This window comes from Saccopteryx bilineata, chromosome 2 (genome assembly GCF_036850765.1).
Source record: "Saccopteryx bilineata isolate mSacBil1 chromosome 2, mSacBil1_pri_phased_curated, whole genome shotgun sequence".
NCBI classification, from domain to species: Eukaryota; Metazoa; Chordata; class Mammalia; order Chiroptera; family Emballonuridae; genus Saccopteryx; species Saccopteryx bilineata.
Genome location: NC_089491.1, coordinates 369907895 through 369979298, shown reverse-complemented (window position 1 = coordinate 369979298; position 71404 = coordinate 369907895). Strand labels below are relative to the sequence as shown.

The window sequence follows — 71404 nt, the reverse complement described above, 5'->3', positions numbered from 1 at the left end:
GCAGAGCTTGGCTGACGGGCGGCGGAACCCAGTGCCCTGCTCTTGGGGTAGCTCCCGGGGGTTGCCTCTCGTAGTGGAACGCCCAGCGGGGATCTAGCGACTTGCACGGTCGCCATCTTTCTTATGTAGAAGAACCAGGGAAATACTTCCGGGGCATTCCTTACTCCGCGCTCCTGCTCCGGAAATACTATACGTACTTTCTTTGGCCCAGAAGCCGATCAGATACGGTTCCAAGATGTTGGGGAATAGTTCCTGAGACTAGTGCCCTGTAGATACCCTTCAGAAATTAGCTTGGAGACTCTTCCTCGCCCATCTCTCCCTGAGGGCTAACTGAGACTCTGACCTCCAAGAAAGTTTGTTCCTGAGCAGAGTGGACATTCCTGTTTAGTACCAGATTCGGGCTGGAATTGGGGAGGGACTGTTGTGGATGGCTGTGGCAGAAACTACTAGTTCTTCATTCCTCTGTACATCGTATTAAAGCCCCTGATTTTTTCCCCCAGGCACAAAAATACCCTGAATAAAAGTTACATTCCCCAGTATTCCTTGCAGCTGGCTATGAATTCTGGGGGTCTTGAGACACCTCACTAACAAGAAGTGTAATTTGGGAGTTCAAACAGGATTATGTAAAATACAACCTGCTTAAGGGTGGTGACCTGATTGAGATCGGAAACCCTGAAGATTTCCTGAAACCTTAAAAGCAAATACTTTGAAGAGAAAATTGCCATTTAAAAAACTGAACTGTTTTCAGTCACCCAAGAGGGGAAGCCTTGAAATTTACATCTGGGCAGCCTCAGAAAACCTTTGCGTTATGCAAATATAAAGCAAATTCTCACCCATGGCTCTGAAGGAAAACCTTGAAGTCACCTGATGTATACGTTTTATCCTAAGAAGAAAGCACTTCTGTTTAGCAATGAAAATTGGGCGTATGCTTTAGAAGAGTTAAATTTCTGAAGACTTTGGACTTCTTTGGGGAGAAATATTTATTTTTGTTTGTAGATATCATTATGCTTGTAGATGATTGTTTATTTGGGGGATATGTGCATGATTGTGTTACGTATGTGTATGTATTTGTGATATTTAAGCATTTGCCCAAAGAAAATCAGGAGCTGAAACCCAGTCACTGATTTTTTAGTCTGAAGTTCTCCTAAACCAGAGTCACGGATGAGGTCAGCATGTGAGTTTTTATTCAGGAATGAACAGGTAAGAGAGAAGAATCAATACAAATATATGCTATTGAGTTGGCTATTGCAAGGGGCGAGTGACTGCTCAATCCTTAGGACTTTCTGAGAAGCCTATTCGAATGCTCTCAGAATGCCCCTCTTGAGGAATGGAAGGGGTAACCACATATCTGTAAGCCTTTGACTTCTATTGTCAAGTGTTGCCCCATCAAGCATGAGTTCTCTAATGCTTCTGAGTTGAGCATGCATGAATATGTGATGGTTCCTGCAGGAGTCTCTTATTGTATAGTCAAGAAGCCCTGAGGCAAAAGTGAGAGGTGTGGAGTGGTAGGGTACAAGTTTATCCTGTGCTAAGCTGGTAGAAGCCTCAGATAAGCTGATTGTAGCAATACTTACAACAGGAGTGTGAGATGAAGAGTATTAGAAACAGTGCATAAGAGATTCCAACACACTGGGCTAGAAAATTGTGAGGCCTAATTGTCACCATAGTGGGGATGCATGAAAGACTATGGAAAGGATTTGAGTTTGGCATGGCTCATCTTAGTTTGCATGGGATTATAGTTAAGACCCTGCCACTTATCTGCTGTATGACTTTGAATAAATTACTTAATTTCTCTAAACCTCAGTGTCCTTATATGTAAAAAATGTAATGATAATAAGCATAGTGACAAAGTTGTTTTAAGTATAAATTAGATAATGCTTGAGGAAACTGTGAAAAGTCTTTGTTGTATAGCAAGTGCTCAACAAATGTCATCTATCCCCTGCCTTCTCCTTCTGCTCCTCCTCATTACCCCTGCCCAAATAACTCAAGTAGTGTGAGTACTTTTAACAATGCTGATTTATTTAAAGAAGCAGATATTTTGTCCCCACCATACCCTTTGTAATCTCCATTTACAGGCCCCCATTTTCATCTATCTTCCTGGGCAAGGAGATCCAAACGGCCATATCTTTGAAGACAGGAACTCCAGGAAATGGTGAGCAATTATGAGAAGGATGACCCTTAAAGTAAGTCTTCATCTGATAAATGGACAGAAAATTATGCATGAGACCTACTGTTTTGGGGATCTGAATGAACTTAATACAATTGAGAGGCAACAGTTTCTAATTCTGGGAATTATTAAGCACTTGCAAGGACTGGTAAGACCAAAAACATCCAAGGATTGTTGGGGGTTGGACAAATAGTACACTCTGAACACAAGTGGGTTATTTTCAAGTATATTTTCTGTTGTATTTAATACAACCTAATTTATAAAAAAAACTGAACCAGTAGCTTTTAATGATAAGTTAAAAAATTTAATGGCTCTTTTTTAAAAAATAAAGAAACTATCAACCATGCGAGGACCCTGAAATGTTTTTAGAGAAAAGGGTTATTCATAGGTCAATATAACAATGAGCATTAAAAGCTTAAAGTGTGCATATTCTTTGGTCATTAATTATACTTCTTAGAATTTATCACAAAAAGGTAATAAAAGCATGTACAATAATTTAATACTCATTTTAATCATTTTAATAAAATAAATAATAACTATATTAAATTTGTATGAATGGAGGTTGCTGGGTATATGAACATGTATGATGGATTTCTGTAAGGCTATTAAAGTTGATGGTATAGAAGCATCCATGTTGATACTAAAAGTTTACTAGCTATTGCAAAGTGAAATAATCAAGAAATCAAAAGATTATCTTATTTTTATATAAGTATCATATATATTTTTGTGTGTTTAAAGTATTCACCAAAGTATTAAGTAGACATCATTTTGGGATTGTGGGTGATATTTATCTTTTTTTTTGATCAAATAGTCTAATTTCTCTCCAGGATATGCTGAGTACTTAAATTATTTTAAAGATTTGGAAACCACTATCTTGTGCCTGACCTGTGGTGGTGCAGTAGATAATGTGTTGACCTAGAATGCTGAGGTCGCTGTTTTGAAACCACCGTATTGTGACAGATGCTTCTCCCCCCCCCCCCCGCCTTTTTGGAATGGTGGGTGAAGAGAGAGAGACCACAAAGAGACATTTGGTCCCATCCATTTCTTGAAAGTGCCTTTAAGACTAAGTGTCCAGCCTGACCAGGCGGTGGTGCAGTGGATAGAGCGTCGGACTGGGATGCAGAGGACCCAGGTTTGAGACCCCGAGGACGTCAGCTTGAGCGCGGGGTCATTCGGTTTGAGCAGGGCTCACCAGCTTGAGCCCAAGGTCGCTGGCTTGAGCAAGGGGTCACTTGGTCTGCTGTAGCCTCCGAGTCAAGGCACATGTGAGAAATCAATCAATGAACAAATAAGGAACCACAACGAAGAATTGGTGTTTCTTGTCTCTCTCCCTTCCTGTCTGTCCCTATCTCTAACTCTGTCTCTGCCACAAAAAAAAAAAAAAAAAAAAAAAAAGTGTCCAGCCTGCCTAGGTGGAGAAGTCTGAGGCAGCAAGAAAGTTCTTGATATTTTTACCTGTCCTTAGTATTTAACACAGACGTAGCCACACCCATTGCTGACGCAGCGCTCCTTTTCTTCACAGTCCCAGTTCCCACGGCAGTATTCAATGCAGGGGGCTAGATTTGAAGAGACAAGCTGAGTACCACTGTGCTTTAAGTATAGGTGCTAGCGAGGCCAGCCCTTGTTTAAGGAGCCAGTTCCACTTTTTCTTTTTTAGTTTAATACACAATATAATTTAAATGACTACTTGCAGAATAATATTAACTTCTTATATATTTCAGACAAAAACAATACATTCACATAATCCCAATAAAGCAAAGCCTACTTTAAAGCTGTGTAAGAAGCCCTGGCCAGTTGGCTCAGTGGTAGAGCGTCGGCCTAGCGTGCGGAGGACCCGGGTTCGATTCCCGGCCAGGGCACACAGTAGAAGCGCCCATTTGCTTCTCCACCCCTCCGCCGCGCTTTCCTCTCTGTCTCTCTCTTCCCCTCCCGCAGCTAAGGCTCCATTGGAGCAAAGATGGCCCGGGCGCTGGGGATGGCTCTGTGGCCTCTGCCTCAGGCGCTAGAGTGGGGCAGAGCATCGCCCCCTGGTGGGCAGAGCGTGGCCCCATGGTGGGCGTGCCGGGTGGATCCCGGTCGGGCTCATGCGGGAGTCTGTCTGACTGTCTCTCCCTGTTTCCAGCTTCAGAAAATAAAATAAAATATAATAAAGCTGTGTAAGAAGGGGGCCTGGTCGGATGTGTACAATGTACTTGCTGATCTCAGGGAAAATCAGTATTATCCCTCCGTGTTTCTATTAGCTGTCGTTGATTTATGGTGAGAGGGTTAAAGACTTCTTGTCCTGTTATGGCAATTTGGTCACTCATTGTATCTGTTGATATCTTACTCTATATCAGGAGTCCCCAAACTTTTTACATGGGGCCAGTTCATTGCTCCTCAGACTGTTGAAGGGCCACCATGTACAGTACTCTAGTACACTGACCACCAGTGAAAGAGGTGCCCTTTCCGGAAGGGCGGCGGGGCCGGATAAATGGCCTCAGGGGGCTGCATGTGGCCCTCAGGCCATAGTTTGGGGACGCCTGCTCTATATAAAGCATAGAGGAAAGCATATTCAGGAAATACAAAGATGTGAAATAAGATTCAGACCTTCAAGCAGCTTAGAGTCTAACAAAGGAGCTAAGACATGTTTAAAGTGCTAAGAAAAAAAAAAAAAAAAAAAAGCAGTGTGACAAGTGTCCTGAGAGAGGTGTATCCAAAGAACTAACAGGCCTCAGAAGAGAGAAGATATTACATCCAATTTGATTAATCAGAAAAGGTGAGTCTTGAAGTACAGGATTTTTTTTTAAGTACATGAATTTTAGGGGAGACATAGACAGAGTCAGAGAGAGGGACAGATAGAAAGGAAGAGAGATGAGAAACATCAATTCTTCATTGAGGCTCCTTAGTTGCTCATTGATTGATTTCTCATATGGGCCTTGACTGTGGGACTACAGCAGACCGAGTGACCCCTTGCTCGAGCCAGCGACCTTGGGCTCAAGCTGGTGAGCTTTGCTCAAAGCAGATGAACCCGTGCTCAAGCTGGCGACCTTGGGGTCTCGAACCTGGGTCCTCCATATCCCAGTTCGATGCTGTATCCACTGCACCACCGCCTGGTCAGGCTAAGTACAGGAATTTTTTTAAGGCAGAATTGATGGGGACAGCAGAGTGTGGTGAGAAGAGAAAAAGATTTACTAGCAGAAATTCACAAATGGAAAATGTAACACCATTTGGACTAGGGAGGAGTGCATAAGGTGCCTTGCGCACAAAATTTAAGGAGGCACTTGCACAATCCTGATAATGAGTACTTCCTTAAATTTTGTGCCTTAGGCGCCTCATCTCTCACTCTCCACCCTGAAATACAAGGAATATGAGAGGAGTGGCAAATGGGAGGCTGGATAAGTAAGTACTAGGAAACAGGTCAAATTTAAGCAGGAAAAGTAGGTAGGGGACAAAGTTACAGAGAACAGATCTTACAGTTACAGTGGGAAGGAAGGAACACATCAAGAGACAATTTCAAAGAATGGGTGGTATTTGGCAACCAGTTGAATGTAGGGGGAGGAGAGCAAAGAAGAGAGAAGGGTAAGCATTGAATCCAACCGTCTTTAGGGGAAGAAAGATAGAGTGAAGGTAATCCAGGAAAGAAGAAAGTTTGGGATTGCTGGAGTGGCAAAAAATATCAGATGCTGCAGAGGCTGAAGACTTTGGCTATTGAGGAAAGTCAATAGATTTGTCAACAGGACCCAGGAGAGACGTTACAGCAGAGGGATGGGGGCAGCAATGGAGATGATAGTCAGTTTTCAAGGGGTTAAGGGATAAAGTATGGAGAATTTAGGGCACAGAATTAAGATTACTTCTTTGAGAGTGTTGATGGTGAAAGGAAAGAAGAGATTGGGGTGATTAATGTTTAACATAATTAAGAAAATATTTTTTCTAGACAATCCAATTTATTTGTAGAAAGAAACAAAAAAACTAGTAGTAGAGATGCTGGGAAGATGGGAGATGGCTGATGAGGGGAAGAAGGGGAGGAGTGGAGGAGCTGATAGAGAGTGACCCAGGGAAAGGAAGAGGAGGCTGAAGAAGAGAGATTCTAGGTGGTTCTCTGCAATGACTCTTTGACTAGAATACTTCTCCTCCTCTTCTTTCTCACCCTCCTCCTGCACACACTGGGCCCTGATGTCCTATTTTCTGGCTTCCTTATTCAAGAAGGACAGGGCTGCCTTCAGTCTGGATTCATCTAACAGATTACCTGGTCTCACTGTAGCCTGATGCTCCTGTACCTCTAGGCTGAGGATGAGGAGAGTCACAAGGAGGAGGAAGCCCATCACCTTCATGGTGCTGTTGGAAGTCTTTGGTAAGAATGCAGCTGTGGGGCTGAGAACAGTTGAAATTTATGCTCATCCGCCCACTGGGCTGCAATGCAAGGCAAGGGGTGGGACTAGGAACTGTGGGAGCCAAACCCTGCCCAGAAACGGATATTCCTCCAGAACACACACCACATCTACCCTGGATTATGCCACGCTGTTCCCTAAACAAGTCTCAGAGCCAACAGGACACTCTCCTCTGATTGACAAATAAAATTTCTGAACCAGGAAAGACACGAGTGACTGAGAAAGCGGGTGGAGGGTGGGCACTGACTTTTATTACGTGCTTTCATTGACACATTCATCTTCAGCACAATTATTAAATGTCTTCTCTGGGCCAGACACAGGCTGGGCATGAGAAATATGTCCTTATAGAAATCACAGCCTAGGAAGTGGATGCGAGGTAGTGAGGGTGCAGCCTGTTTTTGCATCCCCCCCCTGTTCTTTTTTATTTTATTTTTTACAAGTGTAAACTTTCTTTTTTTTCTTTCTGTCTTTTCTCTCTTTTTTTTTTTTTTTTTAGTATTTGTCATCTTCTGGTATATATATTTATTTGTATATTGCCTGTCTACCTTTATCTTTATATTTAACAGAATTTATTGGTGGTGACATTCGTTAAGATTATGCAGGTTTCAAGTACACGATTCTACAACACACCTTCTGTACACAATACTGTGTGTTCACCACCCCAAGTGAAGTCTCTGCCCATCACCATTTATTCCCCTTATTCCTTCCTCCACCTCCCCCAACCAGTCACCACATCGTTGCCCATGACCATGAGTTTTTCTCTCTTTTTTTGTCCTATTTTTCTCAATCCTTGAACCCCCCTCACCCAGCCACCCCCCAACAGCTGTCAGCCTGCTCTCTAGCTATGATTCTGTCTCTATTTTGCTTGTCAGTTCATTAGATTTCACTTATGACTAAAGTCACATGCTACTTGTCTCTCTCACTGGCTTATCTCACCTAGCACAATGCCCTCCAGGTCCAGCCATGCTGCCACAAAATACCACTGGGCCAGAAAAGAGGTGGAGTACCCACTGCCCAGGTACTCTGAGCTGCTCTGGTTGCTGCCTCCTGCCAAGTACTCCATGCTTTTATGACCCAGTGCAGGCTGTTCCTTGAACTTGGAATTTGCTTTCCCTTTCTTTCTCTGCCATGTCTAACAAGGCTTAGCACAAAGGTTACCTCCAAAACCTTCCTTAACTCCCACCCTGGGAGAGGTCATTGTCTTTCTGTACTTGTCTGGTCACGGGACTTAACACACTATTTAACTTAACTACCTTTTCCCTCCCTGCTGGGAGTCTAGCACCTCTCCTGCTGATGTCAGGGAGAGGCAGTAGGAGAGCCAGCAGGGGTGCCGCTGAGTCACTTGCAGGTGGTAAGGAGGTGACCTTAGTCTCTTTCTGGCTTGGCCTGATTCTCTCCACTGCTGGCTACCTGGGCTGGTGTGATATCTTTGCCTAGATGAGATGTAATTTTCTTAGCGTAGCCTTGTACTTCATCCTGTCTACCTTCATTTCTGAGAACCCAAACTCCCGATGTGAAACTCTTCCAGGATGTCTGCTCACAGGCAGCACTGGGGTGGGAGTGGGCTGGGGCCGCCGTAACCGGCCAGCAGGGGACTGAGGTTTCATTTTCCCCTTCTTATAGGCACTCCAAATCTAAATGAGTGTTTTCTGAAACACGATGAATTTTTTGAAAAAAAAAATATGCCTTTTCCCTCCCCAGCGGCAGCACGGATGGGTGAAAGGCGTGTATAACTTTGGACCATGAACACTGTGTCCCTTAAAATACCTGACTTAATGGGAGATAAGGATGATGGGACTGATTGGGAATAGCATTACCAGTTGCAGCTTTGTGGGTTTTTTTTGTTTTGGTTTTTAAATTTTTAAGATTTTATTAATTTTAGAGAGAGGAGAGAGAGAGAGAGAGAGAGAGAGAGAGAAAGCAGGAGGAGCAGGAAGCATCAACTCATAGTAGTTGCTTCTTGTTAATTGCAGCTTCTTAATAAGGCCCTGGGGGAGACGGTAGACTTCTCTTTAAAACGTGGAGTGCTTGATGTTTCACCAGGAGCCCTGGTTCCTAATTCTGGGGCCACAGGAAGAAACACTCCCTATTTTGCTTCATTTGTCAGTTTCTGAAATGCCACCAGTTGGAGATCCTTCGGGCAAACAATTGACCTCATGAACTGATAGTACCCTCAGGTGGGTTAAGGGGTATATTCAGAAAGGAATTTTGTAAACTGCCTTAACTCTTCCCTGCCTATCCTAAAACTGAAATCAGTGGGTGTCTAATTTCTGTAACAAAAAGAAATCTTTAGAGACCTTAAACACGGAAAGATTATAGTGATAGTCTACATATGTAATTCCAAATTTTAAAAAATGCTAACACTTGGAATAAAAGTATTTTTTGGAACTGCACCAAATTCCAAGGCATGTTGAAATCAAACTTGTTCCTTTTTAGATGCCCTCTTTTCAAATTTTCTTTTGGGTGCCCTGTTGTGCTGATGCCCTCAGCACATGCTTCCTTTGGCCTTTGGGTTACTCAGGCCAGCTGGGGCCTTCAGGCCCCCTGCTCCTCAACCCCAGGCCCCCACTGCCCAGGTACTCTGAGCTGCTCTGGTTGCTGCCTCCTGCCAAGTACTCCATGCTTTTATGACCCAGTGCAGGCTGTTCCTTGAACTTGGAATTTGCTTTCCCTTTCTTTCTCTGCCATGTCTAACAAGGCTTAGCACAAAGGTTACCTCCAAAACCTTCCTTAACTCCCACCCTGGGAGAGGTCATTGTCTTTCTGTACTTGTCTGGTCACGGGACTTAACACACTATATTGTAATTAATGATTCAGTATTTTACATTCTCTCCTGTGAATATCTTGATGGCTAAGGTGAGAGAGGAGTCTTATGTATCTTTCGTCTTCTGTGCTCAATCATGGGCATTTTTTCCATAATTATTAAGGAGAGAGTGATAAATGAATGGAAATTTTAACTAAGGGGTGGGGGTTGAGAGAAGATGGCGTGAAGTGGGAGACTGGGAGGAATTTTGAAGCACAGAGTTGAGAACACTAAATAGGACCCATAGTGGGGTCTTTTAGTTGTCAGAATGGAAGCTCATTAAAGATATGGCTTTGGAGCTGGATAAACCTCATCTGAATCCCTTCATGTGGCCACTTCCTGGATGTGTGATGGTGGGCAATTATTAATATTAGTGCATTAAAAATTGCATTTGGTTTTGGAAAAACACTAATTGATCTGCTGCCCTGTGCTAATCATGCCCTGTGCTAAATGTTGGGGATGTGAACATGGCAGGCTTGCTCTTCTGGAGGAAGAGGTAAACCAATAAACATTTATAGCACCCATGTTGGTATATGACAAAGGCAATGTTCTATTTGTATAAACAAACTTTTTTAGAACCAAATGTCATCTGGCTCCCCCTGGCCCTACCAAGGGGAATCCTATTTACATATAAACTTGATTGGGGTCTCAGTGTGCCCAAGAAAGAATCAATGACCTTCCAAGGGTTCCCAGTTGCTGGTACATACTGTTTTCCTGGACTCAAGCCTTATTGGTCTTCAAAGTGTAAAGAAAATTAATTTTGTCTTGTGACAAAAAAGCCCAACACGACTTGTGTCTGAATAGAAGCCCATCCCAGAGGTGAGCCGAGCGTGTAACAATTCACAAATGCTGTTTTTTGAGCACTTGCTTTATTCCGGGCTAAGCTCTTCACAGTCATCCTTGCATTTTATCTAGCAAGGCTGTGAGGTGGTTAGTCAGTTAGGACTGACTGCTAATGGAGGGGATCAGTTTAAAATGGCACTGATAGGAGAGTTCTTCCTTTACATGGGCACAAGAGGAAGCTTCTCTTTTAAATAAAGTGGGTTCTGTGTTGTTGATATTATTAAGCACTTAGCATGTGCCCAGCAAGGCACTATGGTGAATACCAGTGAGTGGAGGAGAAGAGACCAGTGGGAAGGGTGGGGAGTATGGTTAGAGGAATGAGCTTAGGAAGAGAAGAGAGCATGGGAGCAGAAGCAGAGGTGGCACTTGAGATGTCCCGCTGCACTTCCCGTTCTTATAGGTCTTGTGCCCCTGCCTTTCCCACTCCCTTCCCCTTCTTTCCATCTTTGTACATACTTTGTATACATTTCCTTCTATCCAGTTTCTCCTTCTGATACTAACAGGGACTTGCTGGCTGGACTCACCAAGGACCCTGTGAGTTCTGAGGACAGCTCCTGCAGCTCTGTACTGCGAGTGGGGATGGCTACAGGGAGGACAATGCCCCCCACGTCATGTTGCTGAGTGGAGTCTCCTTTGGTGACAGCACAGATGGGCAGAGATGTGCTGAGGTTTTTCCTCTTCTTCCTTCTGATCTGGGCAGCACGTGGAACCCGGGGCAGGTCCCAGGTGTTGAGAAGCTTAAGCCCTGACAGGCAGCTGACCTTTCTGACTGACATAGATTAAAGTGACCAACTTTTTTACAATGAAAAGGAAGACAAAAATAAATTGAAGAAAACAATATTGTAAATAAAGGAAACATTTTATTCATTGCAACAATAATACACTATAATATGATAAATGCATAATAAAAACATTTGTAATATTTTATATTGTAATTATGCTTACATGCCTATTAATTTTTAATAATAATTGTAAGAAAAGTACTCATTTAGTAAAACTAAATATCAAACAAAACCACTAATTTGGAGTGATATTTGGGTGTATTTATCATTTTTTAATTAAAAATGTCTGTTTTATGCAACAATTTAATCAAAATGCATTATTAATAAATATGGTTTGAGGTTAGATTTCCACTTTAAAACTTGAATTTTGGGAAAATACTTGTAAATAAAATTATACATATTTGGAAATTATTAAATAAATAATGAATTAATAAAACGTGAATTGTGCTTACCTGTCTATGATTGAATAGTCACTGAGAAAGAAATAATCGTGAGTCTAAAATGTCATGTTTCAGTAAGAACTACACGAAGCCATTTGCGCATTTGGTATATTACGCACTCTCTCAAGGTCTCCCGTGTGGAGCACATGCATCTCAGAATTGCGTCTTGCTGCACTGTACTGATCCCTGACAAATCGTCATGTCAAATACAAATATGGCACATCACATGCAATGGATTGACTCTGCATCAATCGAATACGGACATTTACAGATTAGTCTTCCAATATCAAAAAGGAGGACATCTAGGAGGACACTTTTTGAAGAAGGATAAAACTTACAAAAGAAGGACTGTTGCCTGACCTGTGGTGGCGCAGTGGATAAAGCATCGACCTGGAAATGCTGAGGTCGCCGGTTCGAAACCCTGGGCTTGCCTGGTCAAGGCACATATGGGAGTTGATGCTTCCAGCTCCTCCCCCCTTCTCTCTCTCTCTCTTTCTCTCTCTCTCCCTCTCTCTCTCCTCTCTAAAATGAATAAATAAATAAAAATTTAAAAAAAAAAAAAAAAGAAGGACTGTCCTCCCTAAAGGAGGATAAGTCACCTTACATAGATCCGTGTTTAGTATTAAGTAATGATGAATTTTCAATCAAGTTCTCTAAGCCAAGCTTTTTCTACCTAATAATAAAGACTACCAAAGAGTGAAGAACACTGTGAGTGATGGAGGGAAACGGGGTGGGAAAAAGGAACTGGTATTTACTGGGCACCATTATGTGCCAGATTTTATAAACACAAATACAGATAAATATTATAAATGCAGTCATCCCTTGCCATATTGTGGTTCACTTTTCGCAGTCTCACTGTATCACAGATTTTTAAATTGTATATATCTAATTTTGTATTGTGGATTTTTTGCTATTTCATGGGATTTTGCAGTATATAGATATTTTATATATTTAGTATTGTAATTATTTTTGCAGTAAAACAAGCATTTTCTAGCCTAAAAATTTGAAAACAATATAAAAATTTAGAACACATATTCCAAAAATTTTTATGGAACCAGAAGAGAACACGAATAGCCTCAGCAATCTTGAAAAAGAAGAATAAAGCGGGAGGTATCACACTTCCGGATATCAAGTTATACTATAAGGCCATTGTACTCAAAACAGCCTGGTGCTGGCATAAGAACAGGCATATAGATCAATGGAACAGAACAGAGAACCCAGAAATAAACCCACACCTTTATGGACAACTGATATTTGACAAAGGAGGTAAGAGCATACATTGGGATAAAGACAGCCTCTTCAACAAATGGTGCTGGGAAAATTGGACAGCTACCTGCAAAAAAATGAAACTAGACCACCAACTTAAACCATTCACAAAAATAAACTCAAAATGGATAAAAGACTTAAATGTAAGCCATGAAACCATAAGCATCTTAGAAGAAAACATAGGCAGTAAGCTCTCTGAGATTTCTCGCAGCAATTTATTTGCCGATTTGTCGCCACACAAGTGAAATAAAAGACAGGATAAACAAATGGGACTATATCAAACTAAAAAGCTTCTGCACAGCTAAAGAGAATAAGAACAGAATAAAAAGACAAACTACACAATGGGAGAATATATTTGACAATGTGTCTGATAAGGGGTTAATAACCAAAATTTATAAAGAACTTGTAAAACTTAACACCTGGAAGACAAATAATCCAATCAAAAAATGGGCAAAAGAAATGAATAGACACTTCTCCAAAGAGGATATACAGATGGCCAATAGGCATATGAAAAAATGCTCAACATCACTAATCATTAGAGAAATGAGAATTAAAACCACAATAAGATATCATCTCACACCAGTAGAATGGCGCTCATCAACAAAACAACACAGAATAAGTGCTGGCGAGGATGTGGAGAAAAGGAAACCTTCCTGCACTGCTGGTGGGAATGCAGACTGGTGCAGCCACTGTGAAAACAGTATGGAGATTCCTCAAAAAATTGAAAATTGAACTGCCTTTTGACCCAGCTATCCCACTGTAAGGAATATACCCCAAGAACACCATAGCACTGTATGAAAGGAAGAAATGCACCCCCATGTTTATGGCAGCATTGTTCACAATAGCGAAGATCTGGAAATAGCCCAAGTGTCCGTCAGAGGACGAGTGGATTAAAAGCTTTGGTACATATATACTATGGAATACTACTCGGCCATAAGAAATGATGACATTGGATCATTTACAACAACATGGATGAACCTTGATAACATTATACTGAGTGAAATAAGTAAATCAGAAAAAACTAAGAACTATATGATTCCATACATAGGTGGGACATAAAAATGAGACTCAGAGACATGGACAAGAGTGTGGGAGTTACGGGGTGGGGGGGAGGAGAGGAAGGGGGTTGGGGGAGGGGAGGGGCACAAAGAAAACCAGTTAGAAGGTGATGAAAGACAATTGGACTTTGGGTGATGGGAATGCAGCATAAGCAAATGTCAAAATAACCTAGAGCTGTTTTCTCTGAACATATGTACCCTGGTTTATCAATGTCACCCCATTAAAATTAATAAAAAAAAAGAATTTGTCTCAGGGCTAATCCAGGCAGTTAGAATAGTATAAGGATGCTAATTCTGCTTCTCAGGCCACATCCTGCAAAAGGGGTCCCAAGAAAATTGGTGATTTGGCTCCTCTGATTTTGCCAATTGGATTTAAAAAAATAGGTCAGGAATACCTTGAAATGGAACTAACAATATAAAGGCATAAATTTAAAGGACTTTTAGATACTGGAGCTGATGTATTTGTTATTGCTAAGCTACATTGACCTCCTTCCTGGCCCACTCATGCAGCAGCCACAGAATTACAAGGTATAGGGCAGAGTAAATCCCCTCAACAAAGTTCTAGTTTTTTACATTGGGAAGATTAAGAAGGTCATTCTGGATTTTTTTAAGCCTTATGTGCTCCCTGGATGGCCAGTTAATTTGTGGGGTAGAGATGTTTTGAAAAATATGGGAGCGTTGCTTGTCAGTTCTAAGGGTTTAGTCAGTATTTAGATGCTTGATTGGGGATTTTTGCCCACTAAGGGACTAGGGAAAGAACAGCGAGGAATTCTCACCCCCATAGAAATGGCACCCAATACCAGAAGGTGTGGATTAGGATATCAAAATTTAGCATAGGGGCCTTGGTAGCTCCTGCTATCCCAATAATGCATTGTGCAGACCCAATTACTTGGAAATCAGATAATCCTGTATGGGTAGATCAATGGCCCCTTTCTCAGGAGAAACTTAGGGCAGCTGCTCGATTAGTGCAAGAGCAGCTACAGCTTGGGCACATTGAACCATCTAATAGCCCATGGAATACACTTCCATATTTTGCTCTTGTCGCTTCCTTGATTATCAAGGGGCATAGGCGACCCTTACAGCTTATAGGTTTTGAGCCTCAAAATTATTATTGTTCCTTTTTTCAAAGGATCAACAACAATGGCTCTGGGAAACTTCCACTAAATGGCAAATTGCTTTTTCAAATCAATGGACAGCTTTATACTGAAACAACTTAAAATCAGCTCAAAGACTAGAATTATATGCCATTATTATGGCTTTTCAGCATTTGCCATATTCCTCCTTTAATCTATATACAGACAGCAAATATTTACTTATGGTTGTTTCCACTATAAAGACTGCTGTCTTAGGGACAACTGCGGATGAACTATTTCAGCAGTTCTTCTTTCAAAGACTTGTATGTCAACATAGAGTTCCATGTTTTATAGGACATACTCGAGCATTCCAACATAGGCTGTTCCCACATAAATTTCTCACCATCTGTAGATCTGAGGTTATGGTTTGCCTGTCTGGAATCAACTTACTCCCGACTACAAACTGGGGACCAATTATAGGCATGAAAATCTAATGGGACTATTTACTCCGAGAATAGGGTGGAGATAAACCCTGGCAGGAATGAGGGAAAGCGGAAAAGCCTTTGGTTCATCCATTTAAGAGAAGGGGACTTCAGGAACCTGAGGTCTTGATCTTTTCTGAGTTCTGGGTGAAGTTGAAAAATTAAAGGATGACACAGACTTTAGAAGGTCCACTCCCAGGATGACCCTCAAACTGCAGACCATGTCACAAACATCCAGGGAAGCTGGAGTTGAGACCCAGAGCTAGACGTATGGCAGCCCAAGCTCTTGGGAGCCAGTTTCCAAAGACTTGTATATGTCAGGCAGCATCAGACAACAGGGTTAATGCATGGGGTTAGCAAGTCCATATGCAGCCCATATATTGTCAAGTGAATAAATAATGTAATACTCTTTTCAAATATAAGTAAAGACTGCTGTAAATAATAACATGAACTTCCATTCAGTGGCATTACTGAATTTACCGTGCATGTTGGCATTAAACCCGTTGGATACTAAAAGTTCGGCTATCTTATGAGTGTCTCAATGTTTATGGCATTTAAAAAGAATCCTCATGAGCCAATAGAAAATATGAATCTAAAGCTTTAAAAGTAGGCAGGACCCTAGACTATGGGCCTTACAGAGAGAATACACAAGGTCACCAAATGGTCCCAAAGCCAAGAAGTGGCAAAGTCTAAAGCCAGAAGGATGTCTGCCTATCCCCAGGCCTCAGGATCTTCACCTCCACATGATGCTAATGCTCCCTACTGACCAACAGAGCCTCAGGGAAGGCGCCTACCTAGCATCAACCCTCCCCTGTTTCCGGGCCACCATTTATTGAGCACTTGCTATGTGCCAGGCACCAAGCTAAGTGTTTAACATGTCTCATATACTTCTTAGAAAGCTCTGTGAGTCAGCAACTATTATTCCCATTTTAGAATGAGCCTGAGTCTGTGGGAGTTTGAGTAACCTGTACTAAACCACAGAGCTAGGAAAAGGAGGGCACAGGGTATGAATCAGGTCTGTGTGACTTCAAACCTCATCCTGCTGCCAACTCTCTGTGGAGGAAAGGACCTAGGAATAGCTGTCCCCAGTCCGAAGCCTCCATGGCCCTCTGTTTCAGTTCCTCAGGGTGGGGCTCTGTGAGTCCTGACTAGGGGACAGGAGGGGAGTTTCAGAGGAAGCCCAGTGAGCCCACCAGAGGTGGGGAAACCCCATCAGCACAGAGCTTACTTGCTCCCATTGGGCTTCGTAGAGAATGGGAAGAGATGGGTCTGAGCAGGAAGAAGTGGTCCCAAGTGGGGAGACCCGCCATGAGAGAGAGTCAGAGTATGGTCAGCAGCTACCACACCAGAACACATACTTGTGGCCACTCTATGCAAAGATGCTGGGTGGTTTTCGCCTTATAGTTTTAATAGTTTGAAGGAAACTACAGAATGATGTGGCTAGTGTTTCTTCATAATTACTTCATTGAGGGAGGCAGCATGGTGTGTTAGAAAGCTACCTGATGTGGGTTTAGTACATAATCTCCTTGAGACCGTTTTCAAGCACTTGCAGTAACAATAATGATGTTTACAATAAGGTGGTTTTTTTTTTTTTTTTTTTGTATTTTTCTGAAGCTGGAAACGGGGAAGCAGTCAGACAGACTCCCACATGCGCCCGACCGAGATCCACCTGGCACGCCCACCAGGGGGTGATGCTTTGCCCATCCGGGGCGTCGCTTTGTGGCGACCAGAGCCACTCTAGCGCCTGGGGCAGAGGCCAAGGAGCCATCCCCAGCGCGGGGCCATCTTTTGTTCCAATGGAGCCTCGGCTGCAGGAGGGGAAGAGAGAGACAGAGAGGAAGGACAGGGGGAGGAGTGGAGGGCGCCTCTCCTGTGTGCCCTGGTCGGGAATCGAACCCGGGACTTGCGCACGCCAGGCTGACGCTCTACCACTGAGCCAACAGGCCAGGGCACAATAAGGTGTTTTGAGGATTAAAAATGCAAAAGTGGCCTGGCCTGTGGTGGCACAGAGGATAGAGTATTGACCTGGAACACTGAGGTTGCGGGTTTGAAACTCTGTGCTTGCCTGGTCAAGGCACATACAACCAGCAAGCAATGAACAACTAAAGTGAAGCAACTATGAGTTGATACTTCCTGTTTCCCTATCCATGTAAAGTCAATAAATAAAATCTTTTAAAAAATGCAAAAGTGTAAGGTTTACAGATATTTCCACCTCACCTCTAGCTAGTTCTGCCATGTAGGTCATGCACCGGGTGGTGACAGCCAGCAGATGGCGCAGTGGGGCTGGCTAATTCTAGTCTAGGCTTTGCCCCTGAGCAAGGTGATCAGGCTTTGCTTTCCAGGAGGGAGAGGACACCAATCTTTAATGCAAATTGGGGACGCCGGTAGGTATGACAGCTTCCTGGTGTCATTATTTTACAGTGTGATCCAAGTGCTTAAGAAAGAGGATAGAGAGGAATCAGAGCAAGGTGAACAAATGAAAAAAAGCATTTATTTCATTCCTCAGTTTCCTCATCTGTAAAATAGAAGTCTCATAATTAAAGCTCTCAAAATTAAATAAGATAATGTATTCGGAAAGACCTGGCACAGAGAGGTGGCCAAATATGTGTTTTTCACTCTCTTCCCTGCCTTGAGGATTCCAACTCATTGCAAGAGATTACTGAGACATTCCTTAAACACAAGTAAATATTTCACAAACTCAGCTGTTTTTAAAATGTATGAGCTTTAAAAGTGAAAACTCATATTAAATTATTATTGTCAAATAGTGAAAAAAATTTTTTTAATATTTTATTTTTATTGATTTTTTTTTTTTTTAGAGAGAGAGGAGTGAGAGAGAGAGACAGAGAGAGAGAGAAGGGGGAGGAGCAGGAAGCATCAACTCCCATATGTGCCTTGACCAGGCAAGCCCAAGGTTTCGAACTGGTGACCTCAGTGTTCCAGGTCGACGCTTTATCCCACTGCGCCACCACAGGTCAGGCCAAATAGTGAAGAATTAAAATGCATTTTGCATTTCAAAATTTATCAAACTTTTTCTGTAAGAAATACATCTTCACAAAAAAATATGGCAATGTATCTTTGGATTAAAAAAACAACACACCCTTTGAGCCAGCAGTAACATTTCTAGGAACATTTCCCAAGAAAATAATCAAGGGTTCCTGGAAGGATTAACTCCCAAGGGAATCCTTTGATAGCAAACTATTAGAGATGCCTAAATGTCCACCGGTCAAAAATTAGTAAGCAAAATATGGTAAATACACAATATGCTTTAAAGCCTTTGGGGGGAAAAGAGTTGTGGCAATACATCCACTGCATTGGAAAGCTGTTCACTACTTAGTAGTGAGTGAAAAAAGGGGGGCAGGAAGTTTTAAAATGTTTATGGAGTGTGATCCAATGACTATTTTATACTATGCCCCCTGAAAAAAATATATAAGGGTGTGAACAAACAGGCAATTATGTTTATCTCCTGGTGATGAGATTATGGGCACATTTTGTCATTGATTTGTTTTGTAGTTTCTGACTTTTCTATAATGAGTATGTATTCCTTCAAAATGTTGAAAATTTTTTCAGGATTCTCGTACGTGAAAGTGTTGAGATAAAGGGTCCTCACGACCCACCTTTCCCTCAGGAAGGGTGGGAGCAGAGGGAAACCTCAGGTGTTCATGTGTATTTCTGACACAATTCTGGATGAGCACACAATTCTGACAGTTCAGATAGAGCCAGACTCCGAATTCTTCCTGAACAGGTCAGGATGGAAGGAAGTCAAGACTTCCCTATTTGGCTGTGGTGGGGTAGGCAGGATAGAGGGCTGGGTGAAAGGGGTGAAAGGATTAGGAAGTACAAATTGGTAGCTTCAGAATAGTCATGGGAATGTAAAGTACAGCACAGGGGAAATAGCCAATAATATTGTAATAATTATGGATGGTGCCAAATGGGTGCTGGAAATATCGGGGGGACACTTGGTGAAGAATATGATTGTCTAACTGCTATGCTGTATACTTGAAACCAATACAAAATAATACTGAAAGCAAACTGTAATTTTATTTTTTTATTTTTATTTTTTGTTACATTTTTTGTTAATTTTTTATTTATTCATTTTAGAGAGGAGAGGGAGAGACAGAGAGAGACGAGGGGAGGAGCTGGAAGCATCAACTCCCATATGTGCCTTGACCAGGCAAGCCCAGGGTTTCGAACCGGCAACCTCAGCATTTCCAGGTGGACGCTTTATCCACTGCGCCACCACAGGTCAGGCACAAACTGTAATTTTAAAATAAAAAAGTAAATTAAAAAATTTTTAAATAAAAAAGACAACCTATTTGAAAAACGGAGCAGACATGAGCACAGCCCTTCCTGACGCACGTTTCCCCTGCCCACAGTCCCTGCCCGCCCCGCATCGTGCTCACAGCTGTCTGATGGGAGGAGAGACTGGTTAAAAGCTTTTCAAATCTTACAATTAAACAATGACATTTTTAAATGCCTTTACAATATCTTCCAAAAAGCATCAATTACCTGAGTATAAATTTAACAAACTATGCTCAGAAAACTACATGAGATTACTAAGAAAAATTCTGGAAATAGTAGTTTAATAAACAGTGATATGCCCTGTTCATGGATTAGAAGACTCATGACCATAAAGATGCCAGTTTTCCCCAAATTGAAATTTAATATAATTCTAATCAAACTCTTAGGATTTTTCATGAAAATTTATAAACTGATTCTGAAGTTTATATGAAACTTCCAAAAACCAAGAATAAGCAAGACAATCTTTTTTTTCCCCTGTTTTTACAATTAGTTGATATACAGTGTTATAGTAGTTTCAGATGTGCAACATGGTGATTAGACATTTATATAACTTATAAAGTGTTCACCCCGAGGCCCTGGCCGGTTGGCTCAGCGGCAGAGCGTCGGCCTAGCGTGCGGAGGACCCGGGTTCGATTCCCGGCCAGGGCACATAGGAGAAGCGCCCATTTGCTTCTCCACCCCTCTGCCGCGCTTTCCTCTCTGTCTCTCTCTTCCCCGCCCGCAGCCAAGGCTCCATTGGAGCAAAGATGGCCCGGGCGCTGGGGATGGCTCTGTGGCCTCTGCCTCAGGCGCTAGAGTAGCTCTGGTCGCAACATGGCGACGCCCAGGATGGGCAGAGTATCGCCCCCTGGTGGGCAGAGCGTTGCCCCTGGTGGGCGAGCCGGGTGGATCCCGGTCGGGCGCATGCGGGAGTCTGTCTGACTGTCTCTCCCTGTTTCCAGCTTCAGAAAAAAAAAAAAAAAAAAAAAAAAAAAATTAAGTGTTCACCCCGAATCAAGACAATCTAAAACAAAGTTGTTGAGGGTTCAGGGTAAGAAGGGGAGAGAAAGAAAAACAGGAAATTGGTTAATTTTATTATGACTATTACTCACAGTAGGATGCTTAGAGGTAATACTCCAAAAATAGAGGAGGGCAAGGGTAGTACTTAAAGGTCTTAGTATAAGATAACTATTAGATCAAATGAATAAAACTTTCTAAATACAAGACATGTAGCAAGAAAGAGTGAAAGGGAGATATTACACAAATACAGTAGGTTACATAGTGAAAGATCATATATCTAATAAAAGGGAAATGAAACCATAACAGTAAATAAAATAACCAAAAGGTAAGATAAATCACAATTAAAAGGAGTTCTTATCATTTAGAGATACAGACAGAGATAATATGTAATAAAATAATGTCTGGAATTTGCTTCAGAATAGCATAAGATGAGGGGAAGTGAATGGCGTTGTGGTAGAAGAATTACATACTGACAGTGATTAAGTCTGGGGATGGGTACATGGCCTATCTTTATGCTATTCTGTCTGCTTTGTGTGTGTTTAAAATTTCCCATAATAAAGAGTTAAAAAATAAACTGTTGATCAAAATATTTTGATAAGTAAAAACTGTGACATTACTAACAGTTTGTACATACAGACACAGACTTGTGGAAAATATACACTGAATGATTAGCAGGAATGTTTGGGTGATGAGATTGTGGTTGCCATTTATTTATTTGTTTATATTGTTTTGACTGTAGTCTTTTTTTCAACCATAAATATGTATTTGGGGGAGGATAAAGACATTAAAAGTTATAATTTAAAAATTTTTTTGCATTGACTTCAGAGAGAGAAGAAGGGAGGAAGGAAGAGAGGGGGAGAGAGAGAGAAACATCCATTTCCTAGGTTCCGTTCAGCTGTTCCATTTAGTTGTGCACACATTGTTTGCTTCTCATATGGGCTCTGACTGGGGTTCGAACCCGCAACTTCAACACACCAGGACAACGCTCTACTCACTGAGCAACTCAGCCAGGGCCTAAAGTTATTCTTAAAAAGAAGTTTCCATATTGAAAAATGTTGAAAATGACTGAACGCAAGGGAAATAGGGATGGAGAATTCCAAAGAATCCCATTTTGTTTACATTTTACGATGAAGACTTTCAAAACCACACTCAAGAGTTCATTATTTAACACACTTTGGAAAGGTTGGGCAGGACAAGCACATATTCCCGCTGGGCTGAGGAAGTCCTACCTCTTGCTGCTGGTGAGCAGCCCTGGCCACACCCACTGCTGCTGTCGGGTCCTCCTGCTCCGCAGTCCTGGTCTCCCTGGCACCGCCCCACACACATACCTTCCCCGGAACGTATGCAGACTTCTGTGTACGGAGGGCAGGTGGGTGCTCCTTTTGCCCTGAGAAGATGACAGGAGGCCACAAGAAGGTCCTTGTTTCCTTTCACTGACTCCTTGGACAGTGTCCCTGCACAATGGTCCACACCATTGCCACAGCATTTCGGACCTGTGGGACACTTAGTGCATTGATGAAGCAGGCATCACGGGTTCTGTCTGGCTCTTCTGGGCAGGTGTTGATCTTGGCATCCCTAAAATACACAACGATTGTTGTAGAGTCCAGGTTCAGAAGAAACCCATACTCCCTTACATGAGGAGATTCCATATGCTCCCAACTACTCAACCTACGCAGTGACTTAGAAAGCAATGTTCACATGAATCTAACAAACTGAAACTCATAATCGAAACCTTTCATTCTTTGTTGTAGAAATACTGCCTAATCATGCAGGATTCCCACAGACAAACCAGCCCAAGATCAAAGGCTGGGTTCCCTTTTTTCATTTCCCCAGAGGCTGGAGACCGGGAAACCCTCAGCACACTGACCTATCTATCGTACCAAGTCTGAAAGCCCAGGCACCTCCATCCCAAAGCCAGAAAAGCTGCCCGGATGAGGGTGGCGCCTAGCCCCCGGCCAGTGGGCAGTGTGCTGCCCGCACATAGGAACCGGCCAGTTTATAAACTCAATGCCGTGGGCGGGGCTGGGGATAGGAATGATTTTGAATAACTTCTGATACCCATATGGAAATCTGGCTCTTTTGCTCCATATCACTATGGAGGGAGAATTCTCTGACTGGTTCAGGTGCCCTTTTGGAGAGATAACAATGCAAATTGACTTATAGTTTGAAAAAGTTTATTCAGCTCATTTCCTCATCAGTTTACTGTCTGGTACCTTTGAGAATAATGCTCAAGGAATTTTTCACGAGTGTCAAATGTGAAGGTCTTAAGTTATATAGGATCATGACCCCCAAAGAGCTATGTCAGTATTGTATCAGTAATGCACTCACACACTTGGCTTTTTATTTCAAGTTCCTAGGGTGACTTATCCACCATTTCCTTTGCCATAATTAATGTACTTACATAATTAGGGATATAGCCTTGGTTCTTTTTGAAGGGTACTTTTTCAGTAGGAGATAATCAAACTTAAGAGCCAATGAATTAGAAATGCTGATTTGTCCTTGCAAACGGAGCTCTATTAATTAATCTTGGATTAAGATAGAAAGTGTCAACTTCCTGCAGGTCCTGTAGGGGCTGTGACCCAGAGTGTGTATCACAGTTAGAAAGTCTTCCTGAAATGAAATAATATGTTTCCCAGCTCCATATCCAATGTTTCTATTTTGACCTACTTACTATTTCCACATGCCTGTCCAAACAGCTTGCGCTGCACACACACCTCTCCCACGCTGCAGTGTATGTAGCCTCTCACACGCTGAGGTTTGGTTAAATGATTTGGAGAAACAAGCTGGAAATAAACGAGCAGGTTGTGTAAACTGGGGGTGGGGGATCTATTAAGTACAACAGTGGACTGGTGTTTATCGGTTTATTGGCTCTACAGGTGTCATTTTTTGTTCTCTCAATCACTTTGCAAGGAGTAGGCATGACTTCCAAGAGAATGAAGCTTTTGGTTCATTCCACCAAAAGGCCCTTTTGGGATCTGTGATTTTTTTTCTCTAAGTCAAGTTTCATTTGGGATTAAGAAATAACTTTGAAAGGCACTGTTTCCCAGGGATATCTTTTTATGACAACCTGTTCGCAGACTTCCAGAAGAGCCAAAATCAGAGCAAGGGCAAGCACACCTTATGTATGTGATATGCCTCGAGCGTGCTCAGGAACTAGGCATTTCGAGAAGGCAAATCAAATGTTCACATAATAAGAGCATTTGAAAAAATCTTTCCTACTGTGTGTGTGTGTGTGTGTGTGTTTAAATAGGATTTCCCGTTAGCAATAATCACACCTCAGATAAACCTCATTGGCTACGATACTGCCACTGTGCAAAACTTACATGACTTTCTTATCTAAAGAGGGTATGCATGGGCAGGTAGCGAGGGAGGAGACTCACGCTACCTGGCCTAGCTGGAGGAAGCCTCAGAATTCTGTGAACCTGTTCACACACGGACCCATTTCTGCTCTGTTAGGAAGGTGGTGCCAACCCCACTTCTTATCACAGAAGTGAGGAACGATGGGTGGTCAGGAGGCTATACATATAGGCTGTATATGAGAGAGCCAGCCAGCCACCACCAGAGGTGGTGAAGCGCTTTGGCTGACTGAAAACTGCCTACCAAAAATAGATGTAATTCTTTGTTTTAAAAAATACAAATATGGTGAGCAGGTGGGTATCCCAATGGGCTCTGAGCAAATTTTCCTTTAAAGCTTATAAAGCCCGTTGCAAATGACAAGGTGGGAAGAGCAAAGATCCAGGAGATGCTCTTCTGCTCCACCTTCCCTGTGTCCTCGCGTTAAATGTGGAACGTAGATAAACCGTACATGCCTTCCTATCGAAACTTTAACATGTGGCCAGGAGAACCCCGCCAGGGAACATCTTCCCTCTCTGGGAGAGACAGCCAGCATGGAACAGGGCATGGAGCATTTACCTAAAAGCCAGACAGACCTGGAGGAGAAGACTGGCCCTTCTACTCGTTAAGAGTGTGACGCTGGGCAAGTCATCTAGCTTCTTGGACACTTAGTCTGTTCACCTGTACAATCTAAAATTCTGCTACTACGACGATATCAGAAAGTTGTAGTGAGTATAAAGTGAGACGACACATGTGTAAGGGCCTGTGCGTGGTGAGTGTAATCACCTTCCCCTGACATATGGCCCCCAAATCTGGGTGAGCACAGAGTCTGATCCCTCTGTATGCCTACAGTGTCTGTAGAGTGAGCTGTTTATAGAATGAATAAGTAACAGGTATTTTAACTTTATGAAGTTCCTCTTGAGGGTGCTGCCACTAACGTGACTCAGCTTTAATAATTCTAGTTCCTGTGTTTCTCTATTCTGTACTACAAATTCCCAGGAGGAGAAAAAGATTGACTCAAACGTCTGTCTGGATAGTTCAGCTAATGCCAAGGAGGCAGGGTCACTTTATGAAAATATGGCCACTAAGGTTTTGGTGTTTTTTCAAAATAGAGAGCATTGTTGGAGTCCCATAACTAATTCAAGAGGGCTCTCCTACCTGCCACCCTTGTGCCACGGGCACATTCACATTCATACCCCAAGGCGCTTTCCTAATTCAATTCACTTTCGGGGTGCAACCACCAACACACTCAGCCTTCCCCAGTAGAAAAATCCTAAGACACATCCAGCTGCTGTCTGTAGTGGCGGGTCCTATGGCCACTTTCCTGAAAAACTTCCATCACTTTTCTGTTTCTATCCTAATCCCATCTTAATATTCCTTCTACAACCTTAGAATAAATGGTAAAAAATTTCCATGATCCACAGTCCTATACCAACGAAGCTCTATTAAATAACCTTGGATTAAAATAGAAAGCATTGACCTTCTATGTTAGAGGGTAAAGAAAAGAGAAAATAAATATTATTGAAAACAAAGATTCTATTTCAACATTTAGAACATGACATACATTATAGGTTAGTACTACGAAGAAAAACAGAGGAGGAAGATGCCTTATTGATTTTGCAAATAGTTCTGAGGCTTCCTCCGACACCCAGTCCAGGTTCTCCTGGCCTTGAGCAAGCATCTCAACAGCGCAGAGTGAGATGAGCCATAGCTTCCCTGGGAGAAGCCAGGGCAGGAAGGCCCACCTGCGGCGAGCTGCACTGGACTTTCCTTAACCGCTTCCTCCCCTCGTGCTGATCGCAGGAAGGATTCCAGGCACCATCTGGGTTCCTACCATACTGCCTCCAGTCTCTATAGTGACCAGGAGCACTTCTTCCAAAAAGGTCTTTCCTTACCTTTCCTGTACCTAATGTATCATGTAACTTTAAGCCCAAGGTTCCAAGACTTAACAGTCTTTCCTAGAGAGAGGAAAGAGGTCATAGTCTTTTTTTTTGAGAGAGAGAGGAGACAGAGAGAGAAGCATCAACATACTGTTCCACTTAGTTTTGCCATTGATTGCTTCTCATATGTGCTTTGACTGGGATTCGAACCAGCAATCTTGAAGGTCAAGCCAGAACTCTTGGGATTTAGTTGGCACCCTCGGGGTCAAGCCCTGTCTGGGGCTCAAACTGGTGATCTCAGATCAAATTGGTGCCCTCAGGATCAAGCCGGTGACCTCGGTGCTCCAGGCTGGCACTTTCTCCACTGTGCCACTAGCCAGCGCACATATTCTATTTTTACCCACACCTGGTTGCCTTGCTGCTCCTATCTCATAGCCTTATCCTCCCAACCCATCTCCCTAATCTTGCTCACGAATTTCCGTAGTTCCTGAGGTGTCAACATGTGCTCACAGACAACCCACCCAGAGCCTTCTCATGGAGCCTCGTGGTGTGGTCTGCTCTCTGCAAAGTCTCTTGCACCTGGAGGCCCATCGCCACTCCTGTTGTCAGTGTCCTTGTGGCCATGCTGTGCTGTGCAGCAGGGCAATTTCTCCAAGTGATCCCAAGATGAGAGTCCGTCCACGTGCCAAGATGGCGCCATGTTTCCATTAGTCCTCACCTGCTCACATGGTCACATGCTCTGGACAGCAATGGGAGACTGCCTCTCATTCACAGGGCTCAGAATACTGTGAGACACTGGCTGAGGACAGGTGGAAAGCCAGTTTCTCCACCCCTGTCTCTGACATAGCACCGTAGACTTCCTGTCAAGTTCCCCCACCCCCACCATGCACATAAACTAACTCACAGGGAGCACCGGCTAGGCCTGTCAGACCAGGCAGCCAGCTGACTCTACCAGGTGTCCTTGGGTCTGAAGAGAGTGGGGAGTAGGGCAGACTCACCCTCTGGGAAAGACGAGGCTGACGTAGAAGAATTCAGCTCAATAACAAGGTTGTAGTTGCCAGAGGACATGGGGATCCGCTTGACCAGGGGACTATAACCTGGATTTACCTCCAGTCCCTACAATCTGTGCTTAAGCCGGGGGGGGGGGGCATGGAGCTGCAATGAAAACAAACAAAAACAACAACAGCAACACAAACATGAAACACCGAGCCTCTGGATTTCTCTTTGCTCACTTGCATCCCCCTGAGATTCATGGGCAGCTATTACTGTGATGTCTTGGGCCTTAGGGAGTCTCTAGTTCCACACTCAGAGAAGGGAGCCAGTAAGAGAGATCCAATCTACATTGTTGTTTGAAGCCTTGGCTCTGCGAAGGGCAAGCAGGGCAGAGGGAGGCTGATCGGCCTCATGCCCAATGAGCTGGGCCACATTGTGATCTGGAGCTCAAGCCCCGCAGGCAGCTGGCCAAGGACAACACACACCCGTGCGCTGCTTTCCCCACGGGCTCCGTGCACCAATGGTAACAGCCTTCCCCACTCGGCAAACAAGAGCACTAATGATTAAAAGCTGCCACATGAGCAAATGAAAGTAGGGTGGCGAAAGCGCCTCATCCATGCCCAGAATTTCACGGGTATCACGTCCATGTCAACCCAACAATGTCATATTTTTGAGCATTTCCAAGTCACAGATGAGAAATCGGACACAGCTCAACGGGTTCATACTTCCTGAGGAACTTGATTGTAGGGGTGTAGGGAATAAACCCATCCGGACTCCTCACTCCTGCTCTTTCCTCACCACCCGCCCTTTTCCGCCCCAGCCATTCACCACCAGGGTTTGGTGTGCCTGCCAGATTGCAGGGGCCAGGGGAAGGAGGAGCTGGATTGTTTGAAAGGGATGATGGCCAGGAGTTTCCTGGCATAAAAAAAAAAAAAATCCTAGGCCTGACCAGGCAGTGGCGCAGTGAATGGAGCATCGGACTGGGATGCGGAGGACCCAGGTTCAAGACCCCAAGGTCGCCAGCTTGAGTGTGGGCTTATCTAGTTTGAGCAAAGCTCACCAGCTTGGACCCAAGGTCGCTGGCTCGAGCAAGGGATTACTCGGTCTGCTGAAGGCCCGCGGTCAAGGCACATATGAGAAAGCAATCAATGAACAATTAAGGCAGTGGTTCTCAACCTGTGGGTCGTGACTCCGGTGGGGGTCGAACGACCAAAACACAGGGGTCACGACCCACAGCTTGAGAACCACTGAACTAAGGTGTCACAACACAAAACTAATGATTGATGCTTCTCATCTTTCTCTGTTCCTGTCTGTCTGTCCCTATCTATCCCTCTCTCTGACTCTCTCTCTGTCTCTGGAAAAAAATATCCTAGTAAAGTGTCTAGAATGAATGAATGAATGAATGAATTAATTAATTAATTAATTAATACCAAACCTGGACAAATACAGAGAAACATAAGTACAATTTTAAAATAGCAAATTATATAACTTTTTGGAGAGAAAAACAAGACTGCTACCTTAATAAGTGATTTCAGAATTCTCAGCAGCAATTCTTACCAGCAAGATAATAAAAAAATACCCTCAAAGTATTAAAATATTTAAATCTAGAATTCACTGACCATCTTGTAAAGACGCACACCAGGGTTTCTGTGTGGAGGACCCAGGCTCACGCTGTGACCACCACACAGTTTCATACAAGAAAAATAAAGTGAATTAAGCCTGTTAATTCACAAACTAAAAGAGTTGTAATTTCCTCTTTTCTTCTAAATGTATATATTTTACACAGTTATATATCTAAAAAGGAAGCTATTTGTTGATGTAAGAAACTCCTTAACCTGTAGAAAATTTTTATGAGTTTATTTGAGCCAAACTGATGATCATCGTTGGGAAGCAACAGACTGAGAAAATGCTCCAGAAAACGGCAGTTTTGCAGCTTAGTTTTATATACATTAGGATCAAAGGAAGAGCTGTAAGGAGGGTGACATGAAATGTGTTGGTGGTAGATGAAGGGGGTGGGAGGAAGCGAAATGGGGGGAAATCTCTGGGATGAGATAAAAAGCAAAACGGAGACACACCTTCCTTTTACACTGGTGGGCACAGGACAGCTGCCATTCACAGCACAGAGAGGGTATGAGGGCAGCAAGGTCACAGTGGAGTCTGTCTGTGCTCTGGCGCCGCTGCTGTCCCTTTGAGGAGTCTGGAAAAGAAAATCACTCTGACATTTCAAAGGTATGTTATCTTAGATGCACAAAGACAACAGACAGACTCACTTAAGGTCAAGATCAACCTTTGCCAAGGAAGCTACAGGCATAAGACCACCTCCATGACCCGCTTTTAGTTAGGAATTTTTTTGTTCAGACCATCGTATGTGGCTCCTATAGGTCTCTGAGTTTGTAAGCTGCACCATGTTGGCCTCCCCTGGGCTTGTCAGGTTTAGTATGTGGCCCCCTTTTTTTTGCTCACACTATTTAAAAGGTAGAAAAATACAGTCACAATTTTGTCTCAATTTCTACATCCTTTTCCATTTTCTGCCTGCTTTGACTCAGTGGAATTCAAGAGGAGAGGCGTGAAAAAGGGAGAACAGGTGGAGACAACAAGGAGAGAGAGAGAGAGAGAGAGAGAGAGAGAGAGAGAGAGGACAAATCCCCTGGGTCTGAGAAGGGTGAGTAGGAAAGCAGCTCAGGACAGCCCTGTGACCGCAGGGCTCAGTCATCAGGAAGAGCTGTGGTTTCTGTCACTATCCACAGCTCAATTTGCATCCTCAGTCCCTGCTTCTGCTTGCTCAGCTCCTAGCCTCCAAGGAGGAAAATGCTTATGTCATGGGAGCATTACAGAAGATTCTGGGTTGGGGTGAACTAGGAAGAGGACAGAAGATTTGCATAACTCTCAGGACACGAGGAAACAGACTCCCTCCTGTCTAGAAAGGGAAACGGGGTAGGCAGACACTACAGAGAGTAGAAAACCACAGGCTGGGCTCCTAGAGGCTGCTGCACACAGTAGCGTCTGTCCCCGGTCCTGTTCTCGCTCCGGCCCAATGCCTGAAACCCAGAGACACCTCAACTGAAAAGTCAAGTAAGGAGATACCAGCCCTGCGGCCCCATGGTAAGAAAAGGAAGTTTTATGAAGACAAGAAGGGAAAAAGCAAAGTCTCAGATTGTGCAACAGGTGAAGTTCCACATTGCCCCACCACGAGGATTCCAGGCTTTTGTCTCTCATTCCTGGGGGAAGCATTTCTTCATGAGGGAATTCAGGATCCCTACAGCCTTCCCTGGTAGCGCTGGCTCTGGGGAACTGGGTTTCTCTCTTCCGGTTTGCTTGGGGGCAGGGAGGTGTGGGGGGAAAGATTTCACTGTGAGGGAGGAGACCCAGATTCTGAACCTAACCCTGCCCCCCTCTAATAATACAGCCAGAGACAGGACGCAGCTCTGCTCTGGACTTGATTTGACAAATGAAAGGATAGAATCTTCCAGATAGGAATCTGTTACAGTAATATAAGGTTATAGTAATTAAATATATGGAAATATAGACAAATATGGAAGATATAAAAAATAATTAGGATATAATATTAAAAGCAGTTAAGAAAATTAAATAAAGTTATGCTGTCTGGATAGGAATTAATACAGAGTGTACAGATATGATAAACAAACTCTGCCTTTCACGCAGGGCTCAGTTAGTGTGTGTGTGAAGTTATATGTAGATAAGAAGTGGCTTAATGTCATGACTCTGTGGGTTGATGTAGACAAGAGGCTTCCCTAAGAACATCTTAAAAGTGGCTTGATGTAACATTTCAGTAGATTAACATAAAAGGGGCTCCCTGCGAGGAGCTCCCAAAAAGGTAGTTTGAGATGGTAATCTTGTAGATTGACACCTGTTATAAGGCGTTGGCCAGAAAAGGTACTAAATCTAAGGGCACCCTGCTGCAGTAGTCACCCAGACTCCAAGGTTGGCACGGACTGTCTCCACACGCTCTGACCAAGGACAACCAAGAGGAACACGCTGACGGGGCCCCCTTAAGCTGTACTCAGGCACGCCAAAAGGATTTGTGAGTAATAAACTGCCTGTGCGATTCTTGCAACTAACTTGTGTGTCAGTCGTGTCTTTCCTTCAGTGGCATTTGGTGTCGGCACTGATAAATAAAATCCTCATAGCCGCCTCAAGAGTAGTCTCAAAGAGGCTGCCAGCCCTGCTGATAAGCAGGAGTGTCCCACTGCATGGGGAAGTCAAATCAGGGACGCCTGATCGATGTAGAGCTCAGGTTCTACTGGGACAGGATCCAAGGTTTCTTCCACCTTCAGAGGGCTACAGGAGTCTCATGAAGAGGCAGGCTTCCTCTTAACCTGGCTGATGGGTTTTGTAGCCATGGTGAAGCCTCAGCCTTCATTTTCAGCTGCTGACTCAGACCCTCCTTTTGAGATGTCTCCCCTCATTATAGTTCATCACCTTGGAACATGTCCACTTCACCCTGGGTTTCTCTTTCAGGGAAGTTTGTCTCATCTTCTAGAATGTTTCATTACCTTCCACACTGAGCTAGAAGGAGCCAGTTTCAGTGACTCTTTAGTTGGTCATGTATTAACTTCTTATTGCTGCTGTAACAAATTACTGCAAACCTGATGTCCTAAAACAGCATACATTTTATTCTCTTAACGTTCTGGAGGTCAGAAGTCCAAACTCTGTTTCACTGAGCTGAAATCAAGGCGTCCATAGGACTGCTTTCCCTCTGGAGGCTGTAGGGGAGAGGCTTGACTTTTTCAGCTGTTTTCTTACATTCCTTGGCTCCTGGCCTCCTCCTCCATCTTCAAAGCCAGCAGCGTAGCATCTTCCTTCAGTTGCCACATTGACTTCTTGTCTTCTGTCATCAAATCTCCCCCTGCCTCCTCTTATAAGGACACTTTGGCTACATTTAGGGCCCAAATAGATAATCTAGGATAATCTCTTCCTCTCAAAATCTTTAACCCGATCACATCTGCAAAGTCCTTTTTGCCATATAGGGTAATATTCACAGGTTATAGAAATTAGGATGTGGACATTTGGGGTGCCTGCTATGGTGACCTATACCTTGTCTCAGGCTTAGGGACCATTCATCTCTCCCCCAACCATTTCTCTCAGAACGGAGTTGAGTATCTTTAGCCAAAGACCACACCCTACCCTTTTAGGTCACCCCAAGTCCCCTCCATTCATTCCCTTTGGGCCCTAGGACAGTGCCATCCGATGGGACTTTCTGCTATGATGGAAATGTTCTGTGTCTTTGCTGTCCAACATGGAGCCAGTCACTAGCTACATGTGACCAACAAGAACTTGAAATATAACTAGTGCAACTGAATAATTGGATTATAAATTTAATTTAATTTGAATTAAATTTAATTGAGGTTCTGGCTGGTTGGCTCATTGGATGCAGGTGTCCCCAAACTATGGCCTGCAGGTCGCATGCAGCCCCTTGAGGCCATTTATCCGGCCCCCCGCCGCACTTCTGGAAGGGGCACCTCTTTCATTGGTGGTCAATGAGAGGAGCACTGTATGTGGCGGCCCTCCAACGGCCTGAGGGACAGTGAACTGGCCCCTGTGTAAAAAGTTTGGGGACCCCTGGAGAGTGTAGGTCCAGCATGTGGACGTCTGGGGTTCGGTCCCTAGTCAGGGCACACATGAGAAGCAGTCATCTGCTTCTCTTCCCTTCCCTTTCCCCCTTCTCTCTCTTCTCCTCTGGCAGCTAGTGGCTTAATTGGGCTGAGCGGCGGCCCCAGGTGCTGAGGATAGCTCAGTTGATTTGAGCATTGGCCCCAGATGGGAGTTGCCGGGTGGATCCAGTCGGGGTATATGCGGGAGTCTGTCTCACTATCTTCCCTCTTCTCATTAAAAAAAATTTATTGAAATTTAAATAGCTACTTGTGGCTAGTGGCTCATGTATGGCACAGCTCAGATCTAGGCAGGTGGAGAGCAGAAGCTAAACCAGTCAGGCTCTTTGCTGCTAGCCCCTTTTCACACAAGTCTGTATTCTGTAGCTCAAGGCTGATTGTGAATGTAATTCTATCTCAGAGCCCTGTTCTCACTCATGTAACAGTTCTGACCGAAGGGTTATTAAGGAGACAGGGCTTTTAGGTCACTCCCCCAACCCTCCAGAACCAAATCTGACATTTGTTTTTCTGTGCTCAGGATAACACTCCACCTTTGCTTTGGGCTTTAGAGAGCTGACCCACTAACGAATCTAATCCACACGATGATGCTAGGAAGAGAGACACTATGCCCCTTATAAGTGAAAAGCTAAGGCTCAGAGAAGGGAAGAGAGAATCTTCCAGACGCCAGACCCTGTGATGGGTGCTTTACACATCGCCTCATAGCAGCCCTTCAAAGTGGATTATATGACCCCCACTTTCCAGGTGTGAAAACTGATGTCTTGTAAGGCAGGGTGACTTTCCTAGTAATCAGAGGCCCACTTTTCTGACTCTGCATGACCCTCTACGTTGTACTGCTGTTGCTGTTTACAACGCCTCCTCAGAGGTTGACGGGACGACCCTCAGCCTCACAGCTGTCCTTTGGGGTCGTCCTCTCACTGTGCGCCCCAAACAACCTACAAGCCTTTGCAAGTCACACCACCTCTGTGCCCGTCTCCTCATCTGTAAAACTGGAGGTAAGAGTCCCTACTTCATCAGGGCGTTAAAATCCTTGGTGAAGGTATTGGGATTGTGTCTTTAGAGCATTGAGCCCATATGAAGTCCTCTGTGATTGCTCATTCTTATTGTGTTTGGAAGTGGTAGTTTGTTCCATTTAATAATACCAGGCAATTCCCTTCACACCAAATCGAATGAAAACACAAAGAAACTGTCTGTATATATTTACATTTTTAGTTTTATTATGAAAACACCCAGAATGAACTGCACTACCCGTGTATCCGCAATAGCAGAGAAACAGTGACAGTGGACCATCCCCACAGGGGACATGTGTCCTTTGGCAAAACCAACATAAATTATGGAAATAACATCAAATACAATAACACAGCACATAGTAAGGATTAAATTAAGAGAAGGAACAGGGACTACTGAGAGGAGTCGTGAACGTGGAGCAGGTATATCTCACTCAGAAGCGACAGGCTCAGGCGAGCTCCCCCGGAGGCCTCCTGCCCCTGTGCCTGGGGCGGCTCAGTTCAGTTCCAGGTCATTTATGTACTCCTGGACCCAGGCCTCACTGGGGTTGGCGCACACCTGTCTGCCCCTTTTGGTTAGGAATCTGTAGAATGAAGAGCGAACAGGTTAGAATCACATGGGACCCTGTCTGTGGTAGACATCTCCCTCTGCTTGACCACACTTCATGTTGTACAGCTCTAGTGGGGGCAAGACCCTCCTGGGTGGTACTGGATATAGACTCCTTGTAACTTCCACCCTGGACTTAGCTGTGGCCTCAAGGTTGCCCAGATTGGGAACCAATGAGCTTTACAATCAATATGGCTATATCCCCTCATTCATTCCTGAGTGCGCCTAGCAATAACGTTTCCACACCTTTTTCTAGTCATGGTTTAAGAAATCAGCCAACATTTCCTGTGATCTGTTTTTACTTTCCCCGGTTTTCTAGCTTCTGGCTGATTTCCTCACCATAAACCCACCATCTTGTCCCTTGACTCCCAACCCCCCTCCAGGACTCAACAGGTGACCTCATGACCTTGTTTCTTACTGCTTTCTGGGACGGTTTCAGCTCTCAGACTCGATTCCCTACTGTTTGATCCTCTCCCTGCCCAAGTTAGGCCCCTTATCGAATCCTGCCCTTGTCCTTGCCTCCCAGGGCAGCCCAGAGGTTGATACTTACACCACAGCTGGCTGGGAGCAAAGGCTGCTGGTTTCGTAGTAATCCGTCACAAAGTTGCGAGAAATTTGCCGCAGGGTGTAAGAGAAGCAGCAGGCCGTGGGAGGGTCTGAGCCCACTGGAAAGAAAGGCCATGGTGAGATCGAAGCTCTCTATCAGGAGCTGCTCTTCAGGCTTTTCATTATGGATATTCAAGGGGCATCTCTGTGGAGCTACCAGAACCCCAAATATGGTCCCTTGTAACCCATCCCACCCACCTAGCGTAGGAGTCTTTTTCTGAATACAGGATCCTAAGGGAAGGTCAAGGAGCTGGAGTGGGTCTCAGAGCACACATCTAACTCCCTTCATTTAACAGATGGGGAAACCAAGACACACAGAGACAGGGACTTCCCTAAACAAGTCTACTAGTTACCATTTCTTAAGAAAACAGGAACTTGAATATTCTGAATGTCTAGGACAGTGTTTGGCAAACCGCGGCTCGTAAGCCACATGCTGCTCTTTGGCCCCTTGAGTGTGGCTCTTCCACAAAATACCACGTGCAGGCACAAAGGCCAGCTTAGGAGTATGCTAATTAAGTTAATAACAATGTACTTACCTATATAGTTTAAGTTTAAAAAATTTGGCTCTCAAAAGAAATTTCAATTGTTGTACTGTTGATATTTGGCTCTGTTGGCTAATGAGTTTGCCGACCACTGGTCTAGGAGATGCTACATTTAACGGCTCCCTTTTGTCCCTTCCCCAGATGCCACTGGGGGACCAGCCCCAACTAGGAAAGTGAGCTCTGCCTACACCCCGGCTCTAGAAGTAGGAGCTGAAACAACAAACTTACTTGGTGCCGAGAGCGCCGGGGAGCAGAGGGCAGCCACCAGCAGGAGGAGAGAGAGGACGGTCACACAGAGCTTCATGGTCTTGCAGAGAAGAGGCTTTCCCAGAGCTGAGGTGCAGAGCCTGGAAGCTTCAGAACCCGGCTGTGTTCTGTGCTGGTACTGAGTTGGGATCCCCTCTTTATAGGAACTCTGAAGGCTGGGACAGAGGTGGGAGCACAGGAGGGCAAGCGGAATTTCCAGGGTAGAGATGATGTCACGGTGCCAATACGGAAACTGAAGCTAGCTGAGAGTGAGGACTCTGCACGCTTCTCTTCCCCCAGGGTGGTGTCATCACAGTGGAAAGGAGGAAGAAGAGGAGGAGGGGACAAGTGGGCTGCACCCTAGAGGGAAGTGGTACACCGAAGGTAGCGACTGAGACAGAGGAGATAATTGCAAACCCGAGAGGAAAGATGAAACATTCACACCTGCTAGGAGGGGCTGTAGATGAGAATCATGCTGCTCGTGGTGGTTGGAACCTCCAGAAGCTGGAGGCTTCGTGTTGACAATCTTTCCAGGGTTGTCACAGCCTGGCCCCAAGAAGGACGGGGTGCTAGGACTCCATGTCACATTCCTGAGCCACATTCTACTGGGCTGAGTGAACTTAGTGCCCTATATGTTTCCTTGGGCATAAGAAATCCAGCATTGAATGTGCAGAATGACTTAGCAGGACAACAAACTACTTATTGAACATTTGCTATGTGCCAGGCAGTGGGCAAGCTGCCTTATACACCAAACATCAAGCCTTACCCTGCCCCTGAGCAGGAGCGTGATTATTCCGCCAAGAGGGAGGTGATAAAGGTCGCAGAACAGAGGAGAGTTCACTGGTAATCTCAAGACCACAATCTTAAGTGGCCATGCCAAGATTTGACATGAATTTCTTCTAACTCTAAAATCCATTTTCTTTCACCCTGTTGGCACAATGACCTCACCTCAGGTGCTAAAATAGCTCTGTTGCCAAGCAACAGAGCAGCAGCCCAGACAGGCAGAGCATCACTTGGTAGGGCACTCGCCAGGTGGATTCTGGTCCAGGGTGGGGGGCACATTGGGAGTTTGTCCTTGCCTCCCCGCCTCTCACTTAATAATAATAAAAAAGAGTAAAGAATGTAAATTTGTGATTTTCACATTGGGCAGCTACCCAGGCATCCACTTTAGAGAGAACCCTGATTACAAGTGCCATTTCAACAACTGGTTTGCCGAACTCAACAAAAAAGTAGGTATCAGTTCTGCTAAACTGGTGTGAACCGGTGCGAATGAGCGAAATCCCACCACTGCATGTCACCTGTAACATATCCATTACCTCCCCTACTAGAAAGTGACGTTCCTTGATACAGAAAATGTGTTATGCCTATCTCTGTGTATACAGTAGCTATTCAATAAATATGTGTTTAATAAGTGTCCAGGGGCAGCCCAGACTACCAGTTTTAGCAGGGGGTGGCGACGGCAGCGGGGGTACAGGTCACATGGACTCAGGATGTGAACTCTATTTAGCTCAGTGAACAAGGAATGAACTGAGCATCCTCCCACTTTATTGAAAATGTGAGGTGATAATTCCCCTCTGTCCCCTGCCCTCAACCCACAAACACAGTGGTTTTACTTTAAGGGATACTATTTTAGGACTCAATCTTTCCAGCTCAGTGGTGTGAGAAATGACAGCAGGAGTCAACCGTGGTTCCACGGAGCTCCAAGTGCATTCTGTGGGTCACCGCCACACACACTGCAGGGGAACCTTTCATTTCCCTGTTACTCGTGGTAATATAGAGGTTTCCCCTTCTACACCCTTTACCGATACTGTGCTCATAGCTCTATTCTGGGCACTTTCATATCTGTTTTGTCATTTTGTCTTCCCAGATGCAGGCAGGACTTGCAACCCTGGCAGAAATATGACCTTGCAAAGGCCCTGGTCCTTTGATTTCTCCCAGCATGTCTATGTCCATGGTTTTATATGATCCCAAATCTGTTTTTGCTATTATAGCAAAACCTAGAGAAGTTAAAAGACTTGATCAAGGTCACACAGGATGTGTGTTAAAACTCAAGGTCTTGTTCTGGTCGGTTGGCTCAGTGGTAGAGCATCAGTCCGGCGTGTAGATGTCCTGGGTTCGATCTGGTCAAAGCACACAGGAGAAGCGACCATCTGCTTTTCCATCCCTCCCACTTCCCCTTCCCTCTCTCTCTTCTTTTCCCATAGCCATAGCTTGATTGTTTCAAGCGTATTGATCCCAGGTGCTGAGGATGGCTCCGTGGAGTTTCTGCTTCAGATACTAAAAATAGCTTGGTTGCAAGCATGGCCCAAGATGGGGGTTGCTGGGTGCATCCTGGTCAGGGCGCATATGGGAGTCTGTCTCTCTATCTCCCCTTCTCTCACTTGGAAAAAGAAGAAGAAGAAGAAGAAGAAGAAGAAGAAGAAGAAGAAGAAGAAGAAGAAAATAAAAAGACCCATAGTCTTCCAACTCCTGGTCCAAAGATGACCAGACTTCCTTTACAGGTGCGACCCTCTGAGATGGCCCTTCAGGGAATCTCTGAAGGTACCAGCCTCTCAGGAGGGATGACAGAACTGCCGAGGAGCAGGAAACAGAGGTGGCCAATCTTGACACTAAAAATGGATGCCTAAAACCTCAGCTAGCACTACCCTACATAGACTGCATATGTTTTATCTTATACTACATGCATACCTTTTCATTTAAAGAAAGCACTTTCTGGCTTTTCTTTGGCATATCTCAATTGCCAGCATCACTAGTCTTGTACTTTGGAACCATAATCAAGTAAAATAAGTGTTACTTGAATACAATTGATTGTTAACCAACAATCAATCTGATAACTGAGACGGCTACTAAGTGACTCACTGGCAGGCAGTGTGTACAGCGTAGACACACTAAACCAAGACATGATTCACGTTCCCAGCGGGACGAAGCCGCACAGTGCGCAATTTCTTAAAACTTATGAATTGTTTCTGGTGGATACATGTCATCATACATTTGTCAAACCCACAGAATGCACAACACAAAGAATAAACCCTAATGTAAAGTATGGATTAATTAATAATAATGAATTAATATTGGCTCAGAAATTGTAACAAACCATCCAAGTTAACAAGATGTGAGTAATAGGAGAAAATTGCAGGGGAGAGGGAGCCAAAAGGATATATAGAAAGGCTCTGTACTTTCCGCTCACTCTTTCTGTAAACCTAAAACTCTCCCGAAAAATAATGTCTTTTAGTTAAAAAAAGAAAGAGCAGAACCTGACCAGGCGCAGTGGATGGAGAGTAGGACTGGGATGCAGAAGACCCAGGTTCGAGACCCCGAGGTCGCCAGCTTGAGTGCGGGCTCATCTGGTTTGAGCAGAGCTCACCAGCTTGGACCCAAGGTCGCTGGCTTGAGCAAGGAGTTACTCGATCTGCTGAAGGTCCGTGGTCAAGGCACATATGAGAAAGCAATCAATGAACAACTAAGTGTCACAACGAAAAACTAATAATTGATGCTTCTCATCTCTCTCCGTTCCTGTCAGTCTGTCCCTATCTATCCCTCTCTCTGACTCTATCTCATTCTGTCTATGTGTAAAAAAAAAAAAAAAAAAAAAAAAAAAAAAAAAAAGGCCCTAACCGGTTGGCTCAGTGGTAGAGCATCGGCCTGGCGTGCGGAAGTCCCGGGTTCGATTCCCAGCCAGGGCACACAGGAGAAGCGCCCATCTACTTCTCCACCCCTCCCCCTCTCCTTCCTCTCTGTCTCTCTCTTCCCCTCCCGCAGCCGAGGCTCCATTGGAGCAAAGATGGCCCTGGCGCTTGGGATGGCTCTGTGGCCTCTGCCTCAGGTGCTAGAATGGCTCTGGTCACAAAAGAGCGACGCCCCAGTGGGGCAGAGCATCGTCCCCTGGTGGGCATGCCGGGTGGATCCCGGTTGGGCTCATGCAGGAGTCTGTCTGACTGCCTCCCTGTTTCCAGCTTCGGAAAAATGAAAAAAAAAAAAAAAAAGAGCAGAGATATGAGGCAATATCTAGGGGAAAATTAAGAGTCATTGAAGTTCTGTTTAGCTTTGCTTTGTTTTTGGTTCATTTTTTATATTTATTTATTTATTTATTTATCTTGAGACACAGAGAGAGAGATGAACAGACAGGAAGGGGGAGAGATGAGAAGCATCAACTCGTAGTTGCAGCACTTTAGTTGTTCATTGATTGCTTTGTCTGATGTGCCTTGACCAAGGTGGGCTCCAGCTGAACCAGTGACCCTTTCCTCAAGCCAGTGAACTTGGGCTCAAGCCAGTGACCTTGAGCATCAAGCCAGTGAGTGACCTTTGGGCTCAAGTCAGTGACCATGGGGTCACTATGATCCCACACTCAAGCCAGCAACCTTGGAGTTTCAAACCTGGGTCCTCAGCATCCCAGGTCAATGCTCTATCCCACTGCGCCACTGCCTGGTCAGGTCGGTTTTCTTTTTAGGTAAGCGTGTGAGAGCATGTGTTTATGCAGGGAAACATTGATAAAGTAGGAAAGAAAATAAATAATTACAGGAGGATCTTTTTAGAACTAAAGAGAGAGGAGGATAAGGAACATAAGCAGAACTTTCCAAAAAAGATAATATATTTTTAAAAAGGGGAAAAAAAGCTTTTGAATTGTTTATATCTGAATTTTCCATTTAATATTGTGAACTACGATTGACCACGGGTAACTGAAACTGAGGAAAGTGAAACCATGGATAATGGGAACTGCTGTAGATGAAGGAGGTGCCGGGGAGGGATGAGCCAAGGCTGATGCCCTGGTCTGTGGCTTGGGAGCTGGGTAGGAGGGGTGACTTTTACTGAGTGGAGAAAGCAGAAGGAGGAGCAGAGGGACAGGGGGAAGGATCTATTCTGATGCCGGGATGTATGCCTTGATCTACTATAGACACACACACACACACACACACACACACACACACACACACACGACCAGAGGAGAATGATAAGAACTCAAGATATAAAAGCAGAGAGAAGGGGCTGCATGGAATTGTCACTCTGGGATTCTGAAAAGGAGCCCCTGGGACATTGTTTCTACATAAAAGGCGGAGCCAAGCCTGCTGCAACCTGACTCTGGGCAGACCTGGAAAAAAGCAGGCCGAGGCTAGACCAAACAAGGGTACCACCATCAATGGACTACTCCATGGAGCCAGTGTCGAAGGGAGAGAGCCGAGACTGACACCCAGGGAAATGGAACTGCAGGGCCCAAAACAGAAAGGAAACCACTCCAGCAGGGCCGGGCCTTGGGAAGCAATGAGGAGATGAGCAGAGCAGAGCAGGACAAAGCAATAATTATGCAGAACATGAATTGTTCAGCCAGAATTCCCTTACTCATCGCTGGGGTGCTCTGTTGGACTGAGGTGGGGCTTCAAAGAGGCTGGAATGAGCCAGAAAGCTAGGACACAAATCAAACCCTTCCATGCTGACCGACCACCATGCTGACTGCTGGTTACTTTCTGCCTAAGAGATCTTAGCCAAAGATTAAGACCTTGACTCCATGGCCTTTCTGACCCTTTCCTTCCTGTTAGCATTTCAACTCCATAGTGGGACCTGGACATAACATGTACTATTATTGAAATCAGTGATTTATTCATTCATTCACCACGTACTGATTAAGCTCCACTGCATGTCAGGCGTGTGGTTATCATTGGTGACACTTGGCTAGGTAACGCACACAGTGAAATAAAAAACTGACCAATTCTATCTGCGTGATCCTGGGCAAATCACTTCACCTGGGAACATCAGTTACCACCTCGGAAATTTCTGAGACCTCTCACAACCAATTCAACAGTCCTAAGGCTCTCTCCGATTATGCATTAACATGCAGAGGGAGCAAGGACACCATATCACCGACTATAAAAAAGAAACACACCCCCATGTTTATGGCAGCATTGTTCACAATAGCAAAGATCTGGAAACAGCCCAAGTGTCCTTCAGTGGACGAGTGGATTAAAAAGCTGTGGTACATATATATAATGGAATACTATGGGGCTATGAAAAAGAAGGAAATACTACCTTTGCAACAATATGGAGGGACCTGGAAACTATTGTGTTGAGTGAAATAAGCCAGGCAGAGAAAGAAAAATATCATATGACCTCACTCATCTGAGGAATCCTCACTCATCTGAGACCTCTCTACCTACATAAAAGGCGAGCCAAGCCTGCTGCAACCTGACTCTGGGCCAGACCTAGAAAAAAGCAGGCAGAGGCTAGACCAAACAAGGGTATCACCATTTATGTAGGTAGAAAGTGTCACCAATGATAACCACACGCCTGACATGTAGTGGAGCTTAATCAGGAATAATGAGAACTGAGGAACGGAATTGAGACAGAGGAGGGATCAAAGGGACCAGAGGGAAAGCGGACAGAGGGAAAGGGGATGATAGGATGGGATAAACCTGAAGGGAAGGGGGAGGGTGCTGTAGGGAGGGGGCAGGGGAGATGTTGAGGGGAATAGGGGGGAGAGCAGAGGCATTCGGGGTGACCCTAGAATCTATGTAAACACAATTAATTAAATAAATAAAAATGTTTTAAAAAAAGACAAAGGGCAACTTCCTGGTTTTAGGATTGATATGGAAAATCTTACTTATATAATTACTAAGATAGAATTTTATAGTCAATAAATCACCTTTATTAAAAAGAACAAACTTTTAAGAAAAAGAGTCTATGTCAGAAAATTCATCATGTGGTAGGATTTTGTTTAAATCCACCAACAAGACATGGTATGAATTTGGTTTAAAGTCAACAGGACATGGTCTAAATTCTTTGGAGAGAAAATTATGTAAATAACACATTATAACACAATATGATAAGTGTTGTAATCATGGAGATGGATAATAAGGTCCACTATCAGAAAGCAGTTGATTCAGCGTTTCCGTTTCCTTTTTCTCGCCCTCCCCAAGTCATAGAACCAGCTCTCAGAAACTGAATCCTGAGTGTGAAGGGAAGTTCCCCCCAAGAAGTAAATGAGGGACTGCAATGCAGGGTTTCAATTGAGAACTGGGCAGAGGAGGTGGGGTGAGGAGGAGGCATTATCTGTAATCTAGAGTTTCCAATGAAATAAGTGACAGACTCCATTTTTGGAACTGACAATGTCAATGGAAGACAGCTGGGTGCTAAAGCCTCAGTGAAACTGGCCATTGCCCTTTCCATGGCATCTAGCCTTTGCTTCACCTCCCTCAAGACCAGCATTAGCCTGACCAGGTGGTGGTGCAGTGGATAGAGTGTCGGACTGGGATGCAGAAGACCCAGGTTCGAGACCCCGAGGTCACCAGCTTGAGCCCGGGCTCATCTGGTTTGAGCAAAAGCTCACCAGCTTGGACCCAAGGTCGCTGGTTCGAGCAAGAGATTACTCGGTCTGTTAAAGGCCCATGGTCAAGGCACTCAATGAACAACTAAGAAAGCAATCAATGAACAGCTTAGGTGTCACAACAAAAAACTGATTGATGCTTCCATCTCTCTCTGTTCCTGTCTGTCTGTTCCTATCTATCCCTCTCTCGGTAAAAAAAAAAAAAAAAAAAAAAAAAAAAAAGACAGCATTAGCAGTCACAGGGATGGGATCACAACACAGCCCATGTACTTCTATTGACACAGGAAGGACAGAATTCCTAAGCTGTGGTCTTACTTTACTTACTTCCTGTTTCCTCCCTTTGGGGGGATGCTAAGCCCTCAGGTTTGGACCTAATTTATCTTCCTCATCCATATTCGCTCCACTCTGCAGCCACACTGACTGCTCTCTCCTCCTCCTGAGCCCGCAGTTTCACACGTGGGACGCTGCATCTGCAGGACCTCTACCACTGCCCTGGCTGTGTACATTCGAGTACTTTCAAGACCCGGCCAAAGTTCCATCCCTTCCGGGACACCTCCCTCAGTCCTCCCAAGGGAGGTCATTGCTCCCTCTCCCGGACATGCTGAGCTTCCATTGATTTCTCTTAGGAGTCTTAGCACTTTCTGCTAAGTGCTGTGGTTACCTGCTTATCTATCTTCTTCCTGCTGCTACTAGACCAGGGGCATCTAGAGGACAAAGACCATCCAAAAGAATTAAATCTAGCTCTCATTATAAAATGTGATTTAGGTCTGACCTGTGGTGGCACAGTGGATAAAGCATCGACCTGGAAATGCTGAGGTCGCCGGTTCGAAAGCCTGGGCTTGCCTGGTCAAGGTACATATGGGAGTTGATGCTTCCTGCTCCTACCCCCTCTCTCTCTCTCTCCTTTCTAAAATGAATAAAAAATTTTAAAAAATTGTGATTTATGCTTATTAATTATGTAACAATAAAATACTAAAGAGTGGAGAAGGAAAAAAAACCCCATACAGACCTGGCTGAGAAGTCAGCACTTTCACTCCACTGACATTATTTTTTTTTAGGTAAATATTGCACAGGTTTCTTAAAATAGTTCAGAGAGATGTAAACCAAGATTTCATTTTAGCAGAGGCCACCGGACAGAAACTTTGGTATATTTCTCAAAAATTTCTTTTAATTTAAAATTAAACAATTGACAACAACCTACTTTCCAACCAATGATATTGTAAATATTTTAAAACAAAATATGTGTGTAAGTTTGTGAACTGACTAGGAAAGTAATGCATTCTCACTTAAAAAGAGAGAGAGAGAGAGAGAGAGAGAGAGAGAGAGGGAGAAAGAATTCCAGACAAAGAAAAAAACAAGGACATTATTTACCCATAGATCTTTTACACACACATATATATGTATTATTGCTGCATTGGGAGATTTATTTCCCAAGCTTTTTATTTTTTCTATTCCCAGTGTTTATATATATAAACTACATATATGCATATTTATGGTTACAATTATAGTTATCTGTGTGTATATACTTGTATATCTTGTATAATTTGTCATCTTACTTTTTTACAACTGATTTTATATTTGTTCCACTACATTTCATTCAGTTTAAGGACTTAATAATAGATGAGCCAGTGGATATATCACAACTCACTTTATCAACCCCGATAGAGGAAGATTTTAGGTTGCCTTATTTTAGACCTACAAATGATGCTGGGTCAGTTATATCTTTATGTTTGAAGACGCTTCCATATTTGGGTTTGTTTCTTTAGAACTCTTTCCTAGAAATGTGTTAATAGGTATAAATATTTTTAGGCTCCTGAAATATTAACACCCACATCTAAAGTATCTTTATGAATTTGTGACCCAATGACCCTAGTCATCCAGCGACTGTTAGATGAATGGACGAAAGACAGAACCATGACCTCATGCTTCCTAGTCCTCTAGCGGGAATTCCTCAATTCAGTTTCTAGCCACCAAGCGAGGCTGTGCCACCCTCCACCGCATCCTCTCATCCAGCCCATCCGAGTGCTCAGAGCAGCTGTGGAAGCCCGGGAACTTCAGCTCTGGGGGAGGACGGAGCTGGAGAGTTCATGCACAGCTCAGTCTCTATGGAAAGGAACCGGCTTAGAATAGCCCTGAGTTGGGATACACTCTTCTCCAGCTCTTAGGGGGAAACCATTTCCTCACAAATAAAGCGGAACAAGTCACGAGTTGTGGGTTCAGACTTATAGTTCAGAGGAGCTATTCTTAGATATCCTGAGCCCCTGTGGTCACCTAGGACCCTGAGTTGTGCAACTCTCAGCCTGACAACACCAGCATGCTTAAAAATTTCCCTCCTCACCCCCGGATTCCATTTCCCCTCCACCAGGACTGCCTATAAAGAGCAGGGGAGATGGCTTCACAATGCAGAAGGACGCAGCCAGCAACGAGTGCCCACTCCCAGCTCTGCTCTCTTGACCCTCGAGCCCGCACTCCATCTGCTCAGCATCATGAAGGTCTCCGGGGCCACCCTCGCCGTCCTTCTCTGCACCATGGCCCTCTGCAGCCAGGTCTTCTCGGCACCATGTGAGTCTGTCTTGCTCTTGTGGGTGTCCCCACTCTCTGGCCGTGGTCAGACCACAGCCTTCTTTTCTTGTGGTCTTGAGATCTCCCGAGAGAAAATAAAGAACTTCTTAAAGGGTTTCAAAGCATCTTTGCTTTTTTTCTGTAAAACTTGTATTTTCGTCTTATAAGGGAGTGGTTAGCTAGCCCAGTCTCTCTATCTGAGAGCCAGGGTGCAGTAGGGGAGTCACAGTCCCATTTTACAGAAGGCAAAATAGAGACCTAAGCAAGTGAGTTCACCAGAGGCAGAATCCGGTGGTACCAGTCTTCAACTAACTCATTCTAGGTCCCCCCAAGAGCCCTGTCCCTTGGATGTCTTAGGAGAGATGTCCAAGGTTTCCCTTTGCTCGGGTACGGCTTCTTGCAGAGACATTAGAAAACAGTCTGCTCAGATGTCTGGATCACAAAGAGAAAGACGGTGCCCACAATGAAGACTCAGAGAAAGAAGGACACAGGCAGAACAAGGACAGAGATAGGGATATTTCTAGGCAAACATGCCCAATGCCTTCTAGGGACTGTCTCTCAGCCCACGCCCTGCACGAGGCTGTCTTCCTCACTTCTCAGATGTCACCTTTCCTTCTGAACTATGACTCAGGTTCATTCTGTTTCTTCCTCCGCAGTTGGCGCCGACACCCCGACCGCCTGCTGTTTCTCCTACATCTCCCGGCAGGTTCAGCGTAGATTCATAGTCGACTATTTTGAGACCAGCAGCCAGTGCTCTAAGCCTGGTATCATGTAAGTGTCAGTCTTCCTGCCCATCTTGGAGGGGACAGAGAGGGTGTGGGGTGGGGGGCAATGCCCAAGGCATAGACAGGCCAGGGCACCATCCTGGAAGGGCACCGTCCTCCAGGATGTCCTATCAACTATGCAGGACCCAGGTCTCTGAGGTGTGACTTGACCTGGCCAGGGGCTTGCAGAGTTTGGTAGGGCTGCCCAGCCCAGAGGGAAGGGAGGGAAAGAAGGAGGCAGCAGCAGGACCCTCTGAGGGGCTCCCTGAGTCAATAAGAGCAGCTCTCGGGGTTGAGATAGGCAGAGGATCCCTTAGAGAGGGGGTGGGCGCCGAGCTGCCTAGGACAGAGTGGGGTGGAGAGGCCACGGTGGGCCCAGGGTTTCCCTGCTGGATTCCTCGGTGTGTAAGCCTTCCACTGCTCTCCACAGCTTCCAAACCAAAAGAGGCCGGCAGGTCTGTGCAGACCCCACTGAAGCCTGGGTCCAGGAGTATGTCACCGACCTGGAGCTGAATGCATGAGTGGCCTGGAAGCTTTGAGGAACCCAGCGACCTTGGTGGGCCAATGGGAAGCAGGGGCCTGAGCCTTGGAAGCGGCCTTGTAACCTCCACTGCTACCTCTCCTGTGGGCTGGTTGTTCCCCACATTCTGGGACTCCTCCTAACTTAACTTTCCACTTATTTATACTATTTAATATTTGTATTTATTTTGACTGTCCCACTGTGTTTGGGACTATTTGCTCCAAAAATCTCAGGACACCTTCTTTACCACCCTCCCTTCCCCTTTCACTTGCACTGTGATGACAATTGAGTGATTGTCAACAGTTTGTTCTGGGCAGAGGTGGCAGCAAAGCCACCGGCCTGACATGGGTATGAAATGTTTCTGTTTGGTATTGCTTTCAGCGTGGAGGAATAATAAAGATGCTTTTCTCAAAGGTGAACTGGAATTGAGTTTGGTTTTGTTTATTTGGCAAGTCAGAACCACTGGTTGAAAGGAATAATAGGCAAAGAACAGGAAGATGTGAAAGGGAGGGAACTTGGGAGGGGGAAGGGGTTCTGCTTTATACGGGACCACACTTCCGGAACGTTGAAATTATGAATAGCTTATAAATCAAATCATACGTACTGTACATGCTCTAGGAGGACATGCTATTTGAACGGATACTATTAAGAAGGGTATTCATAGTACACATTTATGATAAATCAAACTCTCTTAATGACAATGACTAACGTATTTGAGACTTACTCTAGGCTGAGTGCTTTTTGCAGAGTGTCTATTTGATCCTCACAATGAGATAGTGTAGCTTAAGGACTATTAATGTCCTCATTTGACAGAAGAATAAACTGGGGCTGGGGCTCAGAGAAGTTAGGCAATTTGGCCAAGATCACACAGAAAATGGTACAATTGAGTTCCCAAACTAGACTTTGATACAGCTACAGACTATGTCTTCACCAGGGGCCAAGTTATTTTCCAAAATGCAATCCACCTGTACTCCAATCACAAGCAAAGAGTGTTTAAACCACTCATATCAGCATTTCCTATTAAGCAAACACTAAAATGCACCCAGTATTTGACCTAGATATCATTTGCCCTGATTCCATCTCTAGGAGTCTGTTCTGCAGCAACACTACCAAATAACAGGAATACATAGTCACAGGGATATTCTTTGCAGCATGTTTTGTAAACATCGAACAAATGGAAACAACCAGCAGTGAAGAATTTAAGCAGCAGAGGGTTGAGATGCTCATGAATGGAGTAGTCTGCAGCCAGTAAAACAGATAGCACACATTTATACCTATGGAAAGTGTCCCTAATATTGTGCACAAAAGGTGTATCTGTTTATATCTCATATATGTATATATACTCTACGTGTATGCTACAGAACTGTATATAAAATGCTTTTATTTTTGCTTTCATATTTTTAAAGCCATACACACATATTTGCAAAGGTAAATATTTGGAAACCAAAAAGCTAACTGGTTTCTGGGAGGAAATGGGATTAACATATTTTTTTAGGAATGGGTACTTTTCCTTTTTATTTTCTGCATTTTATTTATTTTTCAGCGAGTGTGTATCGCTCATCTCTCCGGTCTCCTCTTACCTACCCTTTGATGGGTGATATACTCACCATCGGCACCATTTTCTGGTTGGGATTCTGAGTTGACACAGAGACGACAGATGTTGGCCAGTCCTAACAGTTTGTGTGCCATAACGGCCTTTATATAATGAGGACAATGCTTTCATCTCTCACCCTCACTCACACACACACACAAGCTCCTCCCAGGCAACACTTTACAGTCCCCTCCATTACAAGGGCCTCATTCACCTAACACCTTTACCACCCACACCTGTGATCAGTGTGAAGGCACTATCAGGAAAATGGGAGGAACAGCCTTTGTCTCCAGAGAAGCAGTGAAGGCAACCCCATTTCTTCTCCGTTGGTTTCCGGCATTGTGGGACAAACAAAACCTGCTTGCTTACACTGAACTCTTTCTCCAGGTCCAGCAACCCAAAGCCAAACGAGAAGCGTAAGCAGCTCAATAGTCCCTAAATGCAAGTGCCGTGAACAAAGAGCCCCGTGAGGGAAAGGGAGAATGGGAATTGCATTGATAATGAGTGTGTGGGGTCTTTCAGCGTCTGAGATGAAACCGAGAGCCTGCATCAGCCTCCTGGTTGACCTCCCTGAGGGATGTCCTCCATGGACACAGAAAAGGGGAAGAGCCCTTTTCTGGGAGATGCCTTCCTCTTGTCCATGTGACTTAGGAGCCTGGAGTTTGCCTTAGGTATTGAGCAATCAACAGCCATTTTTGGCTGGTCTTGTGGTTTCTTTCACATCACAACACGCTTCTAATAATAGGAGTCTGATCTCTTTGCTTCTGATCAATTCTATGGGCTAAATAACCAGAAGCAGAGAGCTTGTCCAGTCATTTTTCTTGCACTTCTTTGTTTTAACTGAGAGGAGGGGAGATAGACAGACCCCTGCATGCACCCTGACTGGGGTCCAGTTGGCAACCCCCATCTGGGGCAATGCTCAAATCAATTGAGCTATCCTCAGTGCCCACGGCCTAGGCAAGAACCAATCTGTGGGAGGGGAAAAGAGAGGGAAGGGGAGGGAAAAGGAAGCAGAGAGTCGCTTCTCATGTGTGCCCTGATTAGGAATGGAACCCAGGACATTCGCATGCCCAGCCGACACTCTATCCATTGAGCCAACCAGCTAAGGCTTTATCTTGCGTTTTAACTGGGGCTGGGAATGTGTACTTTCCAGCATGGGCCTCAATTCTACAGTCACCCCTCCACCCCTACCTCCTGGCCCTCTGGTGAGAGCTCTCTGCCTCTATCTTGGCCCCTGCTGAGGTGTGGCAATGTGCAGAAAAAATAACTATTTGATGCCCAGTACAATATTTATGTACCTTCACAAGGAGCTGATTGTCTAGGTTAATTAAGTAAGACAGTTATTTCATAGGAGAGGGTAGGGACAGGGAGTTAGGACCATAGTTGGGCATCAGGTTCTTCTCCTGTTGAGTTTCCTAACTCCCTGCCTCTGCTTGTACTGCTTCCAGCTTGGAGTAAACATTTCTGCCTTTACAGCGCTTCTAGACTTCACATTACCTGCGACAATCAACAGGTTGAAAAGGACTTTCTAGGAAAGCTATTTTTTTCCCCTTTCCCAATTTCAGATGAGCCCATTTCAAAGCAGCCTAAATTTTTTTCTTAAAGGACCTTAAATAAACCCTGTGGCTCCAGGCAAGCCCCACAGGTCCAATTCTCTTTCTGATCCCCCTTCCATGTGCGAGTCCGGGATGGCTGCTGGGACCCTGCAGTGTTACATGAATCCTTGTTCATTTTCTTGGAACAGAGAGGTTGTGTCCCCATTGGAAAAAAAAATTAGTAGGTTCTCTTGGATTTGGAGCTATCATACTCCAATATTAAGAATCTTACCTATCAAATTCTTCAATGTTGCAGCCTTAGGATTTGGCACAGCGCCTTAGCACCAACCAACGACAGACCACAGTTTAACCAACAACAGCAAGACCGTGTCCGAGAGGTTCTCAAAGGTGGTGCCCAGACCACAGTATGAGCAACACCTGGACACTCGTTAGAAATGCAAATTTTAAGCACTTCTCCCTCTTTTGGAAGGTGGAGCACAGCAATCTGTGTTTTAACAAAGCTCTAGGCAATTCCTGTGCAATAAAGTTCAAAAACCACTTCCATTTAACAAGATGTTTGCCATATTCCCTCCTACTTCCTCAGTTCAGCCAGTCCCACACTTCAGTCTGGGGGCTGTTACTTCTTTTTTTTTTTTGTATTTTTCTGAAGCTGGAAATGGGGAGGCAGTCAGACAGACTCCCTCATGCGCCCAACCAGGATCCACCCGGCATGCCCACCAGGGGACGATGCTCTGCCCATCTGGGGCACTGCTCTGTTGTGACCAGAGCCATTCTAGCACCTGAGGCAGAGCCATCCTCAGTGCCCGGGCCAACCTCACTCCAATGGAGCCTCGGCTGCGGGAGGGGAAGAGAGAGACAGAGAGGAAGGAGAGGGGGAGAGGTGGAAAAGCAGATGGGTGCTTTCCTGTGTGCCCTGGCCGGGAATCGAACCCGAGACTCCTGCACGTCAGGCCAATGCTCTACCTGGGAGCTGTTACTTTTAACAGACCTGCGTCTCTTCACAGCTACAGGACGCTATTTCTCAGGATGCTGGTAGTTTCAAGGAGGGAAACAAGTGTACAAACTGAACTCAAAGAGGCTTGAAAAAATAAACCCTGTGGCTCCAGGCAAGCCCCACAGGTCCAATTCTCTTTCTGATCCCCCTTCCATGTGCGAGTCCGGGATGGCTGCTGGGACCCTGCAGTGTTACATGAATCCTTGTTCATTTTCTTGGAACAGAGAGGTTGTGTCCCCATTGGAAAAAAAAATTAGTAGGTTCTCTTGGATTTGACTGACTAAAGGTCAGAATCTCTCTTCCTAACCAATCACTATGGCTATGGGACTGGATTTCACAGATTTGCTTAAGTTAATCAAGGCCCATTCCTGGAAAGTGGATTGGGTGAATTTCACAGAAACAGAAAGTCTGAGGATTATGGGGAAGAGTGGCTGGTTAAAGAACCATGGGTTTCTGGCATCAGGAAGGATGTAGAATATGGTGAAGAAAAAAACATGTTTTCATTATAATGTCTGTCTTTTTCCTGTGGATATTTTTTCTTTGTGTTCCCCATAATACTTTGTAAGTGATGAATATTTCTATTTATTTATTTATTTATTTATTTATTTATTTATTTATTTATAGAGGAAGGGATAGAGACAGAGGCATACAGAAAGTAAGAGAGAGAGAAACATTGATTTGTTGTTCCCCTGATGCCATCATTGGGGTTGGTTGATTCTTGTATGTGGCCTGATGGGGAATTGAACCCGCAACCTCGGCATGTTGGGGCAGCACTCTAACCAACTGCGCTACTCAGCCAGGGCCAACGTTTCTTCTCCTTTGCTCTCTAGATTAGAAACTCTTAGTGTTCCACCTTCCCAAATTACTTTAAAGAAGATGCTAATTTGTGTATTTTCTTTGTCCTGTAATGTCTATTGCCCAAATCTGAGGCTAATGAGACATTATACTCTTCATGGTGCCAAAGAAACTACCAGAAAATAAAACTACAGAACATACTAATTAGGGTAGAACTGACCCTGCCAAGAGCACCACCTACCCTGCTTCATATAAGCAGTAGACCCAGGACAGGGTAATGGAAAGTACACTCAGAAACATGAGTCATCGTTACTGAGACTGCCCAGATTGAGGAAGAGAAGGGAGTCCTTTAGTACTGGGTGGCCAAAGGGTAGATGAGGGGAAACACCTCATACTTTTTGCTTCTATTCTCCTTCTTTCCTGGGACCAGCATCCACACACACACACACACACAAATATTATATGGAATTGACCACATCCCCAGACACTGGGTGGGTCCTGATTAAAATAAGCCAATTTGTTTTAGAAACAGACTCATAGATACAGAGAACAGACTGACAGCTGTCAGAGGGGAGCAGGGTTGGGGGCAGGGTGAAAAAGATGAAGGGATTAAGCAAAAAAGACCCCAACAAACCCATAGACACAGACAAAAATATGGTGATCGCCAGAGGAAAAGGGGTGAGGGGAGGTAGAAGAGGGTAAAGGGAAGATAAACGGTGATGGAAGGAGACTTGACTTGGGGTGGTGAACACACAGTACAATAGACAGATGATGTATGATTGAATTGTATACCTGAAACCTATATAATCTTATTAACCAATGACACCCCAATCAATTCAATTAAAAATAAATAATAAAAAATACCATATTAGCAACACCTAAGGAACTAAAAAGAAATAATAAACAAAAATAAAATAAGCCAATTTGCACCTTGGGTTTTCTAAACTTAACTTTATAACATAACCATTTTCCACATCTCTGCATTATTTGTAAAGGCTCCCTAATTGCTAACCAAGTGAAGATGCCATATTTTCTTTACCTTTTCCATACTGTAGAATTCAGGCATCCCTAAACTACGGCCCCGCAGGCTGCATGTGGCTCCCTGAGGCCATTTATCCAGCCCCTCACTGCACTTCCGGAAGGAGCACCTCTTTCATTGGTGGTCAGTGAGAGGAGCACTGTATGTGGTAGCCCTCCAACAGTCTGAGGGACAGTGAACTGGCCCCCTGTGTAAAAAGTTTGGGGACCCCTGCAGTGTAGATGGTTTAAATTGCTATCAATGTGCTGAGGACCAAATAGTCTAATGAATAAACCCTTTTTTCCATATTTGAAGTTACTTACACAGGAAATAGATTTCTAAACATGGATTATCTTGGTCAAAGGTTAAGATCGTCTTAAGGTTTCTTACGCACATTAGCACCCATATCTAACACATCTTCATGCCCTTTTCTTTGTGTATGTTGGGGCCCCAGATGGGTCTCTCTTGAATGAGCAGGTGTCTGAAAGGTTACCAGCTCTCATGACTCCTGAAACTCAGGCTCTGCCACTACAGCTTTGTCCCTGGATGTAGTTTCAGTTGGATTGTGCTGCCCAGGACTCATGGCATCATTGCACATGTCACATCTATGCGGTTAGAACAGCTGGGGAATAACAGAAGTTTCTGCTCTGCTGGGGAAACTATGACTAGAGAGTTCTAGTGAGAAAAAACCAGCTAAGTGTTGTTCCCGGGTGACATCAACATCTCACCTCCTCTCGCTGTGGAAACCACTTCCCCATAAACAGCCCCAGTCAAGTGAGTACTTGGAACTATTCTTGCAAATACCCTGAGCCTGTGGTTACCCAAGACCCTTCTTGCATGTACAAGTCAACAGGCAGCACTGTGCTTAAAATTTTCTTTTCTTATTAGCTCCAGTTTATCTCCCCATGGTTCGGGGCTTACCTTTTAAGGGTACAATCTAGACCCCAGAGGAAGGCTGGCATCGGCCAGTCTTGGGCCCTCACTGTCCTCATCATGGCCCTCGTCTGCCACGAGTTCTCCTGCTGCCAGTTGCTGTTGTCTGCCAACCTTCTGGCTTAGGTCAGAGCAGGTGTCTGAAAGGCACCAAGGTCCTATGGTTAGAGGCACCCAAATGAAATCAAGAACTTCCTGAGGGGTTTTCAAAATTCCCTGGGTGATCTGTTCAAATTCCCTGGACTTTTCTTTCCAAAGGAGTTTTAACCTTCTATTCTATATTCTGGAAGGGAGGGTGGGGAATTGTTAGATTGAACAGGTTTTCAAGAAGAGGCAGAATCCAGCTTCTCCTGCTTCCCAGTGATCAGCTGAGTAATAAACTCACCTCAGTGCCACTTTACAGAGGATCTCTAACTGGAAAAGATCTCTTCCAAGACCAGGCTGTTTGCCAAACAGAACTGGAACAAGAGGCAGACTATTCAATTATCTGCATTCTCTGCAGAGAGAGATAGAGGCCAAAATTAAGATTAGAGCAAAAATAAGAGACAGAGGAGGTGGGCCAAGATGGCAACAGAAAAAGCCTGAATTTATCTCCTCCTGCAGACACACGGGATCTACAGCTCCTCATGTATCAATTTCTTCTGGAAAAAAACCTAAATACCAGCTGAGCAGTGGCTTCACATTTGAAAAAGAGGAAAAAGCTGCATCAAGGCACATAAGAGAGACTGAGAGATGGGCCTGTCGTCCCTGATTGGGGGACGGGGAAGTAGGAGAGGGCAGGGGGAGGACTCATGATCCCAGAGTTTCCCCTGGGGAAGGAGGGTCAGTGCCACATCAGGCACCCAGCTCTGAAGATGCACACCTGAGAGAGAAGCTCCCCACACATCTGGCTTTGCCAACCAATGGGCTGCGTCCACGAGACCCAAAGGCCCCAAAGACCGCCAGTGCTTCTGAAAAGCACCCAGATTTCACCAAAGAGATTCACCTGTTACCCTGAGAGGCTGGACTGAGGGGTGGGCCTGCTGGGAAATCTGGGGACAGAGGGCCTGGTGGGAGCCATTTTCACTTCCCCTCTGCCTTACTAAAGCTGGCAGGCACCACTTTATTCTTTTTGTTCGTTTTTGCCTTTTTTGTTTTTCTTAGCAGGTGCCGTGTTTACCCTCCAACTGGCCCAACCGGCTGGCACCATCTTTGCACTCCGGAGGGGCGTCTTCACACACGCCTGGTGCCCTGGTTTTTGAAAAAAAATTTTGACAGAGAGAGTCAGAGACAGATAGGGACAGACAGACAGGAAGGGAGAGAGATGAGAAGCATCAATTCTTCATTGCGGCATCTTAGCTGTTTGTTGATCGCTTGTTCATTAATTGCTTTCTCATATGTGCCTTGATGGGGGTGGAGGGGCTACAGCAGAGAAAGTGACCCCTTGCTCAAGCCAGCAACCTTGAGCTTCAAGCCAGTGACCCTGGGGTCATGTCTATGATCCCACACTCAAGCCAGCGACCCAGTGCTCAAGTTGGATGAGCCCTTGCTCAAGCTGGCAACTTCGGGGTTTCAAACCTGGGTCCTCCGCATCCCAGTCCAATACTCTATCCGGTGTGCCACAGCCTGGTCAGGCTGCCTTGGTTTTTGTGGCTGCCACAAAGGAACTGTCCCTGGAACACCTGGCTCTAGTGGCTAGGGGAGGGATGGGGGCTTGAGTTCGTGGGTCCCACGGGATTGTAACAATGAGAGAGACCGTGACAATGGGTACCACTCCTGGGGCACTGCACAAGCAGAGGCTGAAATAAACCCCAGCCTCTCTGTGAAAGAGGCCTATTTGCTTGGCCTGGTTCTTTGGCCCAAGGACCAAGCTCCGGGCATGGCACACATCTGGAAGTTACAGGTGCTTTTAGGGAATGTAGGCCTGGGGGCGTTCTCCCTCTGCCTGGATGCATCTCCCTGGTATTTTCCAAAAAGGAGCTTATACACTCACCTGAAGCCCCAATTTTTGTGACAATCACCCAGGGGACAGTCCAGACCATCTGTCCTGGTGGCCAGCAGAGCTTACACATTTGGTCGCACTGACCTGTATATATTTGCATTCTTTCAAAGCTACTGAGGGTCTAACTTCCAAGCAGCCTGTATCTAGGTACTGACTGAGACCCCCACCACGCACACAGTTTGGCACTCACAGGCGTTGGCTGACCCTGAACAACTAGGAGCTATTAAAAATAAATCAGGCTGCTTGAACAATCACAAAAGCTCAAGAGGCAACCAAGAGCTAAGGAAGGTTAAAGAACAAGGTTCATCTTCTGCCCAAGGCCACTCCAAGACTGGGAGAGCACACACAGACACCAACACAGACAAAATGAGGCAGCAAAGGAACGTGTTCCAAAGGAAAGTGCAAGGTAAAACTTCAAATAAAAACAAGAGAGAAAAGAAAAAAAGAAACGGGTGAAATGAGAAATCCTCAACTTCCTTCCAGTTCTCCTCACCCCCAAATCCTTACTACCTAACGATGCTACCTCCATCTTCTTTCTTCTGACTTTATCATTGGGCTGGAGCAGCTCTCTTGTTCCCATGAAGAATGGCTCCGGCTCCGGCTGTCCCTTCCCCCGGCAGAGGCACAATCCCTGAGCGTTCACTGCCTTTTCTAACTTTCCCCAGAAGATCTCTAGCGAACCAATAATGACTATTATGAGACCGGCATCCAGAGCCATGTACAGGGTGGTCCTCCTGCTTGTCTCTGGGGAGAGATGGGACACGTAGGGGTGGAGTCAGTGGAACTGGGAGTAGGGAGCAGCCTGCGAAGGTATCAGCTGGTGAATGGGGGCCACCCTAGGAAACCCGGAGCTTTGATGGTCTGATCTGATGGCAGGAGACAGGGAGAGGCCATGGAGGTGTTCCCTGCCATGTCCCAGGGCCTGGGAGGCAGGGAGGAGCTGCCTTGGGCAGAAGGAATTGGGGAGGAAATGATCATAGGGGGAAGCTGCCTGAGGAGACCCCTTAGCTAGGTCATTGAGGAAAAGTCTAGGGATCTGAGGTTGAAGAAATGGTCCTGAGAAGGTGGATGGACCTTGTGCTTCCCAAGGCAGGAGTGGGAGAGCAATGTGGGACCAGAATTCCCCTGCCGATTCCTCAAGTTTTTATAACTCTATCCCTCTTCAGAACTTCCAAACCAAAGAGGCCAGCAGGTCTGTGCTCAGCCCCACTAGGTCTTGGTGCCAAGTCCATCATTGACCTTGGATCTGAATCCCTGAATGATCTAGAAGCAACAAGAAACCAGTTGTATCTATGGGCAGATTAGGGAGCGAGGACCTAAGCCCAAGAAATGTTTCTTCAACTCTAAGAAGCTACTTCTACTGTGCAGGTTGGTTGCCAAGCAACCATACTCTTACTGTAAATTTTAATTTCTTTACATTATTTATTATTTTTGTAATGTATTTTCACATGTTCTTGACACTTTGCCTGGAGAGACCCCACAACACCCCTGCTTAGCCCCTCTGATCACACTGTGGTTGACACACTCAGGGTGTAGGTGAGTGGTTATGTTTATTTAGCCTTTTCTAGGGGAAATTGTTCTAAAACCATCAACCAACACATATTGATAGAATGTTACTTACCACTTCTGTACTCAGTTGTGTGAAATAATAAAAAAATTTAAAAGTAAACCAGCTTAAGTTTTTTATTTTATCAAAACATGTGATTCTATAGGATCATCAATAGTGATTTTATTGGTTTTGTTTTGTAACAAAGTCAGGCTCTCTGGTTGGAAAATAAAATGATGGGGGGCAAAGATTAGGAAAATCTGAGAAGGGGAAATGAGCAGAAAGGAAATGATAATAATACCTGTGTCTATATATTTCTGAAAGTTAAAAATAAAACATTATTTTACAAAACAATGATTATTTTATAGACTATTATGTATCTAGTGTATAATATATATGTACTAGGTAAGCATATTCTTTATTTAGGTAAATATACTCGATACATATTCATGCATTTAATTTTACTTTTCTCATAAATCAAGCTTCCTTAAGAATTATGCCTTGTTTTCGAAATCCTAACAATTTCACCAAGAACTAAGCACTTTTACTAGCCCCATTGGATAGAAGAGAAAATGTTGGCTCAGAGTTCAAACAACTTGCCCACAGTCATGTAGCTAATAAGATAACCAAGATGCAAATGTGTACCGTTCTTTCCAGAGCATTCCAGAACCATCTGGGATGGTTGTTTAAAATGCTCACAGTAGAATTTCTTGGGTTTGGATCTAGGGATCCAGATTTTTAGCAAATTCTCATGCAATTACATGCAGACAGAAGACCAAAAACCACTGAATTAATAGGATTTAGCACTCTTTCCTTAATAAAGTATATATGGTAACTTTTTATAAGCCTTTGTTTTGTTTTAAACTATTTTTTATTATCAAAAAGTGGAATTTTGGTAGTCATAGGTTTTTTTTTTTTTTTTTTTGAGAGTAGAGGAGATAAAGAGACAGACTCCCGCATGTGCCTGACCAGGATCCACCTGGCAACCCCATCTGGGGCTGATACTCTGCCCCTCTGGAGTCAATGATCTCAACCAAGCTATTTTTAGTGCCTGAGGCAAAGGTTCCACAGAGCCATCCTCAGCGCCTGGGGCCGATGTGCTCAAATCAATCAATGCCTTGGCTGTGGGAGGAGGGAGAGAGAGAGAGAAAGAAAGAGAGAAGAGGGAAGGGGAGGGTGGAGAAGCAGATGGTTGCCTCTCTTGTGTGCCCTGACCAGGAATTGAACCCAGTACTTCCACACGCCAAGTCAATGCTCTACCACTGAGCCTAACAGCCAGGGCCATAGTCACAGTTTCTACATTCTCTTTGATCTAGCTAGCTTATTTCTAGAAATGTATTTCAAGAAACTATCTAAAGGCACAAAGGTATAGGCACATGGATGTTCTTTGTAGCCTTGCTTATAAAACCAATGAAAGAGAAATAAATTCATCAAAAGAGGAATAGCTTAAAACATCATAGTACAGACACATAATAAATATGAAACCACTAAACAGGATGAAGTACATATAGATGATAGTAATGTGAACTATGTATATAAAATATTTTATACCAATATCTACATTATCACATATTTGTTAGCCTGAGCGCTTTAAGGAAAGACAGCCTCTTGGAGCACCCAGCTCTGTGACAGGTGCAAAACTTTACAGGTGAGGTGCAGACTGGACGTCAGTACCCTTTCCCCACACAGCCAGGGACCTCTGCAAACACCAGTGCTGAGATGACCCCATCAGTTCCTGCTGTTAAGAGTCCCTCCAAGTAGAAATCTCCTATTGGTAGGTTGAGCCCATTTCGAGAGGCAGAGGGGATATTATTAGTAATTATGCTGCCACAACTGATATAAACAGGGTTTTTCCTAGACAAAGTGGGATATGCGATTCCCCAATCAATGTGCATTGTCATTGGGGAGAAGGCTCAGCTCAGCTATGTACCTTCCACAGGGTCATTTGACCAATGGGAAACTCACTCCAGGTGATAGGAGTGAAACAAATCATCAAGTTCATGCCAGATAAATAGACGGTAGATAGATAGATAGATAGATAGATAGATAGATAGATAGATGATAGATACAATCAAACAAGCAAAACAGAGTGGCCAGCCTAGTGAGCTCCACCCACCTTTGTGATGGAGAGCTCATTCCTCCTCCTTCTCTTTAAGCCCAGTGAAGGGGTCTCTCGAGGGTGACCTGTAAAAACTGGAACTGTCTGCCAGCAAAGTGGCTCACTTTACAGTTGGATGTCATAAGATGAAGGACAAATTGATGGGAGATCAGAAATTCAGAAAGAAGCATGTTTTATGGTGATCAAGATTTGCCTGAAGCTAATGCTACTTCTTGAACTTTTGGTTATGTGATTAATGAGTTTTCTTTACTGTTTCAGCCCCATTGAGTCAGCTTTTCTGATACCATAACTCACACCATCCCTAACTGATACAGACCACCATGCTGCAAGGAGCAGATCCTCAAAAGTGCGATCGGCTGGGGCAGGAGTTGAGGTCGAAGTTGAGGACACCTCTAGCTGGCACAACAGCTGGTTACTCCCATGACCTGTCTTAGATTCTTACCAAGGCCAGCTGCCTACCACGGTTGCATCAAAAAGAAAAATTCAAGATGTTGGAGACTGGTTACTTCTTGTATGAATCAGTAAAACCCATTAAGAAAAAGACTAGCTTGCTTGGAAGTTGACTCTTCTGATAACAGAGAAGGAAAAAATTCGTTTGCTTATAAGAAAGAGGTCCTTTCTGCTTGCTGCCTGCAAACCCAGCTGACTAGGAGTCAGTGATCTGGAAAAGCGAAATTTTCCACTCCCCGCTAATGTCAGCCTAAGCAGAAATGGGAAGGTGGGAGACGAGGAAGGACAAAAGTAGTGGGGTCCATAACCAGCCTGATCCTCCCCCTCCTCCTACCCCTTCTACTTAGGTTGTGAAAAGGGGGTGGGGGAGGTAAAAGAAGGTAAAGGGGGATAAATGGTGATGGAAGGAGACTTGACTTGGGGTGGTGAACACACAATACGCTATACAGATGATGTATTATAGAATTGTACCCCTGGAACCTATATAATTTTATTAACCAATGGCACCTCAATAAATTCAATTGAAAGTTTTTTAAACTTTGGAGTCTTCTTACAAATTTTACAAAAAAATAGAATAAATGTTTATTTTGTGAACACGAAATGAACAATCACATTCTCTGTGAAGGCATAACTGAGATACAGGCAAAGGCTGGAAGTTGACGGTGACCTCCATGCTGTGGCACTGTTTTATCAGCAGGGGGCAGTGTGGTAATAGGGGTCAGTGAAATGGGGGAGGGGTGTGGCAGAGAAAGAGGTGACCAGAAATCCTAGTGCTGAGCTTCAAGGGGCTTTCCGAAACCCTATCCGAGAAGGGACACGTGGGCTGACGGATTTTTTGGCTTCTAATTAATCAACCAGTGGAATTGACCAAACACAGACCAGAAGACCTGAAAAATTGAAAGGGAGTTGTATTGCCCCTGAAACTCCAAGGTTGGCTCAAACCAGCCCCAAAGTGATTCTCAGATCTGCTGTGCATTAACATCTGTAATGCTGGTGGTCGAGGCCAGGCAGGTTCACACAGAATTCAGGCAGACAGTAGAGGAACTATGGGGCTGGACAGTGTTGGGCCATTACCCATTTATTGGAGGCTCACAGAGACAGGCAGGCAAATAAACAAAGGAAAACCTGTTTTTCGCAGTGAAAGGACACGGAATCAGAAAAACCGCATCTGGCAGTGGTGAGAGAGTGTTCTGGGAGAATCGCCCCCAAGGGAAAGCACCCATAGCCTTACATAGATGCACTCGTCAGGCAAAGTGCTTGCAGTCAGTAAACCAGCGAGCAAGTTTAACCCAGCTGTTTTCCCAACATCATCATCTCGGGAGTTTTTAAATTACCAATGCCCAGGCCCCACCTAAGTCCAATTAAATTCATAACTTTGGAGTGAGGTCCTGGTGTTGGGGATTGTTGAAAGCTCCCCCAAGTGATTCTACTGTGAACTCTATCTCCAACAGGAAATAGGCAGACTTCAGAAGGGGTATTCACCCCAAGTAGGATTACCAGATAAAACACAGGGTTCTTAGTTAAATTTGATGTTAGATACACAACAAATAATTTTTGTATAGGCATGTCTCAAATATTGTGTGGGACATACTTATACTAAAAAAATTATTTATGCTGTATTTTTCTTTGCTTACTCTGGCCACTCTAGCCCTGAAGCCTCACCTCAGATGTAACTATGAAGAACATTCCCCCCAAAAGCAGAGTGCAGAACAGCTGAGTAAGTGACTGAGACTTGCAGCCACTCAGCAGGTAGACAGTCCTCGCTAGACTGCAGGCAGAGTTAGCTAGACTGTCCCCAATCTAAGCCCTCAGCGCTTCTTACATAGTAAACCTCAGCAAATGTCAGCCCTCATTCTGAGGAAAGCTTTCTGTGTGAAAACGAACCTGTATGCATCACAGAATGTATCACCCTGGTATTCACTTAAGTAGAAAAGTTTCCTAGACCTTATCAATCATGATTTGGTTATAAGATAATGTGTCAGTTTCAACTTTCCGGGAAAGAATCTCAGTTCGCTCTGCATGCTTCATCACTTTCTGATGGTCTCCACCCCTTTTCACATTTCCCGGCTCTTCCCCAGAATTCCGTCAACTTGTGTTCTGATCAGTTAGACAAATAAAATCAATAGCATCATCACAAGGAAAATGCTGGTTTACTGTTTATAAAAATGCTTTCAATATTTTGAAATGCAGGCCTAGGCAAAACCATTCAACATGTATCTGGTGTTTGATCTAGAGTCTAGATTCTAGACCATACAATTTTTGCCAAGACAGAATTAATCACATTGGTTTATTCACATTTTGAGTGTGAGAAGAAATTAAAGAGGGAGGAATGGTGAAGAGGAGCTCATGAGATGTCAGAGAAAATATTTGTTCCATCACACAATTCAACAATAGAAAGAAGTTACAAAAGTTAAATAAGATACATGTGCTAAAATTAAAGTTAAAGAGGGCCAAAGAGTATGAGTGGGGGTGTGACCCATATAAGAGATGCCCTCTGTTAGATTCAGGGAGTACTGGGGCTGCCAAAGAGTGTAACTATTGAAGGAACAGTAAGTGCTGATATGGCTCCTGTGAGGCTGAGAACAAAGAAGGTCAGAGACCCTTATCAGAAGTTTAGGTTTGAAATTCGCCACTAAGCTAAAACCGGCCCCTGTTGCTATGCCGGCCCCTGTTGCTATGCTGTGTGTGACCTCCCTAGCCAATAGCTAAACTGCCACATCTGCTTCTGTACTATGCTTGCTCACTTAGGATATATAAGGGCCTGGCTGTAAGCTCCAGGCGCGGCTCCCATTTGCAGCTCCTTGTGAGCACGGTGTCTCCGGACATCTCGGGAGTTCGCCCCTGCGCAGGTTAAACTGGCCAATAAAGTAACATCTTAACTCCTGAAAGTCTCTGATGTTTGTTCTTGTACCCGGTGGATGCAACACCCTCCAGAGCCCCAGAGTCATTGCCTGGCACAGGTGCCTGCTTCCCCGTCTGCCCATAGAGGTTACACCTTTCTTGTAGCTCCCAGATCACACAGGCGTGCAGCTCCAGGTCAGTATATATTCCTGGACCCAGGCCTCACTGGGGACGGCACAGACTTGCTGTCCTCTTTTGCTTTGGAAGCTGTGGAGAGGAGTGGAAGTGTTATACCCTGAGGAATCCAGCAGGGGAACCCTCGGCCCATTGTGGCCTTTCCATCCTTCTCTGCCCCAGACATCTCAGGGCTCCCTTAACCTTGGGGCTCACAGACCTGCCCTGTGTCTCATACGGGGTTCCTGCTACACCTCCCCTCTCTTCCTTTTGCCCAGGGGCAGGTCCTTCCGGACTCTGTGCAGACAGGGTCAGAGAACACAGCAGGTGCCCTGATGGGTTCAGAGAGCTGAGTCATCTGAGGGGATGTCCAATCTCCTTCCCCAGGAGTGAGCAGGAAGACTGGCACTCATATGACACCGAACTTGGAGCACTGGCTCTTGAGCTCATAGTAGTCAGCCACAAATTTGTGCAGAATCTGCTGCAAGATAGAAAAGGAGAGACAGGCGGTCAGAGTGCCAGCACAAACTGTCAGGCCGGCCAGAAAGAACCCAAGTCTGTTCAGAAGAAAAGGCAAGCCAGCTGCTCCTCCAGGGTCAGGAAGAAGTAGAAGGGGGCCGCACTGCTCAGGGGTGGGGAGGTGGGGACAAAGGAGCCAAGAGGAAGTTGACAGTTTTATTTCTGTGTTTCTCTTTCAGTGTTTCTCATCCTGTTTCAGTTTTGGACCTCTGTCTCTATAGGGAATTTAATTTCCTGAACAAACTGCTTCTTTGTTCCATCTCTCACTGGGAAGTTCCCTTGAGAGTCCATAAGGAGAGCCAAGGCCACACTTCTGGGAGCCAGTTGAATACAGATTCTACCTCATCAAAATCCCAGCTGGGCTTCCATGTTCCCACCCATAAAAACGGGGTTTACTCTTGCCCTGTCTCCCAGAGCATAATAGAATTTCTCAAACCCCCTTGAAAGGAAAATACTCCTCAGGAAATTGTAGCTAAATTCCCTCTGAAGTTCTCTACTTAGAGGGTCTCAGGCACAAGACTTTGGCATTATAACTCATGTCATGGCCAGAGGGGGGCAGCAGGGGACAGGGCAAAAGAGAGAAGGGAGGACAGACTTGCAAGAGGCAGAGCAGGTTGGGGAGTGAGGGCCATGGTGAAGAGTGAGATAGTGAGGGCAGCCACTGGGAACTCCATGATGCCAGGGAGCAGACGGTGAGCTCAGATGGAGGCCAAGTAGAGTTGGGAACTGTGGCTGCAGCCTCCTTCTGGGGTCTAAGCCGTGTCTTCTCTTCATAGTCAGCTTTGGGACATTAGAATGGAAACTTAGAGAGACTGAGGGGGAAATTTTTAATCATATTGTTGGTTGTCATGCTGTGAGTTGCACAAGCCAAGGATTCAGGTTATTTGCAAAAATGGTTTGCTGATCACTTGATAAGAATATGGTTTCCACAGTGAGAGGAGGTGAGACGCTGCTGTGACCCTGAGACCAGGTGAGCTGCTGGTACCTTCGTACAAGAGCTGATCTATAGATCAAGCAATTCTCCCAAAGAACTGAACCTTCTGATATCCACCCTAGCTGTCCCAAAGGCATAGATGTGATGTAGATGATAATGCTATGGGGTCTTACCTATGCTAAAACCACACCCTGATAGACAGAGCAGAACTGTGGAAGCCTCAGCTGAGAAGGGGCACACACTGGCTCCAGTCTGGGAAATGCAGGTGGGGACTCACCACAAGTAGTGCGGCTAGGTGAGTGTCCCTCCGGGCATTTCTACGGATACAATAAAACCAATAGGGTAGGCTAAGACCAACACAAAACAGCTGGACCCTGGGTTCACTGGGCTAACTGGAGGCCAACAGGAATGATGAGCCTTAACATGTACCCTTTGACCAGCAGAGCACTCTCCCAGGGACTTGTCCTGTAGATGGAAACACAAAGATGAAGAAAGTCCTATGCATAATGTGTTAGTCACAGCTCACTCGTAACAATTAAAAGATGGCCTACAGCCTGACCAGGCAGTGGCACAGAAGATAGAGCATCAGACTGGGACAGGGAGGACCCAGGTTTGAGACCCTGAGGTCACCAGTTTGAGTACGGGCTCATCTGGTTCAAGCAAGGCTTACCAGCTTGAACCCAAGGTCGCTGGCTAGAGCAAGGGGTCACTCGGTCTGTTGTAGTTCACCAGTCAAGGCACATATGAGAAAGCAAGCAGTGAACAACTAAGGAGCCACAATGAAGAATTGATACTTCTCATCTCTCTCCCTTCCTGTCTGTCTGTCTCTCTCTGTCCCTCTCTTGTGTCTCTCTGTCTCTGTAAAAAAAAAAAAAAAAAGATGGCATACAAAGAAAGAAATTATGGTATATTCACCTTTTGTAATAATAATTAGCTCTTAAAAACTGAGAAAGGAAACAAATTTAGAAAGGAATCTTCATTATTCAAAAATCCTAGAACACTTTTCTTATTTGTAAAGTCACCATGGCATTCCCAGGGTTTGTCTGGGAGTTCAAGGACATCATCAAAGACTCTCTTCCTAAAACATGGTCTCTTTCCCCATCAAACTCTTAACTTTTCTTTTTTGGGATTGTCACCTCATGGTTCCAAAATGAATGCCCAAAATGGCTCAGGCATCCCATCTTTACAAAATTTCATCCACAGGCATAGAAGGGAATCTTTTAGGAGCAGAGAAAAAGCAATGTTACTAGTGTTTCTGATTCAACATTTTTTACATGATTTGTAATATAAACAGTAGGTTACCCCCCAAAGTAGTAAAATCTAATTTTTAATACACACACACACACACAATACAGAAAAGAATAACTTTTGTTTGTGAAATGTGGGTAGATAGCAAGGCAAGTACAAGTAAGATGTGGGGGATTTCCTCTATGTTCTCCCTGTCTTATTTGGTGTCTATGAATTCTGAGGCATAATATGAGTAAACTTCCTTTTCTTCCATGTAGAAAACATTATTATCCAAACCTAGCCTCTATAACATTTCAGCTTATGTCTTTCATGAGCATTTTTTTTCTAGGTTATTAGAATGTTGTTTACTTTTTAAAAAAAATTACTGTGAATTGGAGGGGGGCATTAGGCATTATTATAGTCACAATATAGAGGTAATTTTTATCTTTTTAAAATTTATACTTGACATTATAAGACTTCACCAAGTCATTTCAGTATTATTGTAGCACATTTTGACTGGTTCCAATTTTTAATTGTTATAAATAAACTAGACGATATGTATAAAGGTTATACATCTATATGTATAAAGGTTTCTTCAAAAATGATGTTATTTCCATAGTATATTTTCCTAACTGTAGACTTTCTAGGTCAAAAACTAAATACATGTAAGGTTTCTAATCTATATAGACACCCAATATCTGATGCATGTTCATTTCTTTTCCCTGCTGTAATATCCAGTGATGGCATATTGTAGGGACTTGTGAATGCTAGATAAAAGCTGACCTCATCACTTCTGTCATGAGTAGTCCAGGCTTCTCCAATTCCATTCTCCCCATCTGTATCTGGATTAAACATTTCTCAGGCTACTTAAGACTCTGTAAAATTGTTATGTATGTCACACCTGTGAAAAACATCAGACGTCAGTGCTCTGTGGAAGGGATAGGAGAACAGTGCAGTTCATAGATAAATTTGCTCATAAAAGAAGAAACTGTCTATTCAGAAGGATGATGTCAAAGTAGTGGTGGCATGAGAAATACTCCTGATCTCTCCCTTTGAAATTTCAACAAATTGAACAACTATAATGCAGTGAAGATACTCCAGCTGGGCTCACAGGCACACCTGAAAGATATACACAGCAAATGGACTAAAGGTGGGACAGGTTAAAAAAGGGGGTGGAAGATAAAATGCATTCACGGTGAGCTCTGGAGAGAAAACAAACCTGGAGTGACTGGATTTGTTTTTTTTCTCTGCTGGACTATGGAGAGGAAGGAAGCTTGGGCTCTCTGGATTTTGACTGAGGGGTATGGAGAGGGAAACTTGGAGTAACTGGGTCTCCTTCTGCCAGGAGGAGTGGTGAGACAGAGGGGCAGAGGAAGAGATAAACCAAAGTGACCAGAGGCGGGTTTACAGCCAGTATTCCCATGGTCAGCCTGTAGCCCACACTTGGCAGAGACAGAGAAAGCTAAAGTGTGGCCCCCAGCCTGCCAGATCCTGCCTCCCTCACCTCATGGTATGGAGAGTGGCAGAGACTTACCCCACAACTAACTCTCCAGAGCGACTCTCTCCCCTGAAGAGCAGAGGTGCTCTATATCTGGTCCCCAGGTCTGTTGAGATGTATTAAGGAGCACCCAGAAGCCTGAGAATGCCATTGCTAGAGCCATAAAGCTGGAAAGCCAGAGCCATAAAGCCAAAGCCATAAAGCCCGCACAACATGCTCCACTCACTGATGCGACTATGGCCCTGCCTACATCATTGCAACAGCAACATCTCAGTAGAGGACAGTGCAAGAACTCCACAGAACTAAAATTTGTAATATAATGACACCTTCTGGAAGAAACCTCTCAACACCAAAATTTATTTTTTTATTCCATTTATTTCTTCTTATTCTTTTTTCTCTTTTGAATTTCATTTTCTTTAATTTTTCTATTTTTTATTTTTATTTTTTATGGGTGTTTTGATTTTAATTTCTTTTTTGGGCTAAACTCACCAATTAAGAGGCACAGAGTAGCAGATTGAATTATAATGCAAAACCTAACCATATGCTGCCTTCAAGAGACACATCTAAGCTGCAAGAACAAAAGTAGATTCAAAGAGAAAGTTTGAAAATGATTCTCCAAGCAAATAATATCCAAAGAAAAGCAGTGTAGCCATACTCATATCTGACAATGCTGACTTCAAGACAACAAAGGTAACCAAAGACAAAGATGGACATTTCATAATGATAAAGGGGACATTGTATCAAGAAGACACAACACTTCTTAATATACTGTTCACAAAAATTGGGGGATATTTCAAAATGAATATGAAGTGATAAAATATTCCCTAATTTTTTTTATTTTTATTGTTTTGTTTTATTTTACACAGAGAGAGAGAGAAAGTCAGAGAGAGGGATAGACAGGGATAGACAGACAGGAACGGAGATATGAGAAGCATCAATCATTAGTTTTTTATTGTGCATCGCAACACCTTAGTTGTTCATTGATTGCTTTCTCATATGTGCCTTGACTGCAGGCCTTCAGCAGACTGAGTAACCCCTTGCTCGAGCCAGTATCCTTGGGCTCAAGCTGGTGAGCTTTTGCTCAAACCAGATGAGCCTGTGCTCAAGCTGGCAACCTCAGGGTCTCGAACCTGGGTCTTCCGCATTCCAGTCTGACACTCTATCCACTGCACCACCGTCTGGTCAGGCCCTAATTTTTTTTGTATTTTTCCAAAGTTAGAAGTGGGGAGGCAGTCAGACTCTTGCATGCTCCCGACTGGGATCCACCCAGCATGGCCACCAGGGGGCAGTGCTCTGCCCATCTGGCGTATTACTCCATTGCAGCCGGAATCATTCTAGAACCTGAGGCAGAAGCCATGGGGCCAACCTCAGCGCGTGGGCCAACTTTGCTGAAATGGGACCTTGGCTGTGGGAGGGGAAGAGAGAGACAGAGAGAAAGGAGAGGGGAAGGGTGGAGAAGCAGATGGGTGCTTCTCCTGTGTGCTCTGACCAAGAATCGAACACAGGACTTCTACACACCAGGCCAATGCTCTACCGCTGAGCCAACCAGCCAGGGCTAGAAAATATCCCCTAAGTTTTGTGAGCAGTATATATATACATCAAACTAGGGAGCACCAAAATATATTAGACATTTACTAACTGATCTAAAAATAGAAGCAGACAAAAACACAATCATACTTGGAGATTTCAACACACCATTGATAGTTTTAGAGAGATCATCCAAACAGAAAATCAATAAAGAAATATCAGCCTTAAATGACACACAGGACCAAATGAACATATAGATATTTAAAAGACATTTTATCACAAAATGTCAGATTATACATTCTTCTCCAGTGTACATGGACCAATCTCAAGGATAGACCACATGTTGGGCCACAAAACTAACATCAACAAATTCAAGAAGACTAAAAGTATACCAAGCATATTTTCTGACCATAAGCCTTTGAAATTAGAATTCAACTGCAAAAAGAAAGTAAAGAAACTCACAAAACTGTAGAAATTGAACAACATACTTCTAAAAAATGACTGGATCAAAGAAGAAATAAAAGCAGAGATTAGCCTGACCAGACGGCAGCACAGTGGATGGAGTGTCAGAGTGGGATGCGGAGGACCCAGGTTCGAGACCCTGCAGTCGCCAGCTTGAGCAATAGCTCATCTGGATTGAACAAGGTGTCACTTGGTCTTCTGTAGGCCCCCGGTCAAGGCACATATGAGAAAGCAATCAATGAACAACTTAAGGTGCCACAAGGAAGAATTGATGCTTCTCATCTTTCTCCATTCCTGTCTGTCTGTCCCTATCTGACTCTCTCTGTCACTGTCACAATAAAAATAAAAGAAAAAAAGAGCTTAAAAAAAAAAGCAGAGATTATAAAATATATATAGACAAATGAAAAGGACAATATGACATATAAAAATTTCTGGGATGCAGCAAAAGCAGTAATAAGAGGAAAGTTTATATCATTACAGGCTTATATCAAGAAACAAGAGAGATCCCAAGTAAACAACCTAACATCACATCTTAAGTAAATAGAAAAAGAAGAACAAAGGCAATCTAAAGTCAGAAGAAGAAAGGAAATAATAAAAATTAGAGCACAACTAAATGAAATAGAGAACAAAAAAAGTATAGAAAAAATTATTACAACAAAGAGCTGGCTCTTTGAAAAGATCAATAAAATTTACAAATCACTGGTTAGACTCACCAAGGAGAAAAGAGGAAGGACTCATATAAACAAAATTTGAAATGAAAGAAGAGAAATTAACCACAGACATCATAGGTGTACAAAAGGTCACTATTAAAGATTATATGCCACCAAATTCAATAACCTAGAGAAAATGGGTAAATTCCTAGAACTATACAATTTTCCTAGTCTGAATCATGAAGAAGTGGAAAACCTAAATAGACCTATTAGCAGGGAGGAAATAGAAACAACTATCAAAAACCTCCCCAAAGCCCTGGCTGGTTGGCTCAGCGGTAGAGCGTTGGCCTAGCGTGCGGAGGACCCGGGTTCGACTCCCGGCCAGGGCACACAGGAGAAGTGCCCATTTGCTTCTCCACCCCTCTGCCGCGCCTTCCTCTCTGTCTCTCTCTTCCCCTCCCGCAGCCAAGGCTCCATTGGAGCAAAGATGGCCCGGGCGCTGGGGATGGCTCTGTGGCCTCTGCCTCAGGCGCTAGAGTGGCTCTGGTCGCAACATGACGACACCCAGGATGGGCAGAGCATCGCCCCTGGTGGGCGTGCCGGGTGGATCCCGGTCGGGCGCATGCGGGAGTCTGTCTGACTGTCTCTCCCTGTTTCCAGCTTCAGAAAAATGCAAAAAAAAAAAAAAAAAAAAAAAAAACCTCCCCAAAAACAAAAGTCCAGGACCAGATGGCTATACTAGTGAATTCTATCAAACATTCAAAAAAGATTTGGTATCTATCCTTCTCAAAGTCTTCCAAAAAATAAAAGAAGCAATACTCCCTAACACTTCTTAAGAGGCCAACATAACCCTGATACCAAAACCTGGCAAGGACAACACACACACAAAAAAGCTACAGACCAATATCTCTAATGAATACAGATGCAAAAATCCTAAACTAAATACTAGCATATCAAATACAACAACATATTAAAAAAATAATACATCACAATCAAATGGGATTCATTCTAGGAGCACAAGGATGATTCAACATATTACACCACATCAACAAAACAAAGAACAAAAATCATATGATCCCATCAATAGATGCAGAAAAGACATTGGATAAGTTACAACATCCCTTTATGTTTAAAGCACTCAATAAAATTGGAATACAAAAAAAATACCTCAACATAACAAAGGCCATATATGACTGATCTTCAGCTAATATCATACTAAATGGTGAAAAAATGAAGGCTTTTTCTCTCAAATCAGGGACAAGACAAGGCTGTCACTCTCTCCACTCTTATTCAACACAGTTCTGGAAGTTTGAGTCAGAGCAATCAGGCAAGAGAAAGAAACAAAAAGAATCCATACTGGGAAAGAAGAAGTAAAGGTATCACTTTTTGCAGATGACATGCACTAGTTATTCGAGAAATGCAAATCAAAACTGCAATGAGATACCACCTCACACCTGTTAGATTGGCTGTTATCAACAATGTAGGTAATGACAAGTATTGGAGAGGCTGTGGAGAAAAAAGAACCCTCATTCATTGCTGGTGGGAATGCAAATTAGTACAACCATATGGAAGAAAGTATGGTGGTTCCTCAAAAAATTAAGAATAGAACTACCATATGACCCAGCAATCCCTCTACCCCCAAAACTCAAAAACATTGGTATGTAAAGACACATGCAACACCATGTTCATCACAGCACTATTCACAGTGGCCAAGACATGCAAACTAAAGTATCCCTTAATAGAGGATTGGATAAAGAAGATGTGGTACATATATACAATAAAATACTACTAAGCTACAAGAAATGATGACATAGTGCAAAAAAACCAAAAAACAAACAAACAAACAGTACCAAGCTGTTTTGAGTACAGTGGCCTTGTAGTATAACTTGATATCAGGAAGTGTAATACCTCCCACTTTATTCTTCTTTTTTAAGATTGCTGAGGCTATTCGTGTTCTTTTTTGGTTCCATATAAAATTTTGGAATATGTATTCTATATGTTTGAAGTATGT

At 44.2% G+C, this 71404-nt stretch overlaps 2 protein-coding genes, 1 long non-coding RNA gene and 1 pseudogene across 3 annotated transcripts; 1 reads left to right on the top strand and 3 right to left on the bottom strand.

Annotated features, from left to right (window-relative positions):
- Nucleotides 1–2069: 2069 nt before the first annotated feature.
- Nucleotides 2070–6495, bottom strand: LOC136323546 (uncharacterized). Its single transcript, XR_010728984.1, has 3 exons — nucleotides 6393–6495; nucleotides 3623–3723; nucleotides 2070–2195 (listed from the first exon to the last, which is right to left on the bottom strand). It is a non-coding gene; the product is annotated as an uncharacterized lncRNA (long non-coding RNA).
- Nucleotides 6496–23768: 17273 nt separating this feature from the next.
- LOC136327817 (U4 spliceosomal RNA) lies at nucleotides 23769–23899 on the bottom strand (annotated as a pseudogene).
- A 9747-nt stretch (nucleotides 23900–33646) lies between these two features.
- On the bottom strand, nucleotides 33647–35698 carry CCL4 (C-C motif chemokine ligand 4). The gene is made up of 3 exons (XM_066255385.1): nucleotides 35403–35698; nucleotides 34577–34691; nucleotides 33647–34003 (listed from the first exon to the last, which is right to left on the bottom strand). Exons 1-3 carry the CDS (start codon nucleotides 35476–35478, stop codon nucleotides 33916–33918), a joined length of 279 nt encoding a protein of 92 aa, XP_066111482.1. The 5' UTR covers nucleotides 35479–35698; the 3' UTR covers nucleotides 33647–33915.
- Nucleotides 35699–45101: 9403 nt separating this feature from the next.
- Nucleotides 45102–46978, top strand: LOC136323544 (C-C motif chemokine 3). Its single transcript, XM_066255384.1, has 3 exons — nucleotides 45102–45294; nucleotides 45951–46065; nucleotides 46489–46978. The coding sequence occupies exons 1-3, from the start codon at nucleotides 45219–45221 to the stop codon at nucleotides 46577–46579; spliced, it is 282 nt and encodes a 93-aa protein (XP_066111481.1). The 5' UTR covers nucleotides 45102–45218; the 3' UTR covers nucleotides 46580–46978.
- The last annotated feature ends 24426 nt before the right edge of the window (nucleotides 46979–71404 follow it).

Excerpts from the sequence above, each read along its gene's own strand:
- CCL4 (XM_066255385.1), bottom strand. The coding sequence starts at position 35,478 with ATGAAGCTCTGTGTGACCGTCCTCTCTCTCCTCCTGCTGGTGGCTGCC. Across the intron at positions 34,692-35,402 it reads CCCGGCGCTCTCGGCACCAA|TGGGCTCAGACCCTCCCACG; the intron begins GTAAGTTTGTTG and ends CTTTCTTTCCAG. Across the intron at positions 34,004-34,576 it reads TGCTCCCAGCCAGCTGTGGT|ATTCCTAACCAAAAGGGGCA; the intron begins GTAAGTATCAAC and ends TTCATTCTACAG.
- LOC136323544 (XM_066255384.1), top strand. The coding sequence starts at position 45,219 with ATGAAGGTCTCCGGGGCCACCCTCGCCGTCCTTCTCTGCACCATGGCC. Across the intron at positions 45,295-45,950 it reads CCAGGTCTTCTCGGCACCAT|TTGGCGCCGACACCCCGACC; the intron begins GTGAGTCTGTCT and ends CTTCCTCCGCAG. Across the intron at positions 46,066-46,488 it reads TGCTCTAAGCCTGGTATCAT|CTTCCAAACCAAAAGAGGCC; the intron begins GTAAGTGTCAGT and ends TGCTCTCCACAG.